This window comes from Pleurodeles waltl, chromosome 3_1, assembly GCF_031143425.1.
Source record: "Pleurodeles waltl isolate 20211129_DDA chromosome 3_1, aPleWal1.hap1.20221129, whole genome shotgun sequence".
In the NCBI taxonomy this organism is placed as follows: domain Eukaryota; kingdom Metazoa; phylum Chordata; class Amphibia; order Caudata; family Salamandridae; genus Pleurodeles; species Pleurodeles waltl.
The window spans coordinates 1,508,170,568-1,508,242,656 of record NC_090440.1 but is presented as its reverse complement, the minus strand read 5'-3'; positions in this window follow the sequence as shown (position 1 = coordinate 1,508,242,656).

Here is a 72,089-nt window from a genome sequence, read left to right as displayed (position 1 = left end):
GCCAGCTGAGCAAAAGGCCGAAATCCTCAGGTAGGCACTTTACGAAAAACACCTCTGTTTTCTTAGGGAAAATGTGATGTGTCCACTTTGTGTTTTGGGGCATTTCCTGTTGCGGGCGCTAGGCCTACCCACACAAGTGAGGTACCATTTTTATCAGGACACTAAGGGGAACATAGAATAGCAAAACAAGTATTATTGCCCCTTGTCTTTCTCTACATATTTTCCTTCCAAATATAAGACAGTGTGTAAAAAAGACGTCTATTTGAGAAATGCCCTGTAATTCACATGCTAGTATGGGCACCCCAGAATGCAGAGATGTGCAAATAACCACTACTCCCCAACACCTTATCTTGTGCCCATTTTGGAAATACAAAGGTTTTCTTGATACCTATTTTTCACTCTTTATATTTCAGCAAATGAATTGCTGTATACCCGGTATAGAATTAAAACCCACGGCAAGGTGCAGCTCATTTATTGGCTCTGGGTACCTAGGGTTCTTGATGAACCTACAAGCCCTATATATCCCTGCAACCAGAAGAATCCAGCAGACAAAACGGTATATTGATTAAAAAAATCTGACATTGGAGGAAAAAGTTACAGAGTAAAACGTAGGTAAAAATTGGTATTTTTTTCACCTCAATTTCAATATTTTTTTGTTTCAGTTGCTATTTTCTGTAGGAAACCCTTGTAGGATCTACACAAATTACCCATTGCTGAATGGAGAATTTTGTCAACTTTCCAGAACTGTTTAGGTTTCTGGGATCCAGCATTGGTTTCATACCCATTTCTGTCACTGACTGGAGTGTCCCCATACCTGTTTTGGCCAAGTGAAACACTTCCCGCGTGCACAGCACCACCGAGCCGTGCCCGCGTCTCCCCCTCCCTGCCCTTGCTGCTCCAAGGGACCAAGGCCCTCCTGGACCCGATCCGCCCTGGTGCCTGGTGAGCGCTAGAGTGCTTTTCTGTTTCTTTGTTTCTCTGTCCATCTTTGTCGATCTTTGTCTATCTTTCTTGCATTCCTTGTTCTGGTTTTTTCAGCTTTTTAACTTTTTTGTCACTTTTCACTTTTTCTGCCCACTGCTCCCCCATTTTGCGCCTTTTTTTCCTGCTCTCTCCCCGCTCCCCCCGCTCCCCCGTGCCCCCATTTGCCTGCTCCTCCGCCTCCCATCTGCTCCTCCCTCCCCCTTCCCTTCTTAATGGCAGTCGCTGTGCGCTAAGGTGAGTGTCCTCTGACCTGTTTTGGGCAGGTGAAACACTCCCCGCGTGCACAGCCCCACCGAGCCTTGCCCGTGTCTCCCCCTCCCCGACCTCGCTGCTCCAAGGGATCGAGGCTCTCCTGGACCTGATCCGCCCTGGTGCCTGGTGAGCGCTAGAGTGCTTTTCTGTTTCTTTGTTTCTCTGTCCATCTTTGTCGATCTTTGTCTATCTTTCTTGCATTCTTGCATTCCTTGTTCTGTTTTTTTTCTGCTTTTTCACTTTTTTGTCAATTTTCACTTTTTCTGCCCACTGCTCCCCCATTTTGCACCTTTTTTTCCTACTCTCTCCCCGCTCCCCCACTCCCCTGCACCCCCATTCGCCCGCGCCTCCCGCCTCCCAGCTGCTCCTCCCTCCCCCTCCCTCCTTAATGGCGGTCGCTGCGCGCTAAGGTGAGTGTCCCCTGACCTGTTATGGCCAGGTGAAACACTCCCCGCGTGCACAGCACCACCGAGCCGTGCCCTTGTCTCCCCCTCCCCGACCTCACTGCTCCAAGGGATCGAGGCGCGCCAGAGACAAGCTCATTTGCGCCCGTCCGCGTCTGGACCGCTCCCAGCGCTAGAACCCCTGGACCCCGCAACAGCCACACCGCCAGCCTCCGTTACGACGCCAGCACCCTCCTCGCACTCAACACCGGTCGAGACACCACCTGCTTCCAGGCCACTCCGAAAAGCACACACGGACCCTTCTCCTGCCGCAACTGCAGCTTCACCTGCGACAGAGCCTATAAACCTCCCAGGACCACGACCAACCACCTCCACTGAATACTCCTCAACACTCGCTCCGCACATAAGCACGCCATCGAGCTCTGGGACCTGATCGACACCACCACCCCGACGTAGCCTTCCTGACCGAAACCTGGTGGAACGACTCCTCAGCGCCTGACATCGCCATAGCCATTCTGGATGGGTACAAGATCTCCCTCAGAGACCGCATCAGTGGAACCGGAGGAGGCATAGCCATCGTCCACAAGGCCACCCTTGATGTCTACACCCACCTGGATGACTCCCTCAACTCCGCCGAACTCCTACACTTTCAAATCCACACCAACCTCAACAAAACCCTCAGAGGAACGCTCGTCTACAGACCTCCCGGATCCAGGGCACTGTTCAGCAACGCCATCGCCGACCTTGCCAGCACCCACGCACTCGCCTCCACGGATTACATCCTCCTCGGGGACCTAAACTTCCACCTCAAAAACAATAACGACATCAAATCCACCACCCTGATTGACAACCTCACCAACCTCGGCCTCAGACAGCTTGTCAACGCACCCACCCACGCCTCCGGTCACACTCTAGAACCCATCTTCTCTACATGCGACCACATCACCTTCAACCGCACCACCGAACTCTACTGGACCAACCACCACTGCATCCACTTCACCTTCAAGAAACAAACCAAACACCACCACACTGAGCGACCACCCCTTCGATGCTGGAGCAAAGTCACCGAAGATCAGCTGACCGATGCCCTAGCCCAGAAACCGCCCACCGACCCCATCAACCCTGACATCGCCGCCCACAACGTCAGGCTATGGATCAACGACTGCGCCAACCACCTTGCACCACTCAAAAAGCCCTCCAACAACCAAACCATTAAGAAAGCCACCTGGTTCACCAACGACCTCCAAGCCTCCAAACGCAACTGCCGTAACCTCAAGAAGAAATGGCTCCACGAACGCACACCCGACAGCCACACAGCACTCAAGAACGCCACACGCAGGCATCATCAACTCCTCAGGCTAGCAAAGAGATCCTCCTTCAAAACCCACCTGGAAAACAATGCTCACGACTGCAAAGAACTCTTCAACATCATGCAGGAGCTCCCCAACCCCAGCGCCACCGTCAACGACATCCCTCCCTCCCAAGAACTGTGTGAGGCCCTAGCCACCGCTTTCCACTGAAAGATCGCTGACATCCACGACAGCTCCAACACCCCTACTACCTCAAACACGCCAGTCTCCCCCTCCACAAACTCCACCCGCACCAACCGCCTGACCTCCTGGACCAGCATCAACGACGACGAGACTCGCAAGACCATGAATTCCATCCACTCTGGATCACCGTCAGACCAGTGCCCACATGACATATACAACAAAGCAGACACAGCCATCGCACCACACCGACGGAAGGTTATCAACATCTCCTTTGAAACAGCAAGATTCCCGGAAAGCTGGAAATACGCCAAAATCAACGCTCTACTCAAAAAACCGAAGGCGGACCCCAAAGACCTTAAGAATTTCCGGCCCATCTCCCTGCTCCCATTCCCGGCGAAGGTCATTGACAAAATCGTCAACACACAACTTACCCGATACCTCGAAGACAACAACATCCTCGACCCCTCCCAGTCCGGATTCAGACAGAGCCACAGCACTGAGACCGCTCTCCTCGCCGCCACAGATGACATCAGAAGCCAACTCGACAACAGAGAAACATCAGCCCTCATCCTCCTAGACCTGTCAGCCGCCTTTGACACAGTCTGCCACCACACTCTGAAAATCTGCCTCCATGAAGCAGGGATCCAAGAGAAAGCCCTCGACTGGACCACATCCTTCCTCTCCGGCAGAACCCAGAGAGTCCGCCTCCCCCCTTTCCAATCCGAAGCCACCAACATCATCTGTGGAGTACCCCAGGGCTCATCCCTCAGTCCGACTCTGTTCAACATCTACATGGCCCCCTCGCACAACTGGCCCGCCAACACAACCTCATCATCATCTCCTACGCCGACACCCAACTCATCCTCTCCCTCACCAAGGACCCACACACCACCAAAACCAACCTCCACAAGGGCTTGAAGGCCGTCGCCGACTGGATGAAAGGCAGCCGGCTGAAACTGAATTCGGACAAAACGGAGGTCCTCATCGTCGGGCCCACACCCGCCGCCTGGGACGACTCGTGGTGGCCAGCCTCGCTGGGAACCCCACCAACACCAACTGACCTCGCACGCAACCTTGGCTTTATCCTCGAATCATCCCTCTCCATGTCAAAACAGGTCAACGCCATCTCCTCCTGCTACAACACCATCCGCATGCTTCGCAGGATCTACAAATGGATCCCAACCGAAACAAGAAAAACAGTAACACAGGCCCTCGTCAGCAGCAAGCTCGACTACGGCAAAGTACTCTACGCAGGCATCCCGCCCAAACACCTGCAACGCCTCCAACGCATCTAAAACGCCTCCGCCTGACTAATCCTCAACATACCCCTCCGCAGCCACATCACCCCTACCTGAGAGACCTGCACTGGCTCCCCGTGGACAAGAGGATCACCTTCAAGCTCCTCACCCACGCTCACAAACCACTCCACAACACCGACCCAGCCTACCTGAACAACAGACTCGACTTCTACACCCCCACCTGACAACTCCGCTCTTCCAACCTTCCCTCGCCTCCATCTCCCGCATCCGATGTAAATCCTCCGGCGGCAGATCTTTCTCCTACCTCGCCGCCAAGACCTGGAATACCCTCCCTCCTGACCTAAGAAAGATCCAGGACCTGCTCACCTTCCGAAAACACCTCAAGACCTGGCTCTTTGAGCAGTAGCAGCACCCCCACCTTTTCTTTTCCCCCAGCGCCTTGAGACCCTCACGGGTATGTAGTGTGCTTTGTAAGTGTATTGATTGATTGATTGACTGGAAGGAGGCTGAAAGCACAAAAAATCGTAAAAATGGGGTATGTCCCAGTAAAATGCCAAAATTGTGTTGACAAATTGGGTTTTCTGATTCAAGTCTGCCTCTTCCTGAAAGCAGGAAAGCTGGTGATTTTAGCATTGCAAACCCTTTGTTGATCCAAATTTCAGGGGAAAAACCACACGCCTTCTTCTGCAGCCCTTTTTTCCCCATTTTTTAAAACAAAACGCAATTTATACTGGATTTTGGCTAATTTCTTGGTCTCCTTCAGGGGAACCCACAAAGTCTGGGTACCTCTAGAATTCCTAGGATGTTGGGAAAAAAGGATGCAAATTTTGCATGGGTAGCTTATGTGGACAAAAAGTTATGAGGGCCTAAGCACGCCCTGCCCCAAATGGCCGAAAAAAGGCCTGTCATCCGAGGGGGAAAAGGCCTGGCAGCGAAGGGGTTAATAAATGAAACAAGACCAAAACAACAGTAAGTAGAACTCAAGATATTGATTTTTAAAGGTTTCAGGTAAAAATAGTGCTAACAAGAATAAATTACTAACCGTTGGTTATCTGGTCACATTAGACAGTGACAAAGTCAAAAGTTCAGACAGACCATGATGGAGCCCGGGCCATCTGCAGGGATTCAGTTAGGTCCTTTGAACAAAGTAGTTGAATCCCAGGTTGCAGAGAGTTTCATGGATTCAGGTCAAAGATGTACTGTGCAACAGAGGCGATGTGCCAGTCCCAAGATGTGGAGAGGCTCAAGTGCAAGATCATGATGCGTCAACGTCAAGGATCCTGTTGACAGGGCTTGCTATGTGGTGTCAAGGATGTTCTGCACATTCGAGGTGATGCTTGGTTTGGATGATCGGTGGACCTACAATGTGGAGTTTAAGCATTGTTATCGAAGCTGCCATCAAGGGGGATGCGAGGACTTTGTGCCACAAAGACCATTGTGCACTGATGGTTTCTAGAGTGATGCATCAGATCCAATCCATGCTGCAGCAGGGATGCATCATTTCTGCTTGAAGATGCGCTGCTCAGCCAAGTTCATGCATTGACTCAGTAGAGGATGTATCAGTTCCGCTAGAGCAGCACCTTAGGCCCACTTCCAAAGGCTCAGGTCTGGGGTGTCACCACATGGCAGGGCCAGCCAGCTAACCGTTAAAGTCAGTCTGGGTTCAAGTGATGCAGGTACAGTACTTCTCACCCAGAAAGGGGAACAGCAGGCAGCAGCGCAGCTCAGCAAGACAAGATTCCAGCAAAGCATCAGTTCAGAAGAATAGCAGGCTAGAGCAGCACAGCTGTCCTTGAGTATACACAGGTCCCTTAGTGTACTAAAGTGGTTGTGTCAGAGGTCCACCACTTATACCAAGTTGGGCCTTTGAAATAGGGGAGACTTCAAAGACAGGCCTTTGAAGTGTACAGAGGTCCTGTTCTTTCTACGTGGCTCCAGACTCACTACATGGAATTAAGCAGAGCTTTTATGTGGGGACAAGGGGCAGTCTATTCAGGTATGAATGAGGCTGTGCCCATCTCCTCCCTTGCATCCTCCCAGATTGGCCCACCAAGTCACACCAAAGCTCCCATTGTATGTGGCTGTCTAAGGAGAATATACAATGCCCAGCTGTCATACACCCCACACAAGTAACCAGTGATAGGCAGGAGGCACCATAAGGCTAAAGTAAGAAAATGCCAACTTTCTAAAAGTGACATTTTCAGAATTGCAATTTAAAATCCACTTTCACCATTAGTTTGAATTTTGGATGGTGATTCCAGAGACACCAAAGTTGAAATGTCTATCTCTTCACAATTTCGAATTACACTTATAAAATGTAATAAGGTAATCACAATGTTATCTTTGGGAGAGATAGGCTCTGCAGTAGTGAAAAAATTACTTTGGGAGTTTTTCACTACCAGGACACGTCAAACTTAAAAGTACATGTTGTGCCTTTTCAATACATTCCAACTGCTCTCTGGGTTGTCCGGGGTCTACCTTAGAGGTGACATATATATAAAAAGGGAAGATTTGTGCCTGGCAGAAGGGTTATTTTGCCAGGTTGACTTGGCAGTGTAAACTGCACTGACAGGCTCTGCAAAGGCAGGCCTGAGACATGTTTAAGGGTGGGTGGCAATATTCCTGCTGCAGACCCACTGGTAGCATTTAAATTACAAGCCCTGGGCACATATAATTCTGTTTATCAGGGAATTACTTATGAGTAAATGAAATATGCCAGTTGGTTATAAACAAATGCTACCATGTTTTAAGGATAGAGCACATGGACTTTATCACTGTTTAGCAGTGGTAACGTGCACAGAGTGCTAAAGCCAACTAAAAACACATTCAGCAAAAATAGGAGGAGGAAAGCAAAAGGTTTAAGGATGACCTTGCAGAAAGGGCCTATCCAACAGCAGTCATGGACAGTCATTGTGCAGTTTTTAGGCTCAGTGGAAGTCATTTAGACAGGAATCACTTGACTGATCTTTAGAAACCACACTAATTCTGATTATTATGAGATGATATCAGTATCCAGTGCTTAGTTTGTAAAAAAGGCTGTCCCCAAAGCTCTGCTTGCAAGCTGAGACCGGTGCTATTAAATGTCGGTAATGCCGAATACCAAGGTTGCTCAATGTTGAATTCACCTCTGGCCTCTTTAATCCACTAACAGAAACTGTCTGCCCCTTTATCTCACCCTTGCCCATTCTTGCTTTCTCCCTTTAAGATGTTTTTTTCTGTCATTCACTTCTTCTTTTTTTCCCATTTGTGTGTTTTCCCTGTCTTGTTCCCAGTCAATATCTGATCAGCAAAAATAAGTGCTGGTTCGCAAAAAATGAGTGCCGGAGGCCTCCACCAGGAACCACCAGCTCTGATTTAGCACTGTCGGTATCAACCTATATTGAAGTATTCCGTGTTTCGAGGCAAGGATTGATGGAAAAAACACATCTGCAGGATGCAATACAGTTCAAAAGAGACCACTCCAATGTCTAGCGAATCACTTGCTTTTTTATGTTTTACATTTGATTGTTCGGTGAGTACCAAAAAGTTGAAATCGCAGACAGAAACGTGAAATTCTGAACCCCACAATCAAGATTTGAAGATACTTCAGATTGCAGACTTCAGGCATGACTGGAATAAACAACAGTATGGCAGATTTTACTGTGATATAGGTAAGATTAAAGTGTAGATCCGAAGTGTTCCCAGGGGAGGTGCAGGGGTTTCCATTCGGAAGGTGGTGATCGTTCATAAATGTGTATTTTTCCTGTTGTAATTATTCCCAAATGTATTCCACTCTTTTTCACTAGTACATTTATTTCTCTAAGACATTCGTTGAAGCATGCAACTTACCCTTATGTTTTGATGGTGTGGGGCAGGGATTTGTAATTAAATGTGTAAATACGTGATTTGTCCCAATTATACTAACAGAAGCTCTGCCTATCAACAATTTTCAGGAGAACTGTCAGTGCATGGTTGTCGAAGTGTTCATGGAAAAATATGTTTTACATCATTGCCCTTGTAAACTCCTGGGGAATTTTGGGGAATCATCTATGAGGCGCTGACTGACGTAAATCACAGGAGGAAATATAGGATGTTCAAATGTTATACTTTTTCCTCTGATTCACTCTGAATACGGCACTAGGGGCCAGATATATCAATTTTTGGAATAGTGATTAATAAATTGTGATTTTCTGCGAATCGCAATTAGGAAATTGCTATTTGAATGTATGAAACTCCAGGAGTTTAATTTACTGTTTCCCAATGGCTTGCAAATCAACCTACCTCATTAATATTCATAAGGTAGATCTCAATTTGCACCCCATTAGGAAATGCTAACATCACAGGGACGGTGACCTGCTGGGCTCAGCAGACCACCATGTCTATGATTCATTTTAAATAAAGCATTTTTTTTTAAATACAGCCTGTTTTCCTTAAAAAAGAAAAATGACAAGTTTTATTTTCATTTTTTAAGAGAAGGCACTGCCTCCTCCAAAAAACATTTTCACATCCATTCACAAAGTCTTCTCTTTTGCGAACAGGTTACCAACTTCTTGAAGTAGGTGGCAAAATGCAAATGTTTTGTGACCACATTTTGGTCACAAAACATTGGGTCAGATGTACATCCATTTCATTTTGTGAGTCCCTAATTGCATCTTTTTACGAGACACAATTAGAGACTCGCAAAATGAAATGTACAAATGTGTCTGAGACACATTTAGCAATTCCCAATGAGGTTGCAAAGACCTACCTCGTCAATATTCATGAGGTAGATCACAATTTGCATCCCCTTTGGAAATGGCCGCACCCACAGGAATGGTGGCCTGCTGCATACAGCAGGCCACCATGTCTGTAACTGCTTAAATAAAGCAGTTTTTTTAAAAAAAATGCAGCCAGTTTTCCATAAAGAAAAACAGGATACATTTCAAACAAAAAAGTGAAAAGTTTTCTTTTCATTTTTTTACAGTAGGCAGTGGTCCGTGCGACCACTACCTTTTTTGAAAAAATATTTACGCTTTCATTCACAAAGAGGAAGGGGTCCATGTGGACCCCTTCCCATGTGCAAATAGTTAACACCAATTTGTAATTGGTGGTAACTGTGAATGTTTTGCGACTGCATTTCGGTCACAAAGCATTCCTACATGCCAGTGTGATTCGGTATTATCAAGGGATGCCCTAAACATGCCCCTTCCAAATACCAGATTGCAAAAGCAAAATGCGATTCTGTAAACAAGTTGCCGAGTTCCATTTTGGTTTGGTACGTAGAAAAAAGCATGGCCGTTTGCCACCAGAAAAATGCTTTGTGCATCTGTCCCTCTCCTACATACTGCTGCGATTCAGTATAAAGAAGGGATGCCCTTGACACACCCTTCACTAATATGGAATTGGTATGTAGTCGCAATTCCAAATTGCAATTCGATAAAATGTTACCTAATCGTAAATTGAAATTCATACACATCAAATTGAATTTTTGCGGTCACAAAGCAAAAGCATGATACATCTGGCCCTTGTTGCTTATACATGTCCCCTATTTTTTGGCTAACAAAGAATGCTTATGTATTCATACTACTGATGCACCATCAACATTCCTGCTTATTTACAAATATATGAAATCAGAACACAATGACTTGGATCTAAGGCACTTGCACTGCGCTGGGCATTTTTTCAAAAAGCCTTCAGCCTTTTATAATGGCAAGTACATTGAAGCAATGCTTTGAATCACTTTGCCCCAAGCAGACAGTCACACAAAGACTTAGTGAATAACTCTGTTTACTCTTTTTACTGCACAATTTTGCCACACCACGCGTGTAATAAATCCACATGATAAAACTAACTTCACTTTCATATTGAAGACAAAGTTTCACTGTATTGCCACAGTAGAACATTTTAAGGAAAATCGAAATAAATACCACTTTCGTCAAGTTGAAAAGAGCACTTCAAAATTTCTGTCACTGGCAGCATTCCTAATCCACATGAAATGGGTGTGTGTTTAAACTTATTTTCAATTGAATGTTGAAATCAGTATGACAAATCAATATAAGAAATTAATTCTCAAGAGCAGGCTTTGTAAAACAATACTGTAAGCCATATTTTTAAGTGGTCAATTTAATTAGTTGAACGCGTGCATACAAAATGATACCATAATGGGGATGTAAATTTATATGGTATATTATTTAGTTCACTGACTTTGACTCACCCGCATATTTGCTTCAAATTAATAATAGACTAAGAAGTCTTCCAAGGCATATTTAGTTTGAATATAAAATATATATTACATACAAGTTTTTATCAGTAGCATCCTAACTTTTTCATCTGGACATTTTGACTTAATTTCCTTGATCTTTCCTCAGCTTAATTACTGAATTGCATTTTCCCTGCCAGATTAAAGCATTTTTTTATACAAATCTGTCACTTCCATTTGTGCTGCTGAGGAGGAAAAAGCTTTAGCTGAGCCTTTCTCATCTCTTGCAAAAGCGTGAAATAAGGTAAAATGAATGCAAGCCAGTGCACAGGGAAAGCTGCAGCATTTTCAAATGTTAGGTACTGTAAAATTAAAGCTAATGTACACATTTGGCTTTGAATATGTCATAAACCATTGTGACATGATTGGAAATGGTGTGCAGTGATGAGACAGGAGTCACCATGCATTAAAAAGTGAATGCGGCTAATTAAAAACATATAGTTGCTTCTAGTGGACAATTTGCTATCCACACATTACTGATGATATCTGCACTGCACTCAAAATGATTTACATGAGCACTCCTAATTAATTTATTTATAGCATTCATAAAGGGTCGGCGTAAAATGCCTCCTCCTCTCTAGTTTCACAGAGCTGCATAGAACATTGGCTTAACTACAGTGGCCAACCATTTTTCAATAGGAGGAAAGAACAGAATGTGTACAAAGGCTGTGTCAAATTATTGACTGCTGTAAGGCCATTTATCACAGTAGATTTGTTGCTGCAGAGGTTTACAGTTGTTTCCAGTGGCTGATTTGCCTCATTTCGATCCTGGTGATGCATGTATACAGTGCATATGTAGTTCAGTCCTGGGGGCGGAAAATCACACATCGAGACCTTCTGAAATACCACATTAAGAATCAGTCCGTGACTGTGTGATATGCGTGATCCTTCACCTTCTATACGTTTTCAATAGGTTATTTTATTGAATTACTCTGACATTTCGGGCTGTCTGAGAATCTATATCAAGTTCCGCAAAGCTGGCTCTGTTCAGAGCATTGAGAAAAAAATAAATTCCGACTTTTCAAAATGTTGTTGGGGTATGCATGCAGGTCATTCGCATGCACAGAGAGGACATAACCTCCAACTACAGACCTCTGACCAGATTCTTCGGTACATAAACTAGTTGCCTTTTTATTTTGAATAAAGGTTTGTGCCCTACCCAGATCTAATCAAAGGCAACCTCAGCAGTCCATTACTCACCTGTGAAAGGTGATCATCAACCTTCGACATGCCTAGTGCCACCATACAGCAAGCCTACACTCTGCCACGTGCACACCAGCCAGTGCTGCAGGAAGTGAGGAGGAAATCGCAGCATTGTGGGACAGGTGTGGTGAAACCCGTTGACTGCTACAGGACCTTCCCATTGACTGCACTCTCATCTGCTGCAGTGAGCTGCTATCGGTACAAACTACCCATACACAATTGGTAATACTCACCACTTCTTTGAGAACATCAATATGTGGATCACAAAAAGATCAACAGTCCTCTCATGGATTAACCTTACAATGCCATTGCTTTCAAATCACATTTATCATCCCCTAACACAACATGCTCCCTCAAGTTACTGGGCCAGATCAGAAAGTATCAACTTACTATGTGATCCAAGTACCCTACACAAAAACATCGCTGATTGCCTTGTGACACCTTGGATGAAAGGCTGCTCTATTATTAATAGAGCCTCATTTGCGAAGAAAGTACCTGGTGCTCTGTCATGAAACATTTTGGCTGGGTGTAATTATGTTAATTGTTTAACTCTTGTATGTTATAGTGTCTTTGTTGTAGTTGTTGTTTGCATAGTGATGCAATGTTTTTTCAGGTTTGTAAAATGTATTATAGCCTGGTAGCCCGCTGCTGAGGGCTTTACTGGCTGGTATAGGCCCTGAACTCGAGTTATAGGGCCAAGCCGCAGGCAAGAGCCTATTACGAGGGACAGGTGTCTTTAACCACCGATATAGTCCATGGCTGAAGGGCTATAAGGCTATTACAACATTCCACCCACTAAGGGCAGAATGTTCCAAATTAAAACGGGAGAATCATAAAGACAAACATTGGAATATTGAATCTTCAGGCTTATATCAGCAATTATAAGCTCAGAGCGCTTTGGGCTTATAATGGCTAGTTTAAGCCTAGAGTTCCAACATTCCAATGTTTGTCTTCTTGTTTCTCCCTTTTTAATGTAGAACATTCTACCCTTAGCAGGTGGAATGTCCTAATAGCCTCATAGCCCTCCTCCCTAGGGATATGTCAGTTGTTAAAGGTGCTCTCCCTCATTATATAGCTATATAGTTTAGCTTCAGGGCCTTTCACAACCTGTATAACCCTCAGGACTGGGTTATAAGGCTATAGTAACAAATCCAGGCACATTGAGATGAAGTGATTTGTTCAGAATCACATAAGTTCTAAAGGTAGTTATGAAAAATATTGCATTTACTATGTCCTCCCACCACACAGACTGCACTGGCACTTATATGATCACAGCCACCCAGCAGGGAGTTCCATGAGTTGTAAGCAATGTCAGGCAATAAGGGTGGCAACAAAGCATCAGAGTATAATACTGGACAAAGCATGTATTTCTTGGGCTTCATCTTCATAAATTTAACCAATGCCATGAGGTTCAGGAAGGAATTGTTTGTATAATCCATGTAATCTGCCCTTTCTAAAATGGTGGGATATCCAGGGAACTCTACATCGGGTTCCCAATCAAAGATGGAAAAAGTGTCTTTCCTGTGATGTCAGTTCCTGTTCAAATAATATATAAGCAATCATCTGCAAGTAATGGATATGTCCTTTATTTTTCATTTAATTAATTACCTATTTACTACTATTTTTGTTCCTGACCTTTTTATCCTTTATAGCTTGAAACCCTTCTGGATTTCTTCTTGATTCTTCTAGTTTGGCTGTTACTCCTTCCTAATATTAGGATGCACTTGGTGGCTTGTTTTTTACCTCGACATTAGTTTTAATTTATATTCAAGATCTATTAAATTGCCAAGGAGATTGTCTATCCTTTGTTGTTTTGGGGTCTCCCCTAAGGAGATATTTGACACCTTTCATATGCATTTAAAGTGCAGGGAGGCACATTGTATCCTGCTAGGAGTCACCCTTTCCTAGATAATCAAGAAGGTGATCCAACAGATGTACACACCATCCAGTCTTTGACACCCCATCAGGCTTGGAACATCTTTAAACATGTTACCTATTGAAACTTCTTCCATGCTGAACTGTGACATTTTAAAATTGTCTGAATTATCATTAGCACATGCATACACAACTTTCCGAAAATACATGCCTCAAGGTAAATCCATGACAGTTTGCAGCAAACTGAGAGCATGATTCACAAAGGTAAGCTTGCACTTTTGTGTATGTTTACTATTTTTTTTTTCACAAACTCGGAGTTAATAGTAACTGTGCGATTGTGGAGAACTCTGCACATAAAAACATAGGCCTATTCTGTGGAATAACATTATGACTGGGGCCTACTCTGTGGAATAATATGATAGATGGACTGATTCACAAAGGTAAGTTTTCAATTTGGTTGGTATTCACAAACAAGGAGTTAATAGTAATTGTATGACTGTAGAGACACCACAGTAGGGGCTGAGATCTCAGCACATAAAAAGGTAGGCCTGTGGACCCCACAGACCTCTCCTCAGAACAAGCATAGATCTGTGAAGAATCAGAAAAAGGACTGCCCTCCTATCTGAAGAACCTGAAAAAGACTGGATCGTCTAGCCTTGCACCCAGGACCGCATTACCATAGCAGCGACTCCAAGAGTCAGTTAGCTGACCTCCTGTTTGAGCTACAGGGATACAACAAGCTTCCAGATGCCTCTCTCCTTGCCACTGCCCAGATAGTGAGTGCCCCGGACCAGTCTCAGATCCTTCTGCTGGTCTCAGTTGGAGCGAGGTCTAACCCCCAAGTAGGGTCCCCCACCCCCAGGTCCTGGAAAATTGGCTGGTGTCAGAGTGTAGTACTCCAAACTGCAAAGAGTGGGACTTAGAAGATTTTTCCCACTGCACAAGCACCCCTGGCTTCAACAACCCATTGTAATCAAGCCCCACTTTGGATCTAACTTACAGCATGCCCTGACAATGACCATAGATGACAACTTTTTCTACTGTTTCTAAGTCAGAAGGTAAACAATCCACTGAGACAAACCTGGTCCCTGTATCCAACCATTGAGCCAATATGGTGGTAGGCCTTATCTTTGGAGTTTGATCCGTCTAGATTAGGGGTTGGCGAAATTACATTCTGCAGAATTCCACAGAATTACAATCAAATTGTGCAATATTCTGGTGAATTCTGCTGTGTGGCAGAGTGGGCATTTGTTACTAGTTCCTTAGTTCAAAATGCACTCTCATTTACAAAAATTGATGTGAGGATGCATTTTGTGCTAAGAAAATTGCACAGCCACACTCCCCTCTGCACCCTTACATACTAATATGTAAGGGTGCCTTCCCTGATTGATTTACAGTGGTTTCTAAACCTTAGAAACCACTGCATATCACTCTGCAGTGCATACTCATAAGCACCTTTATATACTCAGCAGTAATTACTGCAGAGACTGTAAAGGTGTGGAGGGGTATGCACTATAACATGAACTGGTATGAAAAATGTGTAGACTTTTGTATTGCCAGGAACTCCATGGATGAGTAGGGTAGCATCGGGTTTAATAAAATAATATTAAAAAGCTGTGACTAGATTTCATGTATTAAAGAACTGTCTTTCTGTCCGAGTATGTCTTTAAAATCTATTAAGTGCATTGTGCCTAGCATAGGGAATGAAAGTGCCATGAAAATACAACTACAATATAATATACTTCGCAAGCAACTCTTAAGTCAAATGCTACTGTTTTTTCTTCCTTCCTTCTCTTGATACATGCCTACGGTAGTTGCTGTGGAATTTTTATTCTTTTTTTTTTTAGCTTATGTATATTATGTACTCTTTAAGTATATGACCTAGTATAAATATATAACTCAATGTATATAACTCAATGTTTGCTATTGTTATTTATTTGAGAATTTAAGAAATAATTGATATATAACAAAATAATACACTTGGCACATCAAAGTGAAGCTGCAGTGCTCTCTGTTCATCAAATGCCGTAGTATCCTTCTCGCAATACTGTTTAAATTAATGGCTGATTTTAGTTACAGTGCCTGACACCACTTGGCTTCTTGGCGCAAGGGAAAAAAGAGTCAGAATCTTAGAGAAAAACAGCATGCTGCATCCAGAGAGATGTGGGAAACTGAGGGAGACACAGTTGATTGAGAAGTGCAGTTTTCACAGTGAATTAATAGAAGAGTTAGGCTTTAATTTTTTTCCCAACAATAAAAATTGTCTTCAAGTGATCAGAGCTCAAAAGAAAACTGTCATCATTCATTAGGAATATGAGTAAATTCTGACATGTCTCTTCAGTTGGCAAATATTTTAAATATGTATATATTGGATCGGTTTTATTCTGCCTTGTTTCATTTTTGTTTTAGTTAGGAACATAATGCCGCTCAAGGCTCAGGTAGAGTGGCGTCTGACAGCAGAAAGCATGCGTCGAGGTGTCAGAAAGAGAGGAGGCGGGGTACGTGGAACTGTCAACACAAAAGTCTCATGTGCCCCTTAGCAATAAGACTGTTCTTAAGTGCTATGGGGAAATAACCCCCACCAATTTCATTATAAGGATAGAGAAATAAAATACAAGATAATATAAAAAGCTAATAAACTGTGAAGTATTTAAGGACTAAATAAATGAAGTATTAAAGTGTGACAAAATATGTGATAACATTTTGCAAAAAAGTATTCTGCTTACATCAATCAATCAATCAGTTTTTGTAAAGCGCGGCTTCTCACCCGTGAGAGTCTCAAGGCGCTGGGGGGAGGAAAGGGGTCTCATCTGAAGAGCCACGTCTTGAAGATCTTCCTGACGATGGTGAGCAACGGGCTTTGTCTGAGGTGCAGAGGGAGGTTGTTTGATCTCTTTGCTGCAATGTAGGTGAATGATCGTCCTCCGGCGGTGGTTTTGCGGATGTGATGCATGGTGGCCAGGGCCATCTGGGTGGAGCAGAGGGATCTGGAGGGATGTGGAAGGAGATGCGGTGGTTCAAGTAGGCTGGTCCTGCGTAGTGTATGGGCTTGTACGTGTGGGAGAGTAGCTTGAAGGTGATTCGCTCACGGCCGGTAGACAGTGGAGGGTCCTCAGGTGTTGGGAGATGTGTTCTCAGTGAGGGAGGTCCAGAATGAGTCTGGCAGCGGTGGTCTGGATGAGTTGTAATTTTTTTATGTTCTTAGTTGAGGTGCTGGCGTAGAGGGCGTTGCCGTAGTCGAGCTTTCGAGTGACTAAGGCGTGGGTAACTGCCCTGCGACAGTCTACTGGGATCCACCTAAAGATCTTCCAAAGTTTGTGGAGTGTGTGCCAGCAGGAGGTGACTGAGTTTACCTGGCGGGTCATGGATAGGGCGGAGTCGAGGGCGATTCCTTGGTTGCGGGCATTCTCAGTCGGTGCAGGGGGGTCCCAACTGAGGTGGCACCTCCGAAGATGATGAGCTCAGTCTTGTCGGAGTTGAACTTGAGGCACCTTTCTCTCGTCCAGGTGGCGACAGCTTCCATTCCTGAGTGGAAGTTCCTTTTGGCCATGTCAGGGTCTTTGTTGAGATAAATGATGAGTTGTGTGTCATCGGCATATGACACGATGTTCATACCGTTGCTTCCGACGATGGCAGCAACAGGGGCCATGCATATTTTGAACAGCGTGGGACTCAGTGAGGATCCTTGAGGGACTCCACAGTTGACTCCTGTGGGTCTGGAAGTGTGAGAGGGAGTCTGACCCTCTGTGACCTCCCTTGGAGGAAGGAGTGGATCCATTCCAGGGCTCGTCCATGGATTCCTATGTCATGGAGTCTGGTGAGCAGAGTGCTGTGGGAGACTGCATTGAATGCTGCTAAGAGGTCGAGGAGTATGAACACTGTGGTGTGGCCGCGGTCTAGGAGTAATCGGATCTCGTTGGTGGCTGCCAAGAGGGCTGTTTTTCTATGGAAGCCGGATTCGGAGCTGTCCAGGGAGTAGTTGGCCTCAATGAAATTCCATAGTTGGGCGTTGATTTCTTTCTCCAGTACTTTGGGGGGGTAGGGTAGCAGCGAGATGGGCCGGAAATTCTTTATTTCTGATGGGTTGGCCGAATCCTCCTACATCACATTAGTTAGTGAATTGGCAGCTTTGGATGGTTCTTGTGCTTTCAGGGACTCCTGTGAACTGAAGACAGAGGAATATTGGAGTAGATTGGCGGGGGTAGTAAGTGAGAGAAAACTCAATGGGGCATTTTACAAAAAAATGGCACAAAAATGTACAGCGCCGCACGAGTTCTGAGATGCAGGGATGCGCTGCATTTACAAAAATAAAGTGCATCCCTGTGTTTCCCCCTGTGCTAAATTAGCTGCCTAGTGCCAAACAGCCAGCCTTGTGCCATGATAAAAGGATGGCTGTGTAGCGGGGCAGATTGTTTTTGTGCAGGAAGGTCCCCCTTCCTGCACAAAATCAATCTTCAGTGGCGATTTTCTCTTTCTATGTGTGCTGCAGAAGGCATCTGGGGCAGTGTCAGATTGTAATGGGTGTTGCTGTGGAATGCCCAGAGCAACACCCATTGCATGCCCCTTCCACGCAAAGGGGTGCGTGTGAAGGGGTCATTTTTACAAGTTGGTGTTAAGCCACAAAAAGTCGTTTAACAATACCTTGTAAATATGGCACAGTGCACAGCACCACTGGAGCATCACAAAAAGTGACGCTCTGGTGGCACTAGAGACTTGTAAATATGCTGCAATAGTACGTAAATTAAGCAACATTCTTAAGACTTTCAAAGCAGAAAGGGAGAGTGTATTAATTTTTGTCTGTGATTATGTAACAATTCCTTGTGAAATCCAATAGACACCTCACCATTCCAGACTGAAAACACCTGTACCCAACTATTTGCCAGAAAATACATTTATTGGGGGGGGGGGTAACACCCCAAATGACCCCCCCTGAAGCTACGCCCCTTTAAACGTGTGTACCGCTGCTTGAATAGGTATTATGTGGCATCTGGATTCTAAACCCAATGTGCAGATTTTGAACCCACATGCGATTAAGTCATGTGACTACCGCATTCACTGTGAAGAACAGATAGATGTAAGCACACATGCCCAAACAAACATGACACACACATACAAAACTTACAGGGGCTATCACTGAAAAAAACCACACAAATACAATTTTGCCATAAACGTTCGCTCACCAACACAATCTTTCACACAAATACACACCCCCTCTAAAACACACACTCACACACACACACACACAAACTGCCAAACACACACAGTTTCACATACACACTGTTAAAACATACACACACAAGCGCACTCACATTCTTAGATGCATAGAACACACACACCACATACACACACACATGCACACACACTCAGAAAACAGCCACATACACATATGCTATCAAACACATATTTATATGAAAGTAGTTAGCAAGCTTCTGTGAAGAAATGACATCTCCCACCAACCTGTTATACTTTATATTTGGACTTTCCTGCTCTAAGTATGCTCTGCAGTGATTTTTAAACAGGGTGGAAAGGGGAGCAGTCCCTCTAAGTTTAAATACCACTGCAGAACTCAGGCACCTACCTCCATGGTTCAAGGAATGAAATGTATAGAGGTGGTCAGAGGGCACCCTTTCCACACCCTCTTCTGGTGGCCAATTATTTATGCAGGGGGTGCAGTTGTTTGACATTGTCATAAAGTTGTACCCTATGTCAACTCTCACAAGTGTGGTAAATGAGTATGAATGAAAGAATTAATAAATGAATGAATGTATTCATGTTCAGTCGCTTAAAATCATTACATGAAATGACATGCACTATAGTTCCCAAATAAAAAGTAAGATGTAAATCCCATGCTACAAAAACACTCAGAGCTGAAATGACGTAAACGATGAAGGAGACAGAATCACAAAGTGCAAGGTGCTGTTAGCGTGTTCTAGCAAGAGGCAGTGTCCAGATTTTCTTTATATCATGTCTTGGGAACCTGAGAGGTGGGCCCAATAATTAAGGTACTTGTAGAGAAGTCTGTCAGGTTAGGGAATGACAAAGAATGTAAATTAGATCCTGGTGAAGTGGGTTACTCTCTCAAAAACATGACAGATATCCTGTCCTCCGTATTATGATCCCATTATATCTTGTGCTGATTGTAATACAACGGGAGGGACTTTTGTGACAAAGTATTTCCTTCGCCAGGATCTAAATCAGGCCCAAAGACTTTAGGCTTTGGGTGGAGTACTTCAGTGAGTGCTGTGGTCTAGTCCAGTGGCGCCTACTAGTGATGATCGAAGAGCTGATCGGATCACATCAGTGAATTTCCCCAGCCTTACTAGGACTATCGGGTGTTATTAGAAAAGCACAAGTTCGACACCTTTCTACAAATTCTTGCTCCTTGGGCCAGAAATAGAGGGACTAGCAGGTGATGACAATCACTGGCAAGTTTCGGGCAGCAGCACAGTAAGTGAAGCCAGCATTCTTTGTGATAATTGCACAACCTTCACAATCATACCTCGCCCTGCTCTTCCCAAGAAGGGTTGAAATCCGTTATTGGTAGTCTGATGAACTACATATATTTTCCTGTGTGTATGAGTCACCAAGGCTTGATATAAGTGTGGCTGTGCTTTTCGAGTGATGTAAGAAGCATCTAATGCCTCAGTGATCGTACAGCTTTGGAGACTTCCTGTATCCAGTTTGTTAGATATTGACGCTCTAGTTGTCAAAGGTTTGTACTGTGTTCACATAGGGACCACAATTCTAGGTAGGGCAAGTAAGATACAAACTAAACATTTACCTGTGCTAACCCTCTGGTAGCTTGGTTCTGAGCAGTCAGGCTAAACTAAAGAGGCAATGTGTAAAGTATTTGTACACACACCCAGTAACACAGTGAAAACACCACAAAATGACTCCAGCCCAATTTAGACAACTAACCAATATTTATCTGAGTCAAACAAGACTAAAAATACAAAAATCCCAAATACACCTGTCAAGTTATGAATTTTCAAAGATTAAATCAAAATGCAGTTCTTAGAAGACCATAACTCCAACTGGTACTATCTGGTCACACTGGAAAAGGGCAAATCCAAAAGTGCAGTTCCAAAGCGATGAAGCATGGGCGGGGTACAGGAGTCACGCAGACGCGCTGACAGACAATAACTTTGCCTCATCAATGCTCGATGATGATGTGTTGATCCAAAAAGAGGGGATGTGTCGGGCTTCCAGGTGATGTGTCGTTTCCTGATCAAGCAACACCATTGATGTGTCGATGTCCAAAAGAGATGAGTACTGGTTCTGATTTGTTGGTGTTGCACCAGCCAAGCTGGGGCTCCTTTGTAAGTCGGGGTCACTGCGTCATGCAGTCAGTGAGCAGTATCCACAGCTTCGGTGCAGGCAGGGAAGTAGTGTTTCCTCAGTGGGAGGTGTTGCTTCCACGTGATGCGCTGGTGTTGTTGAGTCAGTTCTTGTGTTGCATCACCATACTGACCTCCAAGGGCCTAGGACTGGATTTGGCACCACTTGGCAGAGCAGGACTCAAAGCAGAGGAGCCCGGGTGCTGATAGCAAGAAGCACATGAAGTATTTCATATCCCTGAGACTTTAGAAACAGGAGGCAAGCTCAGTCAGACCCTTGGAGAAACTTTAGATTGCAGGCTGTAGAGAGTTGGATCCTTTCCTCTCTCTCCCAGTCAAGAAGTAGCAGGCAGCATGCCAACACAGAAGAACAAACAGCAAAGTGGCAGACACCCCTAACAGCACAGCTGTCCTTCTTCCCGGTAGAGTGTTCTCAGTCCAGAAGTGTTCTGTGTATATGGTGTCAGAGGCCCAATACTTATACCCAAAATGGCCTTTGATGCAGGGGTAACTTCAGAAGAATTCTCTGAAGTACACAAGGTTCCCTTTCAACCCAATCCTGGCTCTACACTACCAGTAGAGAGTAATTATCCCTTTGTGTGAAAGTGGGACGCAGCCTATTCAGATGTAAGCGTGAACTGTCTCTCCTGCTCCCTGCCCAGGATGACTATCAGTATGCAGATGTATCCCCTGTCACTCCCAGCCCTTTCCGTTTGTGGCTGTCTGGAGAGAATGCACAAATATAGATGTCACCTAAACCTCAATGTGTATTCAGGGAGAGGCTAAGGCACAATATGGTTAAAGTAAGAAAAGGCCAACTTTATAAAAGTACATTTCCAGACCTGCAATTTAAAAACCACCTTCACCAAAATATATATTTTCAATTGGGAAGTCAGATACACCATAGTCCATAATTCTATATTTTCCCAATTGTAAACTACACTTTAAAGATGTTTTAAGGCAACACCCAATGCTAGCCTATGGGAGAGATAGCTGTTGCCTTAGTGAAAAACAAATGCAAGAGTTTTTGTCTGTCTGGGTATGTTGAACAGTACATGTCCAACCTTTTAAATACAGTGCACCCTGCCCTGGGGGCTAACTTATGAGTCACTCACATATAATAAAAAAGGAAGGTTTAGGCATGGCAAGTGAGTACACTTGCCAGGTTCAAAATTCAGTTTAAAATGCAAACACAGGCTCTACAATGGTGGGCTTTAGACATGTTTGAAAGGCTACCATGGTGGATGGCACAACCAATACTGCAGGCCCACTAGTAGAATTTTACTTACAGCCCCACATAATGCACTTTACTGGGGACTTACTAGTAGATCAAATATGCCAATCATGGAGATGCCAGTGCTACCATGTTTAAGACACAGAGAGCATGCACTTTAGCACTGGTCAGCAGTGAAAAAGTGCACAGAGTCCTAAAGGCAACAGAGAGAGGGTCTGAAAAAGGGGAGGAATACAAAAAGTCTGGGGATGACCCTGTAGAAAAGGACTATTTTCAACACAGTTCCAGGGAGGTTATCTTGACATGCAACTTCACTGTCCTTTTCCATACTGGGAAATAAATGTGAAGGCTGTGAAGGTTTGTGGCTTCAATTTTTAAATTCTTGATTGCTTGAACTAGATAAATTTGCCATGGGTAGCCCTCTGCCTCGAAGATTACTTTGAATTGTCCCCTAGGTGTGTTCTCAAGGTTCTGTAGAACCCTGATATGATACTTTAATAGGTTCCCTAGGCAGTCAAGTTCCCTTCTCCAATGTCCTAGCTCCAGCCTCGTCCTCACTCTTGAGCATGCCAAGGTGCATGGAAGATGTTTTTGTATGCAGAAATTTAGATGTTATTTAGTTGTGTTACCAGTGCTCCAGGGAAGGCTAGATGGCTTTAATTTAGTGCAGGGATAAGTTTCACTTTCAGAACTTTTAGCATGGGTTCTGCAGATGAACTTTGCAGACAGCTATTGTGGCTTACTAGGCTTTGGTTGACCCCTGCACCCTTGATCTTGTGGTGCCTTAGGTGAGCCGTTGGTTTGGCCCCTTCTTTGTGCCAGACCCCTAAGTATGTCTAACTTGAGACAGTTGTTATACTTAGTTCCCAGAGCCACCAATGTGCTTGTTTCTTTTGGGGGTATTTCTGAAGATGAAGATTTTAATCTTTCCTTGCTTCACCTGGAGATTGTTAGCCTTGTTGTACCTCAGAAGTTCATCAAGCGCTCTCTGTAGGCATGTCCTATTGTGGTCCATGATCACTATGTCATCAGCATACTGCAGGATTGGGAGGCATAGCCATCCTAGCCTTAGTTTAACTAAGCTGCCGCCTTCTAATGCTTTGCCCAAATTGGCAGTGTAAAGGTTGAAGAGGTGAGGGGCCAGCACACAGTCCTGTTTGAGGCCATTGTTGGTTGGCACTTCGGTGGTCAGGCCTGTTTTTATCCCAACCCAGGTTCCCTGGTATAGTAATGTTACTGCTTTAAGAAGCAATGGGGAAACCCCCAATTTGTTTATTTGTCCCAGAATGTGCCCCGGTCCACCCTGTCAAAGGCTGCACTATAGTCTACGAAACAGTTAGGCATTCTGGTTCTTTTCCGCATTGCTCTGTGCGACAAGTAAGGTAGTGCTGTGACATTGTCAATTGGGATTTGCCAGCCTAAATCGAGATTGAAAGTATGGAAGAATGCTGTTCTCTTTTTCACCCAGCCCTCCAGGTCATCTAGCAAGATTTGTGTTCATGCATTTGCTTCCAGATCTAAAAGGGTTATAAGCCAGAAGTTTGGAGGGTTTGAGCGACTGCCCTTTTTATGAATTGGGATCATGTCGGTGGTAAAGTTGTGGTGGTAGAGCGGTGTCAGTATCAGGCTCAGAAGTCTTCTGCTACTTTGAAAACTGTTGTAGGGAGGCCAATGTGTACTGGTGCCCCTCACTCCTAATTTTCTGTATTGCTGTTAAAACAGGAGCTTCTGTGAGGGGGGAGGGTGCTGGACGTGCTAATGTAAAAGTTGCCTCATTGGATGATATTTAATTTGCTTTATCGTCCGAGTAAAGAAGCTTAGCATAGGTGATGCAATCTCTTTCCGCCACACCATTTTCCATAGTTTAGGAGGTTGTTTATGTTCTTCCAGAAGAGAGAATGATTTTTATTTTGTAGAATGGTAAAGATCATAAGCAATGCTTCCTTACATTTCTTGGTTATTTGTTGCCAGACGATCTGTCTATGGGCTGCTTTACATGCAGTGGCGACTTGTGCTATGATATTTTTATTACCTTATCCGTGGGCCACTAGGGGCCTTCGGGGGTTAACACATCTTGGTGGCCAGTACCTTAGAAGATGTTTAAAATGCTGTTAGGCAAAAGGAAATACTTTTTCTAGATGCCAGCCCAGGTCCTTCTCCAAGGGCTTTACAAAGGTCTGCAACAAATTCTTCACAAAGCTCTGGTGATTGAGATGTGCTGAATGTCTGTCAGCTGCCTGTTAATGTGATCCAGTTGTTTAACTTTTCTCCTAAGTTATCTTTCCATTTTTTTCTGGGGAGAACTTTGTGATGTTCTTCCCCAGTTGGTTCGTCCAAAGAGAGTAACTGAGGCATGTCCTTGGTGACTACTTGTAGGGTCACTCGTAAAGGTCTGTGGTTGCTTTCTGCCCGTTCATCTAGCTAATTTTGGGTATCAAAACTTTGCTGATGAAAACATAATCAATAGACAATATGTTCATATATGTGGAGTGTTAGAAATGGGGACTTTGGTTGGTCATCGGATCACCCCCTGTCCAATCAAGGACCCTCACTCTAGTCATGGCAAAGTAGAAACACACCCGGTTAGCCCTCGCTCATCCCCTTAGTAGCTTGGTACAGGTAGAAAGGCTTAACCCAGAGACAATGTGTAAAGTATTTGTTCCAACACACACAGTAATGGAGTTAAAACACTGCAAAATGACTCAACAGCAGATAGAAAAATAGTCAATATTTATCTACACAAAACAAGACCAAAACAACAAACATCCAACATACACATGCAAAATTATGAATTTTCAAAGATTAACCACAAAAATAGCACTTAGAAACACAAATGTTTCGATGAGGTGATATTATGTTGTTATAATGGAGTAATTCCCAACAATCTGACTTCAATGGCACTGGTCACAGAGTCACACAGACCCCCAGGTACAGTACCTTGTGAAAATGGGGAAACAAGTGGTTCACAGAGTCAGGGATCGCAGCATCGCTGGATCTGAGGTGGCGTTGGTTCCGGTGCTGGGGAGTGAAGGAGTGGAGGTGTCACAAAAAGGTGTCAGGTCCTTGCTGTGGAGGGGTGTAGGAGAGGTGGCGTTGATGCGAAACCTTAAATCCGCGCACTTCAAGGGGAGTTGATGTCTGTCAGTCACGATGTGCTACAGCAACTTCTACAGAGTCGCAAACTTTAGTGAGGCTGCAGTGGCGTCAGGCCTGCGGGGTCATCACAGTCCAGCGAGGACCGTGGCTTCCCTTGCAGGCGGTGTCACAGAAAGCAGCAGCAGTTTTGGTCTGGAGTCATCCGAAGTTGGTTTACTTGGTTTGTCTTGGTTGTTCCACTAGCTTTTCCTTTCAAAGGCCCAGAGACTGGATTAAGCACCACTTGACAGGGCAGGAGTCTCAGCAGAGAGTCCAGGTGCTGGCAGAGGAAGTCTTTGATGGCCCTGAGACTTCAGCATAAGGGGCAAGCTCCCTCCCAGCTCACTTGGAGATTCTTCTCAAGCAGGAATGTACCACAAAGTCCAGTTTTTGTCCCTTTTCATGGGCCGAAGCGGCAACTGCAGGATAGCCCGACAAAGCACAGTCACAGGCATGGGCAGCACTTCTCTTCTTTTTGGCAGAGGTTCCTCTTGAATCCAGAAGTGATGTAAAGTCTGGGGTTTTGGGTCCAATACTTATATCCCTTTCTGCCTTTTTAAGTTTCCTAACTTCAAAGAAGAGTCTCTGTTGTTGACAGAATCCTGCCTTGCCCAGGCCAGGCCCCAGACACACACCAGGGGGTTAGAGACCAAATTGTGTGAGGGCAGGAATAGCCCGTTCGGGTGTAAGTGACCACTCCTCCCTTCAGTCTAGTCCAGATGGCTCATCAGGATATGCAGGCTACACCTCAGCTCCCTATGTGTTACTTACTAGAGGCGCTTCACAAACAGTCAAACTGTCAGTCTGACCCAGACAGGGAATCCACAAACAGGCAGAGTCACAGAATGGTTTAAGCAAGAAAATGTCTACTTTTCTTTCAAGAAACACTACAATCTAAAAACAACCTTCACCAAAAGATGTATTTTTAAATTCTGAGCTCAGAGACCCCAAACTCCATGTGCCTATCTGCTCACAAAGGGAATCTACGCTTTAATCATATTTAAAGGCATCCCCCAAGTTAACCTAAGAGGGAGATAGGCCTTGCAACAGTGAACACTGAATTTGGCAGTATTTCACTGTTAGGATATGTAAAACACATAAGTACATGTCCCACTTTTAACATACACTGCACTATGCCCATGGGGGTATCTAGGGCCTAACATAGGGGTGCCTTACATGTATAAAAAGGGAAGGTTCGTGGGTACACTTGTCAAGTCGAATTGGCAGTGCAAGACTACACATACAGACACTGCAGTGGCATGTATAAGGCATGTTTACAGGGCTACTCATGTGGGTGGCTCAACCAATGCTGCAGGTCCTATAGTAATATTTGATTTACAGGCCGTGGGCACCTCTAGTGCACTTTACTAGGGACTTACTAGTAAATCAAATATGCCAATCATGAAAAAGCCAATTGCACATACAATTTCACATAGGGAGTACTTGCACTTTAGCACTGGTCGACAGTGGTAAAGTGCCCAGAATAACAAAACAGCAAAAACAGAGTCCAGCACACAGCAACAACCTGGGAAACAGAGGCAAAAATTTAGGGAAGACGACACCAAGAGAAAATATCACAGTGTTGCTTGTTTGTTTCTTTTAGAGTTTGTGCATGATATTTTAAGGATTTTGCATTTGTCTAATTCAACTTGGTGTTCCTTAGTATGGTGTGTGCTATTTGTCCATTGAAGTATGGAGCTGACCCCTTGCTTGGTTGGGGGGCCATGGCCAGGAGCACATGTGGATATTTCTATGGATTATTTTGTTTCATGTCTATGCCCCATTCCGCAAATAAGGGTGCTTCCTTAAACATTGCAGCCTGGTGTGATTGCTGATTGCCAAGAGATGGTGCTTAATTCCTTACTTGCTCCTTGGTTGAGGTAATGACTAATGCATTGGTTAGTCTACCCGGGGGAGCACATGGAGAGAAACAAACCACATCAAAACCTAGCGCGACTGTCTCTGCCCCCTCCAGCTCAACACTGCGGCCACAGTGTTAGCACTGCTAACCCACCTCGCAGCTACGCTGCTTCCCCAGGGCTCACTGTGTGCTCCTCACTGCCAGCAGACCATAGCCAGGGTCTCTGGCCCTAGATAATTTGTATGAGGTTGTGTATAAAAATATTCTGTCCTCATGGCGTTAGTTCCTTCCTCGTGTTCCTGGCAGTATCTCTTTGATATTAAAAATTACCTCCATCCTCGGACTTTAAACGTCAGGCACCATTAACTATGGGGGTCATTATGACCCCTGCAGTGAGTATAAATGTGGCAGTAGTACCGCCAACAGGCTGGTGGTACATACTGCCACATTATGAGAATGAAGGGTTGGCTGCAGCCAACCTGCCACTTCTCCCCTCATACTGCCATGGTGGTATCAGTCGCCAGGCTGGAGATATCAACCTCCAACCCAGCGGCCGGCACAGTACCGCTGGTGGCATTATGAGCCTGCCTACCACTATGGTTTGTGTGGTGATAGCAATGCCACGAAATCCATGGAGATAGGGCCTACTGGTGACAGGGAATTCCTTCCCTATCGCCAGGAGGCAGCTTCTCTACCCCCTAACACAACTGACACCCCCCACCCCACCTCCATCCAAGACCCCACCTCCACCCCCGATCCAAACACACCCCCACCCCCTGATCCAAGCACCTCCACCCCGATCCAAACATACACCCCAACCCCATACACGCACACACCTGCAGACATGTACCACGCATACACCCAGTCACTCACACTGGCATACATGCATTCATACACACACTACACGCATTCATACATGCATACTTCCAGACATGCTCACACACATTCCTACACACAATCACACTGACATGCAGACCGCACTCACTTCACCATGCTTACATGCTTTCACTCACACGCATGCAACCACGCAAACAACACACACAGATGTATTCACACACCAACACACATTCATGCACACACTCAGACACACACACACAACACCCCCAACCTTCCCATCCCCCTCCCCTCCCCTGTCAGAAGCCCGACTTACCTTGGTCGAGGAGGTCTTCCGCCAGGGAATGGGAAGGGGCACTGCTACCACCAGCAGATCACCACCAGGCCGTATTACTTGTCATAATATGTCTGGCGACGTTCTACTGGTGTGGCGGTGCTGGTGGTAGCAGTGCCACCTTACCACCTTCTGCAACCATGAACACTGCCAGATTTCCACCCTTATTGTGGTGGAAGTCAGTCAGTGTACATAATATGGCAGACGGATGGAGGTATTTTGGCGGCCGTCACCACGCCGGAAGGCTGTTTTTACCGCCAATGTCATAATGACCACCTATGTCTTTGGTGAGCTGGCACAATGCGCCGACTGCACATGGAGCCCCTCTCCAGGCCTCGAGCTCTCAGTGGTGGGAGCCCCGCATGGACCTCCGGGGTTGACCAGTCTGGCTGTAGTTGTATTTAGGAACAGGGGAGCAGGCATGTCTTAAATATGTGGCTTGTGATGCTCATGCAGCTTTGCAGGGTGGGAGCTGTGCCTCTCCCTTACCTCTAGAGTGACCACTGCGCTGCTCTGATGTCTCTGACCTCCCTGAAGGTCTCTAATGGCCTCCCCCTCTGCCTTCACCTCATGCACTGAGTCCACCCCGGAATGGCTGGCTTTGGCTGGCTGCAGCCAAAACAGGTGAGCTCCGAGGCGTCAAAGCGCTGATGCTCTGTTCGTCTCATCCTCCTGGAAAAGCTCCACACTGCACAGCACCGCTCTGCATCTGACATCACACTTTTCAACAGTGAGTAACAGTATCCATTCACTGCTCATGTAACACCCCATCATTATATTATTATATTACCATGAGTTTTATAATGCGCACATCTACCCAAAAAGGTTTCCTGGCACAGGAGCACGTAAGGTAGGGTGAACAGATCTAAAGTTTAAAACAGCAGTTAATATAGAAGAAAAGGTTAAAAAGCCAGGTCTTTAGGCCTTTGCGGAACGACAGTAAGAAGCTACACTTCGTTACAGCTTTTAGCAAAGTGTTCCACAAGAAGGACTGTCTTTTCATACATGCAAGGCAAAGGCCCTCATTATGAACACGGCGATTGAAACCGCCGCGTTCATGCTGGCGGTCTTACTACTGACCGCCAGCGCCCCCAGAACCCCGCCGGCCGTAAAAAGAACATTCCTGTGGGCCGGCCGAGCAGAAACATTGTTTCCTGGCCGGGACATTGATGGTGGCTCCACATGGAGCCGCCGCCAATGGCTCTGTGCAGCGGGTGCAGCTGCACCCGTCGCACAGATCACTGCCTGTAAATCGGGCAGTGACCTGCGCAATGGGGCATTGCACAGGGGCCCCTGCACTGCCCATGCAAAGTGCATGGGCAGTGCAGGGGCCCCAAGGGGTGCCCCGGTGCACCCCTTCTGCCAGCCTTTCCCTGGCGAGGAATCCCGCCAGGGAAAGGCTGATGCCTGAGGGATCATTATCCGAGGGGCAGCACCGCTGCCCTGTCGGATGATGATGCCGACCGCCGCCAGGCTGCCTGACGGAGGCAGCCTGGTGGTGAGTGAGGGCCGCCCAGTTCATTATGTGGCTGTGTGGCCCGCCATGTTCATAATATCCCCCAAAACCTTGTTACTGTGAACAGAGACTGCTTGGAGGATCTAAGGGAACGAGTGGGCCGGTAAGGCTTCACCAGCTCCTGAATATTACGTGGTCCAATTCCCTGTTTAGCTTTAAACATTTAGCAGAGAGCCTTAAACTCAATCTGTTTAGAGATCCTAAGTCAATATAATTCCTGCAGCAGGCAGTATACTGAGGCTTACTTAGGTAGGTGAACGAACATCCTGGCAGCAGCATTCTGAGCTAGCTGGAGCTGGTGAATAGTTGCCTTATATTGTATAGCAAATTTCCGTAGTCTAGTCTAGCTACAATCAGAGTCTATTACGGCCCTCTGAGCTGAAGGGGGGCTGAGCCTGATAGTCCTTTTTAGACATTTAAGAATTGCAAAGCCTGTGGTTTTACAGTATCATCAATAAGAACCCCCGGAATTTTGACACCTTCATAGCTGGAGTGGGTAAAGGGCTTAGAGAAGCTGGTCAATGTCTAGAGCCCCAGAGAGCAGCATTCCTACCCATAACCAGAACCTCTGTCTTATCCCCATTGAGCTCAAGGAAGTTTTTGTTCTTCTAGCCAAGAGTTTCCTCAAGCCCAGGTTCAGGATCGATGGATCCTCATTCTGGGCCAATGACAATGAGAAACTAATCTGCATGTTATCTGCAGGGCAACAAATGGTGAGCTCACACCCCATGGTAGATGAGAAGCCCAATCAATAGAATGAAAAGCTTTGTCTTAAAGGGTTCATGCCACACATGAGCCAGGGTGAAAACCATTTTAACTTTACCACTGTAAATGTAATAGCATTGTCATTCTGTTGTATGATCTAATGATCTAAGACACTGAAAGCAGCTTTCCCCTGTTATATTAATTAGTCTAATTTATTATAAAGCAGTCTGACCTGGCCAGTATTCACATGTCATATGTCACATTGATCATAAGTGAAGTGTCATTTTTGCTTTTTAATGGATTTTGTCACGATCAGTGATACAAAAAGCATCTGGTCGAAGGAGAACTGCTACAGCAGATGGAAGAGCGGGATGGGGGTTAGAGTGGCCAAACTGGTTTTCAAAGGATGGAAAGCCATCTGTGACAGAAACTAGACCTCCTTCATTTCCTTTCCTCCCAGCCAGATGTGAGTCCCAGTAACTTGATTAGGAAAGTGGCTGGAATGGGTGTGTTAGGGAAAGTAGGTTGGCTCAGCCAGATGTAACCTTCAAGGAGAGACTTTAAAGAATGTTGCTTTCTGGGATTCATTTTTGCCACACTTCACAGGAAGTGGTCACCACATAGGGTGGCATCCTGAACCCTATTGGTCAGAGTGTCCCCCATCTTGCCAACCCAGGACCAAGGATACATATAGCAGAGCTTCCCAGCAATTCAGATTCCTGCTGGAAGAAAATACTGGAGAAGAAGGGCTGCCCTGCTGAACCCCTAGCCCGCACCTGAAGGACTGTGCTTACAAGGACTGTACCAGCTGCACACTCTGGGTTTCACCACAAAAAGGACTTTGGGAGTCATTCCGACCCCGGCGGGCGCCGCCCGCCGTGCGGAAACCGCCCAAAGACCGCACCGCTGTCAAATGCCCGCGGGGGTCATTTCAACTTTCCCGCTGGGCCAGCGGGCGATCTCCAAAAGATCGCCCGCCGGCCCAGCGGGAAAGCCCCTGCAAAGAGGAAGCCGGCTCCGAATGGAGCCGGCGGATTTGCAGGGGTGCGACGGGTGCAGTGGCACCCGTCGCGATTTTCACTGTCTGCTATGCAGACAGTGAAAATCTTTGTGGGGCCCTGTTAGGGGGCCCCTGCACTGCCCATGCCAGTGGCATGGGCAGTGCAGGGGCCCCCAGGGGCCCCACGACACCTGTTCCCGCCAGCCTCTTCCTGGCGGTGTAAACAGCCAGGAACAGGCTGGCGGGAAGGGGGTCGGAATCCCCATGGCGGCTCTGCAAGCAGCGCCGCCATGGAGGATTCCCTGGGCCAGGGGAAAACCGGCGGGAAACTGCTGGTTCCCCTTTTCTGACCGCGGCTTTACCGCCGCGGTCAGAATGGCCCGGGAAGCACTGTCAGCCTGTTGGCGGTGCTTCCTCTGCCCTCCACCCTGGCGGTTTAAAACCGCCAGGGTCGGAATGAGGGCCTTTGTCTTGCTTCTACAACTCCAGGAGCAGACTCCCTGTAAGCTAGAGGTACAAAGGATCTAACTGCATCAAGTCCTGCAAGAAGAGCTCAGCTGATCAGCATCCAGTGGCCATTTGAGGATTATGACCAGGTGCATTCTGGTTACTGTAGTCCCAACTTCCAATAAGCAAAACAGAGCTTCTGAAACCGTGGATCAAGTTAGTGGACTTCTGGAAGAAGATCCAGAAGTCTGGAGAAGTTTGGAGCAACTTTGTGAAAAATCTCTGTTGACCAACCCATCGATAAGAGTCAAGCCAGCAATGTCAAACCACTACCCAGAGACTTTCGGAAGATGACTTGGGCCTCACGTTGAGTCAAGCCAATAGCGTGGTATCGCAATCCGGCCTGAAGAGCTGTCTCAAGCGACGATGAGAGAAAAAGCACCAAAAATAGACATAGGGCCTGATTATCACTTTTGCGGACGTGATAATCCATCACAAACCTAACAGATATCCCGTCCACCATTTTACAAGTTCCATGGGATATAATGGAACTTGTAATATGGGGGGCAGAATATCTGTCATGTTTGTGATGGAGTGTCTCATCTGCCAAGGTCGTAGTCAGGCCCTATGTCACAAAGTAACATTTTGACCGAGGCCTACCACTCAGTGTATCGGACTTGGGCTCCATCATTGTCAGCCTCAAACTTTGACTTTGCTCTGGTCAAGCAGAACCAGATGTTCCTGGATGGTGCTTTTTGTTTTTAGGCAGTAGAAAGCACATTTACATTTAATCTATAAAAATTCATAACTCCTGTTCCCTATATTGGATTTTTGTCATTTTAGTGTAATTTTAAAGATAAAGATATTTCCTATTCCTATAAATTGGTGCTTGATTTTTATTGTGTGGTGTGGTTTAGGTGTTTACTGTTTTGTTGATATTAAATGCTTTACACGTCTGTCACCTAAATTAAGCCTAACTCTTCATTGGCCATTCTACCAAGGGTTGAGCCTGGCTTAATCTATTGAAACCTTGACTGGATCTAGTGTGGAATTGTAGCCTGTTACTAAGTGTAGATACCTACCTGTTCTTACTAATACGTCATTTGGCAACAAACTGTTTTTATGGTGGTAGTGATTTAGAACTGAAATGAATTCTGGTCAGATTGTCATTTTTATTATGGGATATAGTTTTGCCCCCTGACATCCAGGGTGCTCCCTCTCTGCCCTTTGAGTCTTTTTGGCCAGTTTAGTGTTTTCACCTTTGTTCCTTTAAGGGTTACTGCTTGTTATGGATGGCTGAATACTGTTTTGGCATCTCTTAGTGGTTATTAGCCACCATATAGCCCTGATGAGGGTCAGCTCTACAAATCACGTACCTTCCAGAAGGTTACTCTTTTCAACAAGCTCCACTATGACTGTTTTGAAAGCTGTATGAGGATAAGTCAGTACCCGGCCATAAGGAGTGCAACTGGCCTACCAGCTACTTCCAAAATGTACTAAATATGTAGCCACCTTCACTTCTCATCCTTTCAAGCTGATCATCAGCTTCTTTCAGTGAATCTTTCAATTTACAGTACCTCTGTTACCCAATTCCTTGGTCTTTGGGGAATTGTTGGTGGTAGCTACTTTTTTCTATACTGATTCTGTGGTAGAAAGAGTGACACAAAAGCAGAAAGAATTTTTCTGCAACCTTACAATACTATTCACCATGTTTTACTATATATTACTGAATTCACTGTAAAATGGAGTCATCTTAGCCATCTGCATTGCCGTTGGAGTTAATCAGGATCCACTAGAAAAGCTTCAATACTTTCTTGATCCAAAATCATGATTTATATTTTATAGCACGTCCAGTGGGGTGATGCATGCACTCCTCTCCCTTCTCACCTCTTCCCCCCCCCGGGGGCTTCGCTCCCACAATCGTTTATCCTCCCTTCCCTCCATGGGATGGTTCGCTGTGGGACCTGATGTGGCACTTGATGGACATCTGCGAGATTATGGTGAGGAAGCTGCTGTATTGTTTATTGTTCTGCCTCTACATTATTTTAAATGTGAGTAATCAGATTTACAGAAAAATATTTCATAGCAAGATGAGGAGGAGAAATTGTATTAAAAAGTCCCTTTATATTGTCACTCAGCAGCAGTGACATCGTAAATGAAAAGGCAATGTCAACAGTTTAAGAATGATTGCCACACAGCAGAAGACCTCTTTGAACTGCTGCTAAGTGGCAGTGGTCCACATCTTTTGTTCTTCGTCTTCAGGTCCTTAAGAGCCCTCAGCACAAACTTAGCGCCGCTATAGCGTTATTTTTTTATGCTACTGCGATGTTAAAGTGACTTTTCTGCTGCGCCATACTTACAATTTGCACTGTTTTGTAACCCATTGTGCCACATTATGCCTGTGCCAGGCATAATGTATGCAAGGGGGGGGAATTCTGGCACTAGGAGGCCTGCAAAAATGGAGCAGTGAAATGTAAAAGATTTCACTGTGCCATTTTTGGTGTTATTACTAACGCCTGCTCAAAGCATGCGTTAAAATGACACTCCCATAGTAATCTATGGGCCTCCTTGCACTTTGCTGCACTAGTTTCCAACGTTTTGAGGCTAGTGTAGCAAAGCACCTAAATATTTTGATGCTATTGTGCTAACGAGCACCATGGTGCAATGTATTATAAATAAAGCACAACCATTGGGGTTGTTAAGTGCCATGGTGGGGGGGGTGCAAGAAAAGTGCTGCATCATAGCTGATGCCCCTCTTTTTCTTAAATATGGGCCATACTTTTTTAAACCTTACTTTCTTCTTTACACGTTCAACTATTGGTAGATTTTAGGGAAGAACTTACTGTATCCTGGTCTCCTTCTTTCTACCTATAAAATATTGGTTGTTGCTTTTTTGTAGCTCTCATCCTGTTCTGGACGAGACAGCGCTATTCTCTATTTCACAGCATTTCCCTCTCCAACATCTCACTTTACTTGCATCAAGTACATTCACAACCATTCTTCTTGGATGCTTTCCCTGGGAAGCCACTGTATACTTCATTCGGGACTTAAGTATTCATTCAAGGGAACACTTGGTAATGTATTTGGAAAAACCTACATCTGACACAATATAAATCACTTAATGCAAATGTCGGAATGAGGGCCTAAATGTTCTATGGTCTGGCATCAGCCATTTTGGGTTAATATGCCCCACTGTTTTTAACATGCTACACAGCACATGAATAATAACACATTTTAGCAAATGCATTTATTAGGGCACTGTTAGTTGTGTTATAACAACAAACCACCATTTTGTGTGGAACAAAGTGGACTCATGTATTTATACTATGTCATTGAGAAACTGGGAAATAACAATAGTATAGTTAAATAGCTGGAGATCAAGTTCTACCGATGGGAATCACAAAAAAAGGTTGGGGAGTTGGAAATAAGATCTTAGAAAGTTATCTACTTTCATTATATGTTGATGTGCTAATCTATTGTTTCTTTCACTTATAGGTATGAGAACCATCACAATCTACTCTATAAATCTATACATGAATAAATACATATATTTACTGACAAACCTTGACTACTGTGCTTAGTAGTATACATACTAGATCCATGTTCACAGAGATGAATAAAGTTTAGCCCAGCAGTAGTGGCAATGAAGTTAACTTTTAGCTAGATTCAGAGAGCTTGTGTTTAATAGACCTAAATGGGGTACCTGCTCACTATTCCCTCATACAACACATTCACAGAATCTTAATACCATGCCAGCACAATACAAATTCAATTTATTATAACAGGAGACTATAGCACACTTGAGGCATCTCAGTATCATGCTAACCCAACACAAAGTCAACATGACATAACAGGAAGGTAAAGCACATTTGAGACATCTCAGTAGCATGACAGCACAGCACAAATTCAACATAGAATAGCAGGAAGGTACAGCAATTTTGAGGCATCTCAGTACCATGTGAACACAACCCAAATTCATTATAGCTTAACAGGAGGATGAGTCTTTTCCTGAATTCTCTGCAGGAGGGGTGCGGGCAATTCCTATGTAGAGAGTGTTGCCATAGTCCAGTTGACTGGGGATGAGTGCCTGTGTCATGGTACCTCTCATGTGTAGGGGTAGCTACTTGAAGTTTTTACATAGCATGCACAAAGTGAGGAAGCATGCTGAGAAGATGATGCTGATCTGTGATTTCATGGTGAGCTTGTTGTTAATGATGATTCCAAGGCAAGGTTTCTGGCGTGGTTGGAGGAAGTGGGTGCGGGTACTAGGTCTGATGGCCACCAGGAGTCGTTCCATCTGTTGCTGCTGTTGCCAAAGATCAGAACTTCTGTCTTGTCTGTGTTCAGCTGTAGGCAGTTGTTCATTAGCCAGTCAGCCACTCTTGCCATGCATCTGTGAAAGTTGGTGCTGGTGGTGGAGGGATCATCGGTCAGTGAGAAGATTAATTGGGTGTTGTCTGCTTAGTGTTCAAGTACCTTCACTGGGAAGGGGAGCAGGTAGATTAGCTGGTAGTTTTTTGGTTCACTGAGGTTGACAGAGGGTTTTTTGAGTAGTGGTCTGACTTCAGCATGTTTCCAGGTGCTGAGAAATGTTGCGGTGGTGTTAGAGGTTCCTGGCTGATCCTTTGGTTTCCAAGGCTGAAGATGTGGTGTGGGCATGGGTCTGTGGCAGCCCCCGAGTGGATGGATTTCATGGTGGAGGTGAAGGTCCAACACAAATTCAGTATAGGATAACAGGAGAGTACAGCACATGCAAAGAATCTCACTACCAAGCTAATACACACAAATTCAATATAGCATAACAGGAGGGCACTGCACATTCGAGGCATCTCAGTACCACACTACCAAAACGCAAATTCAATATAGCATAACAGGAGAGTACCAAATGCAAAAAAAAAACAGTTGATGGACGGAATGCTAAACAATGCAAACATTCAGCCTCAGTCACAAAGATCTGGGTTTAATCCATCATTTTTTTAAATCACCACTCCACCCCAGTTTGGACCCAGCTATATGTAAATCAGTCTTGACCCTGTTCCTCATGGGAACAGTCCAGCCTGAACTGCCAAACCAGGTCCTCTGTGTACCAGAAACAAGCATCCTAGGACCAGTTTCAGAGTATCACCCTTCATCAGCTAGGCTAGCTTGAATCGAGTGGCGCAGTAAGCATGGGACCCACGTCTTGGTATAACCTTCCCACTTAGGGCAAGAAATACAAAAAAGAACAGATGATGGATGGAATGCTGAACAATGCAAACATTCACCCCCAGTCACAAAGATCTGGGTTTAATCCATTGTTTTTTTGCTTACCACGCCACCCCAATTTGGACCCAGCCATATGCAAATCAGTCTTGACTCTCCTCCCCATGGGAACAGTCCAACCTGAACTGCCACGCAAGGTCCTTCCTGGACCAGAAGCAAGCCTCCTAGGATCAGTTTCAGAGCATCACCCTTCATCCCTTCATCAGCCAGGCAAGCTTGAATGGAATGGTGCAGTGAACACAGGACCCACGTCTGGGCATACCTTTCCTTCTTAGGGTAACAAATGCGAAAAAAGAACAGCTGTCCGGGCTGGACTGTTCCCCTGGGGAGCAGGGTGATGACTGATTTGTATATGTCTGGGTCCAAATTGGAATGTCATGGGTAGCAAAAAAACAATGGATTTTTAGGCCCCGATCTCTGTACTGGGGGTGAAAGTTTGACATTGTTCAGCATTCCGTCCATCTCTTGTTCTTTCTGCATTTGTCACCCTAAGTGGGAAGGGCATGCTCAGCCATGCGTCCCTTGCTCCCCCATGCCACTGGCGTCAAACTAGCCTGTCTGATGAAGGGTGATATGCAGAAACTGGTCCCAGGATGCATTCTTCCAGTTCAGGGAGGACCTGGTTTGGTAATTAGGGCTGTACTGTTCCCATGGGGTGCAGGGTCAAGACTGATTTGCATACAGTTGGGTCCAAATTGGAATGGAATGGGTAGCAAAAGAACCATCAATTTAGGCCCAGATCTCTGTACTGGGATACATGTTTGACTTTGTTCAGCAGTCCGTCCATCACTTGTTCTTTTTGCATAACAGGAGGGTACAGTACATGTGAGGCATCTCGGTACCACACTAGCACCACCCATATTCAATATAACAAAACAGGGAGTTCGGCACATTCAAGTCACCTTAGTACCATGCTAGCACCACAATAAAAAAAACTCCATGTAACGTAACAGGAGCTTATAGGGGAATCTCAATATCATGCTAGCACAATACAAATTCATAACATAACAAGAGGGTGCTTCCCAGCATGCTCATGGTAAAAAAGTGAATTTCTGCATTTTAAAACTTATGTCTCAGGTGATGTACAAAAAGACCCATTATACAAAGTAAGCTGAAAATATTAATATTGAAATTACTATGCAAAAATTTACTGATTGGGTTACGTTTGCACATCCCATTAAAGAACCGACTTACGGCAAAGAAGTTCAAAACAGTGTTTATGCCTTTGTGATCTGCTGCGTTCCTTCAGGTTTGCATGATTTTTTTCTGTTAAAGTAATTTGTCGAAAGCCAGCAGTTAGGTGGTATGTAACCTTTAATTCAGCTATTGCTAGCACTTTTGTATGCCAGTAAAAGATTTTGAAATGTGTAGTAGGATATATACTCCTAATAGGCAACTTTAATTATTCCCCTAGTACAACATAGCTATCATTGACACTTGAGTTATATACTCTACAAATTTATAACCTTCAACTTTTGTGCCTTGTAGTAGGAGGCATGTAATAAACATGAATAATAAATAGCACCTTTGCAAAATTATTATAAGTGAAAGTTGTTCCTCCTTCAGTCCTTGCATTTCTAATTTCTCCAATTAAAACAAGGATTAATTTCCATTAAATCATAATACATATTTACTGCAATAACCCTTCATCTTCACTTGTCTTATGGGAATTTGTTTATTTGAGATTTTGAATAGAGAATAGCTTGTCAGTACTTTTTGAAGGACAATTGAATGTTAAAATTTACTAAGAGGCAGAGATGGCAGGCCAGACAGAAGCTTTGAAGATACAGTAACCTATTCCTTGTTTTCCTTTCACACTGTACATAGTGGTCTGCTCTCTGGCTTCCTAGGAGCCTCTTGCAAAGACAAAGGCATTAGCCTCTTTCCACACATCCTGGGTATGAGGCATCTCACCCGTTTTCAGACACAAAGGAGCAATATCAAAAATGTAGGAAAAGCCCTGGGCACTGAGGCCCTCATTACAACCCTGGCGGTTGTTGTTAAATCGGCGGTAATACCGCCAACAGGCCGGAGGAAAAAAATGTTAATCACGACCATGGCGGAAACCGCCAACATAGACAGACACTTTAACACTCCGACCTCTACAGCGGTAGAAACAAACACCGCTGCAGTAATCGCCAACAGACAGGCAGAGGACAAAGTACCATCCACTGTATCACAACAGGCCTATCTGCCAACCTTTTCTGAGGTGGAACCAGCGCTCTCAAAAGCACAGCAGAAACAGTACACAGAAGGGAAAACACTCACCTCTCGACACCCAACAAGGAACCAGGACGCCATGGAGCCCATACTACAGGTTTTACCAATGCTGGTCTTCCTCCTGCTCTATCAGGAGCAGGACAGACGCCGTTGATGACCACGGTGAGTGCGGCACCTACAACACAGGGGAGGGGCGGAGGGAAAAGAGAGTGACACACACATGCAACACGCAATACCCCCACCCCCTCCCTCACCCACAACAACATACACACAAATACATTAAGGAACATTACATATAGACTCCCTCACCCCCTGGAAGAACGCAAGGACAAATGGAAATGATTGTAACAATTGTAATCATGAAAAATCTGATTTTGAAAGTTCAAAATTCAGTATATACAAATGTGTACACCAACTACACAAGTCCAGATAGTGTACCAATCATTGTCCGTGGACCAGTGATCCCAAAATGCATGGGCGAAGCCCACACAAGATACCTGATTTAAAGCGGATAGAACACTGCTGGGGCATCAGATCGAAAATAAACAGGCACCTAAGGGGGAATGCAAGGGGTGGCATCTCAGCCAGATGAACGCACAATGGCACTGCTGCATGAGGGGACTCTATGCCCATTGCTGTATCCTGGGGAGTGCTAAGCCACAGTCTCTCAAGTCTTTCCAGTGGCTGGTTTGCCCACTGCTTTATCCTGGGGAGTTCAAAGCCACAGCCTCTCGAGTCTTTCCAGTGACTGGTTTGCCCACTGCTTTATCCTGGGGAGTGCAAAGCCACAGTCTCTCAAGTGGATAACAGTCTCCACTGGTTCTGGAGGGGGCCTGGTGCCCAGAGTGCTTCATCCTGCCAAGGACTGAGGAAGTAGATGTATTTCTCCACTGGTTCTGGAGGGGGCCTGGTGCCCAGAGTGCTTCATCCTGCCAAGGACTGAGGTAGTGGATGTATTTTTCCACTGGTTCTGGAGGGGGCATGGTGCCCAGAGTGCTCCACATGCAGTGTGGCCGGTCCCACTCCCTCACCTGGGTGTGTGTGCCACGGGATTGCCTAGGAACAGGTAGCATGATACGCCATGGAGGCAGAGACATACCCCACACTGCTGCAGCTTCGCCTTCCACCTGCAGGTGCAAACAGTGATGGAAGTCATGCCTCATGGAAGCTGGGCAGGGTCCAGGAAGTTTTCTCCAGCCTCAGATGACTGACCACTGGGGATGGTAGCCATGTCAGTGGTGGTGCCACTGTCTGAGCACGTCGCAGGACTGGTGGCGGTGCTTGCGGCGGTGTCTGTGGCGGCGGTGGTGCATGGGTCAGCACCTGTTGAGGGACCCAGTAGGACGTCTCCTGCAGCCTTGGATGGCTGCCCACTGGGGAAGATGCTGGGGACTGTTGCTGAGGCTGCAGACGTGCCGGTGGCTGTGCCGGTTGCAATGCAGGTGGCTGTGCAGGTGGTGGTGATGGTGACGGTGCAGGTGGCGGTGCTGGGGGGGGTGATGGTGGCAGGGCAGGTTGCAGTGTTCACCGCCAAACAGGCTGGTGGAGTCGTGGACAGAAGGGGTGACACTAGTCCCTCAGTCGGTGCCACTGTGCCCTGTCCTGACCTGCTCTTCTGCTTGTGTCCCTTCCCCACCTTTGACAGTGCCGCAGGTGTCTTGTCACTGTCCCCTTTTGTTTTGGCGGAGCCCTTGGTGGCTGGTAGGTGCGGCTTCTCCCTCTGGGGTGGCGGAATATCCTTTCCCTCACTACGTGGCACATTCTCAGCTCTGATGGGTGGCACACTCAATGGCCCTGCAGTTGCTGACACCACTGTGCCTGGGGATTTGGTGGCTGAGGTGCTGGGCTGTGACCTGGAAAGCCTGGCCATAGGTGAAGGATGGGGGGAGGTGAAGGGAAGAGGTCAAGGTTTGCCAGGAAAAGTTTTTTAGACACACTGGGACAGGAAGATGGAGGGGGTTTGGGAGTGGAGGAAGAGGTAGTGGTTGTAGGAGGTGTACGTTTGCTGAATTTGGGTGAAGGTGCATGGGCTGGAGGCTGTTGTGAGGTGGATGTCTGTTGGGTGGGTGTGTGCCTGCATTTGTGTACTTTGGGAGGAGGGCTCACAGACACACTGGGAGAGGACACTGGGGATGTGTGCATGGTAGTGGGGGTAGTGATTGCATGTGAGCGGTGTGTGGTGATGGGCGTGCTGGTGATGGAGGTAGTGGCTGAGGATGTAGTGCATGCAGGTGTGAGTGGAGATCAGATAGGGAGGGAGGAGGAGGACGTGGAGGAGGGGGACATAGTGGAGACAGTAGATGTTGCTGTGTCTGCATGGGGATGGTGCTTGTGTGTGTGAGTGGGATGTGTGGTACTTATGTTTGCCATGTCCACTCTTGTGTGTTGATGAGTGTGCATGCTGGTCTGATGGTGTGCTTGGGATAGGCTGAGGTACAGGGGATTGGGTCGGGTGGAGGAAGTTGGAGGGGGGAGGCTGGACACAGGGACAATGGCTGCCATCAGTGCTGAGGCCAGAGCCTGAAATGCTCTCTGTTGGGCCGACTGCCCAAAATGAATGCCATCCAGGTATGCATTTGTTTTTTGCAAATGCCTCTCAACACCCTGGATGGCATTCAAAATGGTAGATTGCCCAACAGTGAGGGATCTCAGGAGGTCAATAGCCTCCTCTCTGAGGGCAGCAGGGCTGACTGGGGCAGGGCCTGAGGTGCCTGGGGTGAAGGAGATGCCCACCCTCCTGTGTGAGCAGGCACGGGACACACGCTGAGGGGCTGCTGGGAGGGTGGTGCTGGTAGGGGGGGTGGCGGCTGTACCTGTTGATGCGGTGGGCACAGACATGCCCACCACCGCAAGGGAGCTCCCATCAGAGGAGGAATCGTTGTCACTGGTGTATGCTCCTGTCCCCATCATGGAGCTCCCCTCGCCCTCTGTCACACTGGTGGCCTCAGACTCCATTGCTTCACCCTCCAGGGCCAAGTGGGTTGCAGCTCCCTCCTGCTCCGGTGCCACTGCTCTTCCGCCAGATGATGCTATTGCACACAAGAGCAGGGAGACAAAACAAAAAGGGGGGGAAGACAGAAGAAAAACATGTTCAGTGCATGCAACACCACTACCGTTGGCGGACACCACACACAGGAAGCACCCCTCTCCACTACGCAATGCACTAACAGTTCCTGGCAAATTCACATGCCCATGGGGTACGAGGCCTAAGCCCAATTGCTCCACACCTGGAAGTCACAGGAGCTTGACTAGGTGTAGATGGCTATTACCACTAGTGGGGTTGGGGTGCCACAGAGCCTGCCTAACAAGGGACCTTGCCTACCAAGTTCGTCCTGGCCTAGGGGAACCCACTGCCCACCTCCCCCACCCAGACACCTCGTAATGCGTGCAGAGTCAGCTAAATGAGAATGTACTCACCCCCTTGTAGCTGCTGTGATGCCCTCAATTGCCCAACCAACTACGGATGGGCCACCGCCAGGATCCGGTACATCAGTGGGGTCATTGTGCGATGGACACCCCTTCCACGTTGGGAGGCAATCCCCAGCTGGACCTCCACTGTCTTCTTGCTCCAGCGGCGCAGGTCCTCCCATCTTTTAGGGCAGGGGGAGCTCCGTCTGTTGTAGACCCCCAGTGTCCGGATGTCCTTGGCGATGGCATGCCAAATACCGTTCTTCTGGTGGGCGCTGACCTAGAGGAAAGGTACAGGAGGAAAGGAAATTACTCACCCATCCGGACCGTCATACTCATTGCCCACCAGTTCCCACCCATGCCCTGACACACATAAACTCACCATCCGCACATGCAGACCTCAGCCCCACCCCCATGTATCTTCCATCCACACCACTCAAAACAGGCATTGCCCATGCAGCATCTTCACAGTGAACTCACCTGTTTGTCTGGAGGACTGTACAGTTGCGTGTACTGGGGGAGGACCCCATCCACTAGTTTCTCCAACTCCTCCAAAGTGAAGGCAGGGGCCCTTTCCCCAGACACTGTAGCCATCCTTGCTTCCAGACACAGGTCACAGCAGCACTTCAGTGTAGGTCCTCTCCTGTTGAAGGTGAGGTATCAAGTGAGGGAACAGATAGAAAATGGCGGTCATGTCCGCGGCGGTGCGTACCGTCACCGCCGGTGTACATCGTCATTGGCTCCTGGGACCCATAGGGCCCAATGTTAACCAATGCTGAATTGCGCCGTGGTCTTCGACCGCCCAGCGCGACGGTGTACAGCGCCAGCGCAGTTACCTCATTTCCCCTTGTCCCACCTTACAAGTCAGGCAGCCGCCATTTCAGGGGGCTACATGGGATGGAAAAAATCTGCATCCCACCTATTTAGGCCGGGAATACAGACAGATACCGGCACATTGCGAATTACCAACATTTCAGCAAATAACACATTGTGATACCTCTTTGTTGGATGACCCTCTGCTCGCTGTTCTCCTCCATAGGGCACGTCTGCTGGGGCAAGTGATGAGATGGCAGCATCCTCCGGGGTACAGACCCCTGGTGGATCTGTCGACAATGAAAGAGAAACACATCATAATCACATACAGACTTGATCCTGCAACAATTCTGGAACTGTGTGCCCAGTTGGAGCCAGACCTGATTTCAGCTATCCACCATCCCTCTGGAGCCCCCCCCCCCTCTTGTGCAGATTCTGTCTGTACTCCATTTCCTGGCCAGTGGGTCTTTTCAAACAACAGTGGCCATGGCATCAGGGATGTCCCAGCCAATGTTCTCTAACATGTTGTCCAGAGTGTTATCTGCCCTGCTGAAACACATGCGCAGCTACATCGTTTTCCTTCAGGTGGAGGATTTTCCCACAGTGAAAGGTGACTTCTATGCCCTGGGACATATCCCCAACATCATTGGTGCCATTGATGGTAAAAGTGTGGCATTTGTCCCCCCTGCAGGAATGAACAGGTGTACAGAAACCAGAAAAGCTACCATTCGATGAATGTGCAGATGGTGTGTTTGGCAGACCAGTACATCTCCCATGTGAATGCCAAGTATCCTGGCTCAGTGCATGGCACTCACATTTTGAGGAATAGCAGCATCCCTTATGTGCTGGGCCAACTCCAGAGGCACCGTGTGTGGCTAATAGGTGAGGCCAAGGTCCCAACACAGTTGACATAGGTGTCTGGGTATGGGGTTGTCCCTAAGGGTTAGTGTGTTTCTAACAATTGTCCCTCGACATTGGCAGGTGACTCTGGTTACCCCAACCTGTCATGGCTACTGACCCCAGTGAGGAATCCCAGGACAAGGGCAGAGGAACGCTACAATGAGGCACATGGGTGGACTAGGAGGATTATAGAATGCACCTTCGGCCTCCTGAAGGCCAGATTCCGGTGCCTCCATCTGACAGGTGGCTCCCTATACTACTCACCGAAGAAGGTGTGCCAGATAATCGTGCCCTGCTGTATGCTGCACAACCTGGCTTTGCAACAGCAGGTGCCTTTTCTGCAGGAGGATGAGCCAGCTGGTGGTCTTGTGGCAGCTGCGGAGCCTGTGGACAGTGAAGAAGAGGAGGCAGAAGAAGATGTCAGCAACAGAATCAACATCATCATGCAATACTTCCAGTGAGACACAGGTAAGAAGATGTAACTGCTTCCCACATCTCATACTATTGTTGGAGCTAGCATAAGTCTGTCATTTTTACTCAGTGTATGGACCCTGACTTGTTACTTTGGCTTTCCATTTCACAGATCTGGCTCCCACTTTGTGCCCAGTGCTATGTTTACTGCTGGCCTACATCTGTGTTACATTGGTATGTGAACAAGTACATTGACATTGCCATATTCCAGAGATTTTGCAATTACACATTTGTGAAAGCACAGACTGACTCCAGCTTGTTTTGTGATTCAAGTGTGTTTATGTGTGTGCAAATAAGTGGAGGGGGTGTAAAATGGGCAGGGGTGATGGTGGAGGAATGTCCATGGCGGAGTCCAGTCTATTTGTTTCACAGGTGCATTGTCCAATGGGGCATAGGAAGTGGGGCAATGGCGGTTTCAGGTGGACAGGGTGTCAAAGTGGGACAGAAGGGTGACATTCAGGGGGGTCTTATTTCCTGGCGGGTGTCTTGTCAATGTTCTCTGTCTTGTTCCTGGATCTCAGGGACCATTTGCGGGGTGGTTCTCCATCTGCAGGGGATGAGGTGCTGGTGTCCTGTTGTTCCTGTGGTGGTGCCTCCTGTCCACTAGCGCCGGCAGAGGTGGAGGGCTTTTCATCATCCAGGCTAGTGTCAGAGGCCCGTTGGTGTGCCACTGTGACCCTCCTGGTGTTGAGAAGGTCTGCCAGCACCCCTGCAATGGTGACCAAGGTGTTGTTGATGGAATTCAAGTACTCCCTGATCCCCAGGCAGTGTTCCTCCTGCAGCCGCTGGGTCTCCTGAAACTTGGCCAGTACAGTGGCCATGGTCTCATAGGAATGGTGGTAAACTCCCATGATGTTGGAGAGTGCCTTGTGGAGTATCAGTTACCTGGGTCCGTCCTCCCCCTGTCACACAGCAGTCCTCCCAGCTTCCCTGTTATCCTGTGCCTCTGTCCCCTGAACCGTTTGCCCACTGCCCCCAGGTCCTTGAACGTCCTGTGTTAGTGGGGTTGCCTGGGTTCCCTGTAGTGGTGAACACACTGCTGATTGATGTGTCCTGGGAAAAAGGGATGGGCCCGCTGGGTGGGTGCTGTGGTGGTGTTTCCTGAGGGGAAGGTTCATTGGTGGTTTGTGACTGTGTCAGGGGAACCAACTGTCCCGAGGTCCCTGATGGGCTGGACTGGTCATCTCGATCCAGGCGTGCAGAGCTGCTGTCGTCACTGTGGGCCTCTTCTGTGGGGGGACTGGATATGTCTGCACCTCCTGTCTGGTGACGTTGGGAAGGGGTCCTGTTGGGGTGTAAATGCATAGTTATTGTATCTGTGTGTGCCATCTTGTGCAATGGGTGAGTTTCCCTCTACTCCTGTGCTTGCATTATTGGCTTGGCCCTTGTGTGATTGGTGATTTTGGGGCATGAGTGAGTCTCTCTACTGGACATTCTTTGGCGATAGGTGCCCATGCATTGGTGTTACATGCAGGGCTTGGCTTTGGAATGTGTGGGTTGTGTTAGTGGGGTATCTGGGTTGTTGGGGTGATAGGTGTGAGGGTGAGGGTGGGAGTATGTGATGGCATGCAGGTGGGGGGGGGATAAAGTAGTAAAGATTTGCCTCACCAGAGTCCAGTCCTCCTGCTACTCCTGCCAGGCCCTCAGGATGCATAATTGCCAAGACTTGTTCCTCCCATGTTGTTATTTGTGGGGGAGGAGGTGGGGGTCCACCGACAGTCCTCTGCACAGCAATCTGGAGTCTGGATACCACAGAACATACCTTCCCCCGTAGGTCGTTCCACCTCTTCCTGATGTCATCCTGTGTTCTTGGATGCTGTCCCACTGCATTAACCCTGTCGACAATTCTGCGCCATAGCTCCATCTTCCTTGCAATGCATGTCTGCTGCACCTGTGATCCGAATAGCTGTGGTTCTTCCCGGACGATTTCCTCCACCATGACCCTGAGCTCCTCCTCTGAAAACCTGGGGTGTCTTTGGGGTGCCATGATGTGGTGTGGGTGATGTGTGAGGTGGTGTCTGTTGTGATGTGTTAGGGGATGTGTTGGTGTGTGTTGCTTTGAGGTGCGTGGATGTTGTACGAGTGATGGTGTTGTGTGTCTGTGAATGCTGGTGTTGTGTTAGGTAGTCTCTCTCTCTGGCCTTCTTTCAAATTTTTGGTTGTAAGGGTTTGTAGGTGATGTGGGTGTGTGCTTTATATTGGATTGGGTGGGTGGGTGTGGTGTGTGTATGTGTATCAGGTGTGTGTATTTTGAATTGTCCAATGTGGTTGTGTTTTGTTAGTGTGTGTGTATTTTGAGCGCGGCGGTGTGTACCGCCAATGGAGTACCGTGGTTGAAAGACCGCTGCGTTGATTCGTGGGCCGTGATACTGTGGGCGTATTCCTGTTGGCGTGACGGTGTAAGTTTTGGTATCGCCAGTTTATCACTGACCTTTGGTGTGGCGGACTTGTGTGGGTGTCTGTACTGTGGCAGAATTCTACTGCCGGAACGGTATGTTGGCAGTCTTCTGCACAGCGGAAAGCGGAATTTGCCACCAGGGTTGTAATGAGGGCCTGAGTGCCAAAGTATTTATGACTCGGTTTACTAGTGCTTTGCTCTAGTTGAAGACATGGTTGGTAGATATAGTCTGCTCCGAGCTGAATTACTCAGATGCTTTCTTCATTGATTAACAGCTGTAGAGGTTCCAGAGGGTACATAATGGAGCAGGTGAGTCTATTGCGGGCTCTATAAGGACAAACATACTCAATCTTTATGGATAGCTGTATTATTCTGGACGTATTTAAAATTTCTGACAGACCTTACTGTGGTCTCGAAATACAAGCTCATTAGCTCAGTAGCAATGTTTTGTGGTATTTGTGTTGTTCTGTGTTGTGACGGAAAAGTTCCCTCCATGGTGATGGATGTGTTCCTCTACACTGAGTACATAGATATATGGAACCCTGCCACTGATGTGTGGTTATAGGCTAACAAGGATCATGTATGTGCACCATGTCCTAGCTCAGTCACATGAATTTGTGTTTTGGTTGAACCGGGAAAGGTGCACCAACTGCTAACCTCATAGCAGCAAAGGGCTACTGCCATTACCATGAGTTAAACAGCATGAGTGTGGTCGAGGCAGCATACCCATTTTGTTATTTATTCATTCAGTATTGTGAACAGACCATTGTACCTGCATCATTGATTGGTGCCTACAGGCACGCTTATGTAATGTTCTGCTGTGGTGCATTTATCTTGTCTTAACCTACATGGTAAATGTATGTTGCTATGTTGAACATGTGTATGCCTGAGAGTGGTACATAACATGGAGGCCTGGAAGTTCCATTTCGGGAAGTCTGGGGCCTGGGAGAGCTAAGATGAAGGTGTGGACTGCAGACCCAGACAGGAGATGTGGATTGCCAACAATCCTTGGGGCTGTAAAGGTGATACACTGAGCAAAGCGGAGCAATGTATCCTCTGTGCACATCAAAGGCTTTAATAATTTAGGAGGGGTGCTGGTCAGTGGGGCATGGGCACAGTGTTTAGAGTAGATGGTGGATCTGATAAAGCACCCAATACAGGAACACAGAGCTCCTTAGGCCTTTGGACCTTTGTGAGGGACACGTCAGTGAGGGTGAAAACCAGGTGAGACTCTGAAGCTGGCCAATGACCAATGTTGTGGGTCTGTCAGTTTGAGTGATAACACTGCTGTGACAGTCTGCCCTCTGACCAGGGTGAATACAGAAGAGCGATTCAGGAATTATGGGTTTCAGAAGCTAGGTGCAGATGCCGGCTGCATCTCATGGAGTAAGTGTGACTGCAGGGCCCATCCAACTTTAATTACCTATGAGGCGATTTAACTCCCAGTTAAATGTATAAGATGGCTGGATAGTTTCCTAATGCCCGATGTCCTATGTTCCATTAATATCAGGCTGGGTAATGCATGTGTGTGTGCATGGTATGAATGACACAGACACATTCTAGAGAAGAGCTAACATTAGGATTCAAGGTATAGTGGAGGGTTCTTACAGTTCCTGAAAAAAATCTGAAAATGCAGAACCGAATTAAACATCTGGACCTTTTGAATGTAGGAGCACAATTTAAGCTTTCAATGAATCATGTTTGTTTTTTCAATTTGCCAAAAGTACCCCCAGATCAAGAGTGGTGGGGTAGAACCTGTAGGGAATTTTCATCATCTATTAAGATACCAGTAGGATTTTGGCTTCTTTGGAAAAGGAAGCAACATCTTAAAATATGGAAGTACTCCCCCCAAGAATGATGCTGATCCCACCTGGTAGGAACAGCTACACAGAGAGTGGACCCAAAGAACAAGCCACATGACTAGCGTGTGGGTGAGGACTCCAAAGAACAAAAGGAGAATTCTCCCAGGCCCGTCAATTTAGAAACAGGAATATTATAGATCAATTCTTGTAAGAACTGACAATTCTGATGCAGTTATAGGTTTCCAGGGGAAGTTTAGGCTTCTGACCTTTCTAGATCCTTCTCCCTTCCTCTCTTTTTGATTCTGCACTCAGACAAAAATGATGAGAGTGGGCTCTTCAAATGACTCTGTACTCACAACAAGACGTTCCAATACAAAACCACATCTAGGCTCTCATTATGACCATGGTGGAATCGCCATGGTCCCACCGCCGGCACTGCCAGGTTGGCACCAGTCAACAGCCTGGCAATCTCGGTGGTCATAATCTGCTAGGGCAGCGCTGCAAGAATCTCTGCCCTCTGGATTATGAGTTCCCTTTCCGCCAGCCTTTGCATGGCAGTCGGACTGCCATGCAAAGGCTGGCGGAAAGGGTGCAATGGTGGTCCTATGGGGCCCCCTGCACTGCCCATGCAGTTGGCATGGGCAGTGCAGGGGCCCCCAAGGATAGCCCCATCGTGCTTTTCACTGCCCGAATTACATTGCTGCTGGCCTGATTACGAGATGGCATTGATGTTCTAATGAGTTTCCCGCTGGGCCAGCGGGTGTAAACACTGGGAACCTCGTGGAGGGATGGCCGCATAGGTCATCCCGACACGGGACTTTGGCAGGCGGCCTCCGCCGCCCTCCAAAGTCGTAATTAGCCCCCTAGTCTATAGGAGATTTTTTTTTTTTTAATTCATAGTTTTTCAGATTTTTTTTTTATTTAAATTGGTTAAATTCTCTATGTATATTCAGTTTTTTGTTGTGCTTTTTTTAACATACATTTTTGAAAAATATGATGGATGAAAAATGATTACATACTAATTACATTTAATAAATATTGTGTTTTGTATTGAGGAATTTTTCACGATGGTGCATGGATGCCTGCATTGGCGATGGCAGCTAAATTTAGTGCCAGAGCAGGGGACAACACAGAGGTGCGCCGTATTCAATTAAATATAGTGCATCCCTGTGTTGTGAAAATGACAGAGCGCGTCGCTGCCAGTTTTGGCACAGCGTCGCGCTCCGTAATTTTCCTAGAAATAGGGGCCAAAATATATACAGTACAAGTATTCATGTTTTTTTTAATTAATTTTGTTTACTGAATATATATATATATTTAAGAATGTTAATTATATATTGTGTTATCTGGAATGTCTTATGGCCTGATGTAGATCTTGGCAGTCGCACCACCAAGCCGCATAGGCGGCAGACGCAAGAAGACCATCAATTTAACTGTGTTCCACCCACCATATTTAGATGCATTGCAGCTGAGCCGAAGACCACCATGATGGAGTGCTCTCCCTAGCCGTCAGAATGGCAGTTTCCAACCGGCCATATTTAGATGTTACAGTTGGACAGGCACTGTACTGGTGGCAGGTTGCTGAAGGATGGACAACATTGCTGGACCCAATGGACATCATACAATGCCAGTAACTGTGGAAAAGAGGTAAGTCACTAACACACACTCTACTCTTCACATATGCATCCCTCTGCATCACACACGACACAACACACCACATACACATCATTATTCATTGCACTACAACATAACACCTACATGCCACAAACTCACAGACACCACATCCATCACACAACATACACATAAGTGACACCACACCCACACACTACGCAACTACAACCAACAAACTCATCTATACAAACACACACATGCAAGCACAACTACACACATCACATCAGTGACCACCACACAACAACATGCACCTAAGTTCTGCAACACAACTCACAACATAACAGACACAACAAAATCCAGGACAAATGCAAGTGGTACACATACTGAAAAAAACACCTCATGCACTACCACTCCCTTCACCTCACCCAGCCAATCGCATCTCACACACACATACATGTGCTGATTCACACACGCAACTCAAGTACAACATGACAGGTACATGTCCCCTTGCAATGTGCACACATCGGCATAGTTGATAAGTGTGAATGTACCATCATTTTGGTGCCAGCATTCATTTAGCAATAAATACTGACACCATAATGACAGTTGTATGTGTTCAATATGTGTTATGTACCAGTGTGTCCCCAGCTTTGTCTGGCCCACCCATTTCCCTGACATGTTCACGTCACGGTAATTAAAAAAACATTATAGTGACATGTACATGTCTGCTATGGTCCCATGCATTTGTGCAGTGACCCCCGTACACAGCCAATGCAGAAGTTCCTACCTTTGTATCTAATGATGGGGGATAGTGTTTTGTTCAAGGTCCCATGGCAGCAGAGATGAGGGTCCTATCCAGTCGTATCTCGCTGGAAACGGATGTTAAATCAGGAGAACAGGTGAGTTTTCACCCACTTTCTCCCAATCCTTCAAGTCAGAAGAGGAAGTCGGACTGTCACTTTTTGCTTAGCAGTATGGCATATCCAAATCTGCTTGGCGGCAATTATGGCTGAAGTCCTACCATCAGCCACTTTTTCCTATGACACCGTAGCGGCGGATGGGATTCCTTGACGGGGTCGGCAGGACTCGGACAGGTTAAACTCAATGGGAAGACCAACATCTAAATATGGCAGGTGAACCATCACAGAGGCAGGTGGGTTTTCAGTCAGAAAACCGACAGCAGGACAGTTACTGCCAACATCTAAATCAGACCCTTAGTGTTGGAGATGCCTCCAAATGCTTTCATTAAAATGCTAGTAACAGCCATGATTTCTTGTGTGTGGGTTCAGTTTAAGTATTAAATGTGTCACTGAGACTTCACATTTGATTATTATTTTTTGTGAGAAGTAGTTATTTCTTTTACTTTTAATGTGGTTTATCAGGTTGTAGTAAGTTATACTTTGCTTATTAGGTAGCAATTCATATGTAAGAAATATATTGGTGTTTTGAAATGATGAGCTCTGGGGGGCCAAAAGGCTTGGAGAGGAGATCTGTGTGCCCCCCAATCTTTAATAGTATTGGCCCCAGGAGATGGAGTCACTGAGGCCCAAAGATAGCACTGTGATGGGTGCTACATGGCCCCTCACCATTAATATGTTATCGTCCATGGGGGATAGGATACCTGGAGCCCAATAGAAGTTCAAGGAGGAGGGGTTCATGCTGCCTCTCCTTTTAATGTGAATTTGGCCGTGGGGGATGAGGTCCCGGGGCGAGAACTGGTTCAGGGAGGAGTGCCCTCTGACACCTCCATTCACAATTTTTTAATAGAAAAGAACACCGGGCCCTAGCCCACCCCGGAATGAAATATTTTTTTAAAAAGAGAAAGCAGAGCAGCAATTTGATATATATATTTTTTTAAATGCAGGGATCCCAATGGAGTCTCAAGCAGCTCCTATGGGATCTCCACACTAAAGAAAATAATATTTTTATCCCCAGAGGACCCCCCTCAACAAGGGCTAAGGGGAAACAGGGAGTCAGGGCATCCCTGTTTTTTTATTTTTATTCTCTAAACACAGGACAGAGGGCTAAGTCCCTGAGTCTTGTAATGGCTGGCTGGAACATTTTTCTCCATGTTGCAGGCAGCAAATCAGAGCACTCACTCCAGCGGGAGTGAATTGGCCCAAGGCAAAAAGGGCCTTGGGCCAATACAAACACTCTATTTTTTAAAGTTGAGAATCCCTCGAACCCAACCATCCAGGTATACACATATTTTTGTCCAGTAAGATCTCGAAAAATACTGAGAGGATTTACACCAAATCACAAAAATCATGCTTTCTGGTCCACAATCTAGCTTCCTGCCAAATCTGGTGTAATATTGTTCAACCATTTTTGGAGTAGCACTGCCTACAAAAGTCTTTCGAAATTGCATGGGGATTTTGTGTGTGTTTGGCCCCTCATTTTTCTCAGCCATCGCTTGAAGGGTCATTCAAACATTTCCATGCACAAACTAGGTTAAAAAGGCCAAAGTTATTACCAAAACAAAACAAACAAGACATTATCTATTGAAACGTTGACTTAACTATAACTGCCCAATGTCAGCCACAACTGGGAAACATATATATATTCACTTAAAAAACAAAGGTTGCTGGGACGTTATAGTTAGGCTCCATTTTAAATGTACAAAGCCATAGAAATTCACCAGTTATAGTTAGAGTTATCTCAAGTAACTTGTGCCCTAAGGTAACTATAAGTTGAGTCCCTGCCATGCACAGTTTTTTTGTCAAAATGTAACTGTAGATATTAAATAGATATTATTAATGATGTTATTAGAGATGTCATGAGTGCTGTAATTTGTGGGGTAATTAGCAGTGCATGGAGAGGGTGCATGTTGTAATTGCCTTAGGGCACGAGTCTCGGTGGCCAACCCCTATAACATCCCAACCCTGCTTGGGCCCAACCTCCTCAGGCCGATATTGCCCCCAGGCACCCCATCCCCTGAGGCCCAGCATAAATATTTAATTTTTGGGGGAGGGGGCTGGGTGCCCCCCCAGGGTGATCTTGGTTCCAGGGGAGCCCATTACCAGGGCCTGGCCTAAACATTTCATTTTTTTTAGGGAGGGGTGACGTGCAGCCCCCTCCCCAGGCCTGTCTCGGCCCCAGGAACCCTAACCACAGAGGCCGGCCTAGTTTGTGTTTTTAGGAGAGTGGGGCAGTGGACCCCCTCCCTAGGCGATATGGGCCATTGGGACCCCATACCCCAGGGTGTGGCATAATTGTTTTTATTTTTTGGTGTGGAGGAGGACCACATGACCACCCTCCCTAGGGCTGATCCTGGCCCCAGGGACCTCATCCCCTGTGGTCCAGCCATGTGACCTGGGTGCCCCCCAGGGTATCCAGTAACAATGTTGGGAACCATGGGGGGCGCCTGAAGGCCCCCATGGTCCCAGCTAGCTCCCAACCGCCTGTGGGAGCCAGCATTGCTGTCACAAAGAGGGAGCTGCTTAGCAGCTCCCCCTCTGTGAGAGCAGTTTCCTCTGTGTGCTTACCTGCCTCTCTGTGGGCAGGCAAACAGAGGGGACCTCTGCTTCGATGAATAGAGAGCTGTTTCACAACATTCCCTTCATCAGACTGTAGTGTCTGCTATGACTTGGTGGTGTTGGAGGTGGTGGTCCATCATCTGTTCTTTTTTTCTTTGTGTCCCCAAGTGTGAAGGGTATGTCCAGATGTGAGTCCTGTGCTTATTGTGCCATTGGATTCAAGTTAGCCAGGCTGATGAGGGGTGATGCCCTGAAACCGGTCCCAGGATGCTTGTTTCCGGTCCAGGGAGGTCCTGGCCTGTCAGTGTGGTCTAGACTATTCCCATGGGTAATAGGGTCAAGACTGCTTTGCATAAAGCTGGGTCCAAACTGGGGTGGTGTGGTAGGCAAAAAACAATGAATCAAACCCAGATCTTTGTGACTGGAAGTGAATGTTTGCATCGTTCAGCAGTCCATCTACCGTCTGCTCTTTTTGCCTTTGTCACCATAAGTGGGAAAGGTATGCCCAGACGTGAGCCCCATGATCACTGCACCACTGGATTCAAGCTAGCCTGGCTGGTGAAGGGTGAAACCACAAAACCGGTCCCAGGATGATTGTTTCCATTCCAGAGAAGACCTGACCTGGCAGTTCGGGCTAGAATGTTCCCATGGGTAACAGGGTCAAGAAAGATTTGTGTGTGGCTTGGGTCTGAACTGAGGTAGTGTGGTGGGCAAAAACAATGTATTAAACCCAGATCTTTGTGACTGGGAGTGAATGTTTGCATTGTTCAGCATTCCCTCCATCATCTGTTCTTTTTGCCTTTGTCTCCCTGAGCGGGAAGGGTACGCCAGAACATGGGTCCCGTGCTCACTGCTCTACTGGAATAAAGCTAGCCTGGCTGTTGAGGGATGATACCTTGGAATTGGTCCTTGTAGGCTTGTTTCCAGTCCAGGGAGGACCTGGATGGCCAGTTCAGACTTAGACTGTTCCCATGAGTAACAAGGTGAAGACTGATTTACATATGACTGGGTCCGAACTGGGGTGGTGTGGTAGGCAAAAAAACAGTGGGTGAAACCCAGATTTTTGTGACTGGGAGTGAATGTTTGCATTGTTCAGCATTCTGTCCATCATCTGTTATTTTTGTCTTTATCACCTTAAGTGGGTACCGTGCTCTCTGCGCCACTGGATTCAAGCTAGCCAGGCTGATGAGGAGTGATACACTGAAACCAGTCCCAGGAAGCTTGATTCAGGTCCAAGGAGGGCCTGGCCTGGCAGTTTGGGCTAGACTGTTCACATGGGTAACAGGGACAAGACTGATTTGCATATGGCTGGGTCCAAACTGGAGTGTTGTGGTGCGCAAATAAATGATGGATTAAACCAAGATCTTGGTGACTGGGAGTGAATTTTGCATTGATCAGCATTCTGTCAATCATGAGCTCTTTTTCCCTATGAAATGGCTACAGCTTCAAAGCAGCGCAGCCTCCCTCCAACAAAGAACATCCCTGGGGAGGGGTGGTCCCCGGGGCTGCCGGGTCCACTACAGACCCCCTCTGAATTTTCTACACATTGCCTGAGGAAGTGGTGGTGCAGAGGAGCCACTTGGCCACCTTGCCCATCACTGCAGAAATGCCCTGGGGAGGTGGTTGTCCCCGGGGCTGCGGTGGACTATGCAACCCCCCCATATTAAAATAACCATGCCCCCAGGACCAAGCCCACTCAGGGGCTTATTAAAAACGAGCGTGGGAGCCCGCGCTTGTTTTTTCTAAATTTTTGTAGATCCACCACAATGTCCGCCGAAAAGAAAAAACAATGTTATTTGCCCTGTGGGGGTCCTCCCTGACTCCGCCACCAGAGCTAAGGGTCACGGTTTCCGTACCCTGCCCCCTTTTCTTATTTTTTACATTTTTGGGGGGGACTTGGCAGACGCTGAGTCGCAATATGGCTGCCAATACTTTCTTGCTGGAGTGTTGGCAGCCAATCAGATCTCTTCAAGAGATTGGGAAGGGTCGCAAATCCTTCACTCAATCTGTTGGTAAGTGCACTATTCACACGTGACGTCTCAATGCACTGGGTTCTCCGAGCTTCAGTTGAAGAGCCAGGTCTTAATGTCCTTCCTGAATTGAGGTAGGGATAGTGACTGCCTGAGGTGGACTGGCATGGTGTTCTAGCTGTTTTCCACGAAGTAGGGGAAGGATCTTCCTCCAGCCGAGGTCTTCAATATGCAGGGTGCAGTGACAAGTGCATGTTGAGAGGAGCGGAGAGGTCTGGTTGGGGAGTAGAAGGTGATAAGTGATTGGGTGGTTGAAGTAGGTGGGTTCCAGGTTGTGGAAGGCCTTGTGAGCATGGATGAGGAGTTTGAAGTTGATCCTCCTCTCAACAAGGAGCCAGTGGAGATCTCTCAGGTGTCCAGTGATGTGTTTGTGGTAGGAGACGTTCAGGATGAGTCTGGCGGAGGCGTTCTGGATGTGCTGTTGTTTTTTCAGGTACTTCTTGCTAGTTCCGGCATAGAGGGAATTTCCGCAGTTGAGTCTGCTGGTGACAAGGGCGTGGGAAATTAGAAGGTGTGGAAACAGGCAGAGGTGACGGAGTTGACTTGTCGGGTCATGGCGAGGGATGAGTCCAGGATGGAGCTGAGGTTGTGTGTGTCGTTTGTATGGGTGGGGGGCTGCCTAGTGTGGTGGGCCACCAGAAGTAGTCCCACGCTGATGTTGATGTGGAAAATCCCAGGATGAGGATCTCAGTCTTGTCAGAGTTGAGCTTGAAGCAGCCCTCCTTCATCCAGGTGGCAATGGCTTCTATTCCATTGTGGAAGTTATTTTTTGTTGTTTTTGGTCAGAGAGATGATCAGCTGACTGTCATCAGCATAGGACATGATGTTCAGTCCATGGCTTCTGACGATGGATGTGAGTGGGGCCATGTAAATGTTGTGTGTGGACCTCAAGGAGAAGCCCTGCGGCACTCCGCACCTGATCTCAAAAGTTCTGATAGGAATGGTGGGAGTCTGACTTTCTGTGCTTTGCTGGCCAGGAAGGATTGCAACCACTGCAGGGCTTTGTCACAGATGCCTGCTGTGTGGAGTCTGGAGCAGAGGGTTTAATTGGAGACTGTGTTGAAGGCAGCTGATATGTCCAGTAGGGTGAGGGCTGCTGTTTGGCCACAGTTGAGGAGCAAGCGGATTTCATTCTGTGGCGGTGTCCCTATTTCTACCTATTTGGATTTTCTTTAACATCTTTAAAAACTACAGAACAGATTTACACCAAACAGCAAAAGGTACTCTTTCTGAAACAAGAGCTACCTTTCAGCCAAATTTGGGTGGTCATTCTGACCCTGGCGGTCTTTGACCGCCAGGGCGGAGGACCGCGGGAGCACCGCCGACAGGCCAGCGGTGCTCCAATGGGGATTCCGACCGCGGCGGTAAAGCCGCGGTCGGACCGGCACCACTGGCGGGGTCCCGCCAGTGTACCGCGGCCCCATTGAATCCTCCGCGGCGGCGCAGCTTGCTGCACCGCCGCGGGGATTCCGACCCCCCCTACCGCCATCCAGATCCCGGCGGTCGGACCGCCGAGATCCGGATGGCGGTAGGGGGGGTCGCGGGGCCCCTGGGGGCCCCTGCAGTGCCCATGCCACTGGCATGGGCATTGCAGGGGCCCCCGTAAGAGGGCCCCTACATGTATTTCACTGTCTGCTGCGCAGACAGTGAAATACGCGACGGGTGCAACTGCACCCGTCGCACAGCTTCCACTCCGCCGGCTCGATTCCGAGCCGGCTTCATCGTGGAAGCCTCTTTCCCGCTGGGCTGGCTGGCGGTCTGAAGGCGACCGCCCGCCAGCCCAGCGGGAAAGTCAGAATTACCGCCGCGGTCTTTCGACCGCGGAACGGTAACCTGACGGCAGGACTTTGGCGGGCGGCCTCCGCCGCCCGCCAAGGTCAGAATGAGGGCCTTGGTGTAATACCTGTCCAGTGGTTTTGGCACTATTACTCTTCAAAAATTCCTTACGGGAATTAACATTGGAAACACTCTGACACCCCTTTACCTCGGCCCCGCTTGATGGATCACCCAAAAACTTCTCAGAGAGCAGCTCACATGACTGTTGAATTTGTTTTGAAACTTTTGCGAAGATTTGTCAAATAGCGCCAAATGTATAGGAAAGTAAAAAAAGCTTATTCTATAGAAACTAGGGTGCATATTTATGGAAAGTGGCGCTGCACCGATCTCCTAGTGAAGCTTTTTTGACATTCTGTATGAATCTGTTTTTTCCCCAGAGTGAATCCTCAGATGTGAGTATAGATGACTGCATTGACTGAAGCTTTTCTCACATACTTTGCACTGGTATGGCTTCTCTCCAGTATGGATCCTTTCATGTATTAACAAATACTCTAGACTAATGAAGGGCTTCTGGCACTTTGTGCATTTGTAATATTTATCTTCAGTATGGATTCCCTAATGTTTTTATTAGAGTTGACTTCCAAGAGAAGCATTTCTAACACTCTGAACATTAATGTCGTTTTTCCTCAGCATGTATCCTCCGATGTGAATATAGAGTGTACCCTGAGACTAAAGCTTTCTTCACATATTTCACTTCAGTATGACTTTTCTCCAGTATGGATCTCTTCATGTTGTAACAAATTCCGTCACCTAATTAGGCTTTCCTGGCACTCGGTGAACTCATATAATTGCTTACAAGTATAGATATCCTGATGCTTCAACAGATTTGAGTTTGAGTGAAATTGTTCTCACAGTCTATACACTGGTATGGTTTCTGTCCAGTATGAATCTTCTGATGCATAAAATGTTGTGAGTTTTCACAGATGCTTTTTAGGCACTCTACATTGGCATGGTTTCTCCCCAGTATGAAACTTCTGATGTGATTAAAGATGAGACTTCCCACTGAAGCTTTTGTCACACTTCCTATGTTGGTATGTTTTTTCTCTAGAATGGATTCACTAGTGCCTTATTAAAGATCATTTCCTAGTGAATCTTTTCTGACACTCTCTACATTGGTGGGATTTCTCCCCAGTATTAATCTTCTGATGTGACTGAAGATTAGATTTCATATTGAAGCTTTTGTAACACTCACTACATTAGTATGGTTTCTCCCCAGTATAGAGTCTCTGATGTGTTATTAGAGATGATTTACATGTGAAGTTTTTCTGGCATTGTGAAAACGAATATGGCTTGTCTCCAGTATAGCTTCTCAGATCTGCATATAAATTACGCTCAGAGTGAAGTATTTACCACACACTGTAAATGTGTATGGTTTTTCCCCAGTATGAATCTTCTGATGTTACTGGAGAATAGATTTCATAGTGAAGCTTATGTCACACTCACTACATTGATTTGGTTTCTTTCCTGTAGGGAATCTCTGATGTTTTATTAGAGGTGACTTCCAAAATATTATTTTCTGGCACTGTGAACTTGAATACGGCTTTTCGCCAGTACGGGTCCCTGGTGCAAGTACAGATAACTCCTTTGACTGAAGTATTTCTCACACGCTGTACATTTGTATATTTTTTCCGGTACGCTTTAGCTTTGTCTGGTGCTTCATCAGATCTGACTACTGATTGACGTTTTTTCCAAAGTCTTTGTATTGGTGTGGGATCCCATCATTGTGGAATAAATGATGATTAAAGAAAATGGCTGGTGAGTAAATATTTTGTCACACTCAAAACTGATCAAATCTCTTCAGGACCTCGATACTTTTGTGCGTGAATACATTTGAACTGTGATTCAAACTATCTGCAGCCCATAGGAGTCTCCTACCCAGGCTAGATGTTTTGATATAATAAAGACACCGTCAGCGATGGCTTTCCTTACACCCATCTCTAAAGATAATTCTCTAGCATGTGAACTCATGCAAACTAGCAGAAAAGGTAATCTGGCACTCTGTGCACTGGCATTAGATTTTCCCACAACAGACTCCATCAAGAGTTTCCTCATATTCCGTGCTCTGGTACGAATATATTTCACTACTGTTGCTGCTTAGAGTGAGTTGCAGTGTTGGCTTATCATATTGCTCAGTGGGGCCTGTTTATCAGCACCCTTTGAGGCTGTGAAAAAGAAGAAAAATAATTGTGAATGCATTTTTAGAAAAGGTCAGGTGTTCGCTTGTGGACAAAAATATTCATGGCTGAAATTTCTATAAAACAGTGCACGAGTGTGCATATCTCTATTGTTCAGGAGTGCTGAGCCTTGTGTTACTTTTTGTCTCCTGGTATGCAAAGAGATGAGTGCAACATGCATATCTTTTGATGTACCATTTCATATATGAAGGATGCAAAAGGTGGAACTTCTGCGGAATGGGAGCTGATGGCATATTTGGTCCAAGGGAAACCAGTTCACTGATGAGCAAGGCGGAGAGTGTACTGTATTTGATGTGCCTGTGAGTCTTAAACCCTTGCTTCACCTTTAATTCTAAAAACAATTCATTCTTTTCAAGCAAGAAATACTGACAACATAGATACAAAAAGAGCAGCATTATACTTCTGTCTCATATGTTCTTGCAAGCAAGAGACCGTAAGTCGCAGTAGCATTCTAGTTTCAATAGTTTTTGTTGTTGTTACTGAATACAAGACAACAACAAAAAGAGCCTTCAGGTGGACTTGTCCCTTGAAGTCCTTTTACCGCCCTCAACCACTTGATTACAGAGTTACAGAGCTTATGTGGACATAGCTTGAATATTGGTGTGGTGGTCTTCCTTCGAAGCAATAAAATGGTATGTTTGGATGTCAACAGGCGATTGAAAGTTCGCTTGCCTGTTGTAGAGGGAAGTGGATATATGCCATCCCCCAGTCTGCCTAGCAGGGCAAACTAGGGGCATCAAATTGTAGACTACACATGGATTAGTTACATTGCTAGAAAAAAAAAACCTGTACCAATAATATCCCAATACGAGACAGGTTAACAAAATGTGTAAAAGGAAACCCACATTCCCTTCAGCAAATGTTAGGGTGAACATGATTGATAGTATGCAGATAAGCGAGAGTAAGATACCATCACAATAGATTTTTATAGACTATCTCTTTCCCTAGGAATGCTGAGCAAAAGTATTAGTACGAAGGAATATTTTGTGTCACTGTTTGGTGTCAAGAACAGTACTGAGGTCTTTTTCCCGATTTTAGTCAAAAGAGGGAATTTGTGTGTGTGTGTGTGTTGTGTGTTGTAAAGTTTAGAGGCCAAGGTGCTGATTTAAGAGCCCCTAGAGCCAACCTAACGACATATTAGCGTAATTTTGTTTACGTTAATGTTGCATTAGTTGTCCAAAAACATTGCGCCATATTTACAAAGTGGCACAATGCATGCATTGCGCCACATTGCAACCCTTTGCACTACATAATGCCAGTGCTATGCATAAAGTATGTCAGCAAATTTTCTTTATTGTTTGGATACTAAAATCCATTACAATTTAAAAATCATCACAAGAATAAAACCAATACCAGTCAATAATATAATACACAGTTAAAATGTATCCTTATTCATGACAATAAAAGACATGACTCCAAAATCTTTAACAATACACCCCCATAGTTACCAATGAACAGGGGGGACTTCGGCAGAACTTCAATTAAATGATAGACCTCCTGTCCTTAAAGTGCAAGTGTGCCCTAATTCACTAACCCACTGACAACCATAAGGCACATGGCAAGTGGCGAAGGTGAAAGTTCAGGTAATGTGCAAAAGGCCCATCTGAACTGGGCAAGAGTGCGTTAAACCACGCTCGCAGTGCCCTGAAGAAATTTGGTCAAGGCGGACTTGATAAAGTTGACCGCCGAGACATTTTACATTGTGTTCCTAGGATCTAATTTCGCTATTACAGCCTGGTGACAGGAGTGGACCCGTAGTTCATTCCACTTAGTTCGTAGCAGTCTTCATCGCTTCTGAAGCAATGATGGGCACAAACAAACCACATGTTCAAGGAATTCCTCCACTATACCACAGCACATACATGTGACTCCCTCTTCTGGCACTGAGTGCCAAGACGGTACATGTTTCAGGAAGCCCCAGTCACCCATACTTAGTGCCATAAATGTTTCTTTCAGGTGGATACCGTAGGTGCGAGAGAGGTAACCCAGGGGAGAAGCTGGACGAAATGAGTTGATAACTGACCAGGCGTGCTTCCGATTGGCTAAAAGAGCTCGGTCACTATGGTAAGACCAGAGCTGAACACTCTTCTTAATCCCCTGCTTAAATGCAGCTTGCAACAGACTGGCAGCCCAGAACCCATTGGCTTCCAGTAACTATCTGCAGTTAACCAAAAAGCAGTAATATGACCCTTTACTCTCATGTGCGCTTAGTTCCAGCCATAATACTGACTTTAGACCACTGGCCTATGCCCTGCGCAATTTATGACAGAATTTCAAAAACGCCCTGACACCCACAGCTTGCTGGTCCAAAAGCCCAAATTCCAGCCTCACTTGCACAGGAGATGCAGTTTGCGGTAGGTGGAGGACCCTCTTATAAATACCAATGACCAGCCGATTTAATAGCCCAGTGCTAATGTCCATCATTGCTTCTCGACCATATGACATTAAGGGGATGATCTTTACGCTGATGACCTTCAAAAGGTGGAGAAAACTAGGTCCCCTCAATAAGCTGGATAACTTTGCGAAGGCAACCTGCAGGGCAACCGCTTTAGCTTCTATCTCCACCCTTTGGATGACAAAGCTGCCTCTGGCATCGAGATGCAGTCCCAGATATTTATATGATGAGTCAAAGGCCAGCTTATTAGTCTTATAAAACCAACTGGAGCTGAACTGCCTTCTTCTGCAAAATGAGACCACTTTTGTCTTAAGCAGGTTTACCTTGAGGTCGTTCTCAGCTGTATACGAAGCAAGTTTATTGAGCAGCTGTTGGAGGCCTACCCTCATATAACTAAGCATTGCCAGGTCATCTGCATAATGCCGATGGCTTAGTGGCAAGCCCCCAATTTTGGGGATATGTGAATTGACAGCATCGAGTACAAATGACAGATCACAAATATACTAATGAAACAACAGGGGAGCAAAGACACAACCCTGTTTAACCCAGCGAAACAGAATCTTTCTAGAGACAGCACAACCATCTTCTAGTTTAATGCAAATCCAAGTGGCGGGATGTAGTTAAATGATGGCCCCCAGGAGCAAAGGGGGAATACCCCAACATTGTAATTTTGCCCAAAGAGCGCACCTGGGCACCCAATCAAATCCCATCCTAAAATTGACAAAGCAAAAAGATTTGTGAACGTACCAGTAGAACCCTGTTCGGGAGATGGGAATTAAGTCATTCCAGTCAGCCCAGGACTGAAGGTTCTCTAGGAGATGGCTAGCATAGTACTTGGCCTCATTTTGGAAGAGAGCTGTTAACATCAAGTTGGCTGGATCTGACTTTGAGCCACTTTTGTAAATTGGTGGATGACGGCACCTCACCACGAGTTAGGAATGCTTGAGGAAAAAGGGCATTGATCAAACAACCTTGCAAAATGGTCTGCCCAAAAGGGGGTGTCCTGTTTGTACACAGTCTGCGGAATACCGTTAGGCCCAGGGGCACCGTCCTGTCTTGCCCTGTAAATTATGCGGCAAAGACTCATCGGGGAGAAAACCAAACTTCCAGGGTGGTGGGCGCACAGCCAACCACCTGCAATTGCTGGTTGACCTGAGGTACATCCGACTCATTGCAACACCTGCCCTGCTCAGTACATTCCAAGCCACTAACAGCAAAATGGTTTGTCAAAATATTAACCCAATCACTCTTCGCAATATTGGCAGAGCCTGAGCTCCACTGGTTCCTTGTCAGATAATTTACAAGGCTCTAAAACTTTGGTGGGTTTGAATCCTTACTTGCACTAAGGAGTTTTTCCCAGAAGATGTTCCAGTGCCTCTGTTTTTCTAAAACAAACACCTTCTTATACGCTTTCTGAGCCTCTCTAAATTTAATAATCAGCACCTCAGAGTCTGGGTGCATCCTAAATGCCCTTGCAGCCCTATTCCACTCTTCCTTTAAGTCAAGCATCCCCACAAAGATCACGGTGGATGTACGGGTAACAAGGTTGTGCAGGGCTCTCTGGTATTTATAAAATACAAGAAGAATTAACTTGTCCCACTGCTCAACGAGAGATCGTCCATCATCCACATCTGGACCAAAAAAGTTGGCACACTCCCCCTTTATGATAGTTCCTGAAGAGGAGCACCATTGAATGTGCTTCAGGCCTCATAACACACACCACCTCCCACCGCCCGTACCTCGACATGACGGTCAGAGCTCGATTCATAGTTACTATTTAGGGGCGGTGATCACTCTCACAGTGAGAACAGATCCAAAAACTTTCTATGGAGGAAAGACATTTCATATTGCAGAAGGTGTAATCTAGATTGGATTTAGAGCACCCGTCTGACCATGTCCAGCCTAGTGGTATGTGTTTTCTCCCTTGCCCCAGGTGCTATATAAACATTAATCATAATATGTGATTGCTGTGAATTCTCCTTATTGATCTTAATCCAATTCTCCTCCCATCCCAGTGGCGTGATGTACCCTATAATTTTGATAGCAACGTAAATAGCTAAATGCCCCTTTACTTGGCCACTTTTCTTTTTTCGGTGAGCGAATTTCTTGAACTCCAGGAACCCATCAGAGGGTTTTCATTCTCTGCCAAAGTTTCCTGCAAGGCAATAGTGTCAGGGTCATTAAGGAAAGATATTAGGTCCATGGATTCAAGTTTACGTGCAAACCCGTAGATGTTCCAAGAACACAGAGACAGCCCCTGGCACCCGGCCTCCAAAGGACCCACTCGTGATATTCATGCAACTGGCTTTTGTGACAGAACAGATGGCAACCAGTCCCAGTTGGCCCACAGTCGGTTCCTCTCTACTGCAGACTTGCACCCAACTCCATTGACCACTGTGTAAAACTGTTAAGTAATGAGTGTGAAATCAGATAAAGGCAAAGTAAGGAGAGCACGGGTGCAGAGGGAGTGTCTGACGTGCTGATGCTAGTTCTCCTAACTACCACCATGGTGCCCCATATCTTAGACATGGCGCATACATGGTGGGATTAGGAGGGTGCTAAGGGATGCAAGAAAAGTGGTGCTGCATACAGTGCAGCACCACCTTTCTAGCATCCCTCTACCACCACCGTGTGTGTGCCGTATTCAAAATATGGCACACCATGACGCAGGATAGGGGGCAATAGCGTCAACATTGTTGATGATATTGATGTACTGTTCAGGCTAAGCGCCAACATTTTGCCGTTAACCCTGAACAGTACATAGGGGCCCATTGTAACTAATGATGTGCCCCCTTTTAACACCTGCTCGAAGCAGGCATTAAAAGTAGCCACAACAAATGACGCAGTGGAATCTATTAGATTCTACTGTGCCATTTCTGCGTTCCCCCCAAAGGGGAACGGCCTGTTTCCATACATTATGTATGGCACATGCGCAATGTGGTGCAATGGGTTACAAAGTGGCACAATGCATGCATTGAGCCCTTTTGTTGATATGGCACAGCGATTTTTGAATCCTAACACCACATTAGCATAAAAAAATAATAGTAATGTGGCACGAGAGCTTCTTAAATCTGGGCCACAATCTCTAAACTGCCTACTACCAAATGCCCAATCTCTCTCTAAACAACAAGCACCACATGTGCGACCTACTCACTGAGACACAACATGGCTTACTCTTCATAACTAAATCATGGTTGGGAGATGATATGACTCCTGTGTTGCATGAAGCCGTTCCCCCAGACTATCAAACTATCACACAAAATTGACCCAACAAAAGAAGAGGTAGACTAGCTGTTATATTCAAGCAAACAATATATCTCACCAAACTGATGACATTTCCATACAAGGTTGTGAGGCTCTCATTACCAGATGTAACCCTACCCCAACTTTCTCCTGTAACTTCCTCCTCCTTTACAGACCACCACCTACTAATGCAATATTCCTAGAAATGTTTCTAAACACAGTTTCAAATCGAATAACACTGCAATCCAACCAATGCATTCTTGAAGACCTAAACTTTGGTTTTGACAAACCCAATATGCCCCATTCAAAAACTATCATTACTGGCCTAGTCACACTGAACCTAGATCAAATCATACACAAACCCACACACATTGCTGAATACATCCTAGATATCATTATAGCAAATTTGGAACTAGTTACCTTTCAAAGAATTACTCCAGTCACAAGGTCAGATCACCATTTGGTAGATTTCCAACAAAAAAACACCACAAATCAGCACACCCAAGACCACCTGACATGGATCCACCTATCGACCAGGAACAAGCTCAGTTTTGAATACTTAAAAACACAACTCACAGCCAACACAGATCTAGACACAATAAATTCTGTTCCAAAACTTTATGAGCGGCAACAGGAAGCTTTTGATATCCTGATAACACAAAGAACAACAAAAACAAGGCAAAATAAAACAAGCAGATTGGAGGAATACAGAACTAAAAACGATAAAACTACAAATCAGAAGGCTACAACAAACCTGGCTCAAAACAAACAGCAATCAAGACAAACTTCACCTATGCAAACTTAATGTACAAATCAACAATCAAAAAAACTAAAAAAGGTACTATTCATACAGAATTCAAAATGCTGGATGTGCAAAAAAGAATTTAATAAAATTCTCACTGAATTTCATAAACCTCAATGCACAGAAGTAACTCATCTCATTGCTCAAAAACTCACAGACCGACTGGTAAATCATTAACCAACCAAAGCAGACAACTAAAACTAAGGAAACCCACCAGCTCCAACTCATTCCCAAAAATCCCCTTCAAGAGTAAGCCAACCCAGCCTCTGCATTCCTTGAAGCAAATATCACAAAGTGGATTTATGGATCTGGTCAAACCAAGCAGGCCTTCCAGCTTCCCTTCTTACCCTTGTCCACCACACATTTTCAAGAACAACCTTTTATCTAACTCTGCTGCAACACCAGTAAGAAGAGTCATCAAACATTATTTGACTACATGGATCTTCCCAGAAGCCCTAAAACAGGCATATTTATGCCTATCATAAAAGAAAACAAAACTGGATCTGCATGACCCACAACAACTACAGACCAATTACAAATGTACCTTTCCTGGGCAAATTGATAGAAAGAGATGTCACAATTCATTGAAGATAACTCTAAACTTTCAGAGTAGCAATCTAGATTCCGCCCAGAAAAAGGGACAGAATCTGCTCTTACTGCTGTCTGGGATGACCTTAAAAACACAGTAGACCACCATGGAGTTGATGCGCTACTTCTCTTAGACCTCTAAGCTGCCTTTGATACATGTGACTATGACACCCTAATAAAAAAGAATCTCCGGAGCCGGCATATAGGTGACTGCTCTCAAATGGATCACATCCTGTCTTCAAAACAGAACACATGTCATACATACCCCTCCTTTCTCATCTAAACTGCACTTCACAAAAGCAGGGGTCCCTTATTTCTCAATAATCTCACCCATGCTTTTCAACATCTACATGAAGACATTACCAGCAATGACCAATTAATTTTAGCTCACATGCTACAACTATGCAGATGACACACAAATACTCTTTAAATTGGAAAGCCCCAAAGACATTGGAAACTCAAAAATCTTCAGTTGCCTCAAAGCCGTTGATCTGTGGATGAGATGGAGCCATCTCAAACTGAATACTTCCAATATAGAAATACTCGCTTATAGCTATTCGAAAAATTATCAACCACTCTGCGCATGATGATCTGGGACCACCTCCTAAAGTATCTAAGGAATTAAGAAACATTGGATTTACCATGGACTCCACGTATACAAGCAATGCCCAAGTGGACAAATTAGCAATATCAATCTTCATCACAAGGAAAACTTTTTGACACATCTGCCCTCACCTGGTATTTCCACACAGGGCCTAGGCTACTGCCTCTGTTGTACTGTCTAAACTAGAGTATTCCAATTGCCTCTACCACGGATCATCTCTATCAACTATGAAAAGACTACAATGGATTCAGAACTCTACTGCCAGACTACTCCTACATATAGAACTACAAGCCCACATCTCCCCTGCCTTAGGTGGTAAATCTTTATCTGTTCAAGCAGCCAAACTATTGAATTCATTAACCCTCAAATATAAGATCTGCTGATAACTATCTTATCTTCAGAAGCCTAAAAAAAAGTTTTTTCCCCTACATAACCACCATACTGAAACTGTAGTGTACAGAATATCCCTGTGTACGTGTAAGTTGATTACATGTATAAATCTAGATATGTGTATGTTTGTACAAATATGTATAGTAACTATGTTTGAAAAAAAAAATGTACATAGATATATATAAATATATATAATTCCATGCTTAACATGTTCATGGGTCATTGCATAGTTTTTATATACGTTGTTTGATTAGAGGCTTATAGGCATCTATTGTATTTATCTATCACAACAGATAAATATTATCATAACTGTTTATCTATAAGCACTTCACTATTGAAATATTGAGGAAAAGATAACATTAAAAAAATTGTTATAAAAAATACACAAACAAATTACCTTAAAATACTGCAACACTTGAAAGTCTGTGTTTGTACAATACAACTTTAAATCTCAATATATTATCTTCCTTATACATATATTCTCTTTCTATGTAATCATGTATCTTTATATTTATTATTTTACTCCTACTGTACAAGAGAAAAAAGTTACTCTCTCCAATGCATTACTCTGTCTCACCCTATTCCTCTCATACAATATCCTCTATCTCCACTCTCTGACTCATACCAAACCTCAGTCTACGTTTATGAGCTCCTAAATATTCCTTCCTACATTCTTCCCTCTTCTATCCCTCCCGGCTCACCCCAAACCTCAGTTACTATGATGTCCCAAACAACCCTACTAAATTCCTCCCTCATGTATCTCTCCTCTGACTCATCACAAACCTCTTTGCACTGCTGTGAGCTCCCTAATCCCTGTCTACAACACTTCCCTCCTCCATCTTTCCTTTTACTCATCCTAAACCTCATCTTACTACAATGATCTTCCAGATATCACTTTCTAGATTCTTCCATCTTCTATCCCTCTATTATTCTATTAAATGCAACTAGCAGACTCACCTGTCCACCACTCAAATTAACTCATATTTCCCTATACCAATCCACCACTAATTCTTTTGGGTTCCGGAGTAGGGAGCTACTAACCCAACAGTGCTTCAACATCTTGTATGGGGCAGTAAAGACTATATAAATACACTTAATAATCATGATTTTTAAAACAGGGAGGGAAGCCATGAAGCCCCCCCCCCCTCCTGGGCCATACCCATCTCGGGGACGACAACCTCACTGGGGAATAGAAAGAAAGGGGCTGCGCGGCCCCTCTCTTGGAGCCATTAATGGCCCTGGAAACCATCACCCTCCAGGGCCGGCTCCTGTTATCTCCCGAGGTATTCACCCTTGGGAGATAGCTGTTTGCTTTGCTTGGCGAGAGCTGTACCAGCACCTGCCAAGCAAAGGCAAACAATAACTCTGCTTCCAGCAAGCGGGAGCTGTCAAAATGCTCCTGCTTGCTGGAAACCAATAAAAGTATTGTTCGGCCACATATGGTGCTTCTTTTGCAGCAGCTCCCTTTATGTGGCAGCAACGCCGGCTCCTGCAGGAGGCAGGGAGCCGACCTTCAGGCTTCCGCTGCGGTCCTGCCACTTTCTCTCTCTCTTGTTTCCATCCCATAACGAGATGAAAGAGCGAAAGAGAGCTATTGTTATTACAGTGGTCTCGCAAAACAATTACTTCAAAACGTCACACTAACACAATGTTTGATTCAAAAGTTGTAGTTAAGTTTTGATGCACAGTAAAGCAGAGTCACTTCTGGCCTACTGTTGAAGCTCTTGGGCTGTCACTTAAAAGGTTGAAGGTTCAAGTCATGGTATCTCAAGGTAGTGTGTCTGTTTATTTACTTGTGTTTTGAACATTAAACATTGCTTCTGATGGAACATTTACATCTTTTTACTATCAACATCTTTTATAAAGTCCCTGTTTATAGTTACACTGCACCCAACCCTGGGGGCACTTAGGGCATACCTTAGGGGTGAGTATATGTAAAAATAAGGTAGCTTAGGACTATGGAAGTAATTTTAATTCCAAAGTTGAATTTGGGGTTAACTTTAACTTCAACTTAAAAGAAGCCAGCAAGGGAGGCCTGCCTTTAAAATGACACTGGTCACCTCAGCAGTGCACCATTGGGTGTATCACCTATCGCCTAAACCTACATGCCCTATCCCATACTAGGGCCTTATAGGTAGGTTGACACAGCCAATTATAATTAGCCTATTTTACATAATCATTTTAATCAGAGCACACACCCTGGGACTGTGTAGCAGTGCCCAGGGCACCATCAGAGTCAGAAAAACACCAGCATAAGTGAACAATGGGGACAAAAAGTTAGGCCCTTCTGCAATCAGCCCAGTTTTCCCACACAGGCCCCCCATCCAGCCAACATGCCAAGGTGACTCAGCCCAACCCTGGGAGAGTCTTCCTGGCTTACCAGGCGAGGAAGACAGTGAGGAAAACTGACTGTCCTTTTGCAGAGCCTACTCTTCCTTACATCCTCCTGTCAGGGTAACTACCTCTGGGCAGTGATCCCATTTCAACAGTAAAGAGACCCATTTTAAACTTAAACTTCACTCTAGGTGGTTTCTTCCTCCTCTCTCCCTGCCAATTTGGTTAGTGAGGTGCCTACCTCCTCTATCCCTCACATTGCTAGGGAAACACCCAGCTTACCCACAGAGGTTACCCAACACTTGAGCATCCCCCCCATGACCAACAGGGTCACAGGGCGTACTTTGCTTTTGGCCCTGGGGTTATGCCTCCCAGGCCATTATTGGTAAGAGCAGATAAGTACCTACACTTAGCAACAGGCCACATACCCCCATTAGGTCCAGTCAGGTTCTCAATAAATTAATCCCAGCTCAACCCTTGGTAGCTTGGCAATGAGCAGTTAGGCTTAATTTAGCAGGCAGGTGTAAAAAGCATTTACAAATAAAAAATCTGTGAATAAGTAAAACACGAAAGCAAAAAAAAAATCCAATATCAATTTACAAAAATAGATAATATTTTTATCTTGAAAATGACACTAAAATGACAAAAATCCAATCAAGGGAACTGGAGATGTGAATAAAAATAAAAAAAATACATGTTTTCTAGATCATAGAAATCAAAAGCACCAATCTGGACATCTGGTCACACTCGACCGGCGCAAAATCAAAATTGGAGGCCGACTGCGATAGAGCCCTGCTCAGCTATAGTGAGCGGGAAGCCTCAATTAAAGTTTTACCTTCCGACCTAGGGGCATTTTTATACTCTGTTTGCGCCATTTTTGTGCCATTTTATTTGGCTCAAATTCAGTGCAAACTGTGCACCATATTTATATTTTGGCCCTAGACCCATCAAGCATCAAAATATCAGAGTTATTTTTTGGATGCGCCAAAACACCTTTGTCCTTTTGCGACAATGACACCAACCCCCTAGCGCCATTTATAACTCCCAACGCAAAAATGACGCACATCTAAGAAGAGGAGCAAAAAAATGATGTAAACCCCGATTAGCATCAAATTTTAATGCCTGAGTCAGACCAGGCGTTAAAACATGAGGCCCACACACCACTACTTAAGGAAAACTCGCAGAAGCAACATTGGCAACCCACAGGACAAGATGGAAGTG